Genomic DNA, 70,710 nt, shown 5'->3' on the forward strand with positions numbered 1-70,710 from the left:
AACATTGAATGACCGCTCCCTGACGTTGCGATCATGATATCGCCGGATCCCCTGCAGGTACCGAGCTGACTGGACAAGAGCGGTGCAACGAGCTTCTTCCACAGAATCGAGCTCTAACTGCCGCGCCTCGTCCGCCTCGCCTTCGTTGTACATTTCGACCCTTGGAGACCTCCACATGATATCGGCTGGTAGAATGGCTTCAGATCCATACACAAGGAAGAAAGGTGTTTGGCCTGTGGCTTTGGACGGCTGAGTCTGAAGCCCCCAGACGATGTGTGATAGCTCGTGCACCCATTTGCCTCCCTTCTTGCTGTTCTTATCATAAAGTCTCTTCTTGAGGCCGTCAATGATCAGGCCGTTCGCCCTTTCGACTTGTCCATTGGCCCTTGGGTGTGCAACTGAGACATATTTAACTGCGATGCAAGCATTCTCGCAGAACTCCCAGAACTGGTTTGCCGTGAAGTTTGATCCCAAGTCCGTGATGATGGTGTTGGGGAAGCCGAAACGATGCAAAATATCTGAGATGAAGTCGACGACCCGATCTGGCGTGAGCTTGGCTATCGGCTTGTACTCGATCCACTTGGTGAACTTGTCGATAGCCACCAGCACATGGGTAAAGCCGCCCGGCGCCGTCATGAAGGGCCCGATCATGTCGAGACTCCAACAAGCGAAGGGCCAAGATGGCGGTATAGTGATGAGGCTATGGGCGGGAACATGAGTCTGTTTGCCGAAGAATTGACACTTTTGGCACCTCCGCACGAGATCCTCCGCGTCAGTCATTGCGGTGGGCCACTAGAAACCGGCCCTGTATGCTTTCCCCACCAGATTCTTGAAGCCGCATGGTTGCCGCAGACGCCCTCGTGGATCTCCTGCAATATGTCGTAACCATCTTCCTTTGTGACGCACTTCATGAGAACTCCTGACCGAGCGCCACGCCGATAGAGCTTGCCGTCGACCAGGACGAAGCCCTTGCTGCGTCGTAAGACGCGTGCAGCTTCTGCGCTCTCGGCGTCAATTCCCGCTGGTAGCCGTTGGTCTCGAATGAAGTCGACAAAAACCTCTCGCCAGTCCTCCTGCAACACCATAACCTCTCGATCGGGTTGTTGGGGACCCACATCGATGGTTACCTGCACAGAAGACTTGATGGATGGCTGTTTGAGCTCCTGGATGAAGACTCCCGACGGGACCTGGGCACGCGTGGACCCCAGTTTGGACAAGGTGTCCGCGCCAATGTTGTGCTCCCGCAATACATGATGAACCTCCGGGCCGGAGAATTTGCTTTCCAATTTGCGCACTTCCTGTACATAAGCATCCATTGTCTCCTTGTTGCAGTCCCATTCCTTGTTGACCTGCTGAACGACAAGGAGAGAGTCGGCATATACAAGTAGTCGCTTGATCCCTAGTGATATCGCCAAACGGAGCCCGTGAAGCAGAGCTTCATACTCGGCTTCGTTGTTGGATACCGCCCACAGGATCTGAAGGACATATTTCAACTGTTCACCTCGTGGAGAAATAAGCAGAACACCAGCGCCGCCGCCGTCGAGCTTGAGGGACGCATCAAAATACATGGTCCAGTGCTCTGGCTTGTCCACTAGGGTTGGGACTTGATTCTCCCTCCATTCAGCCATGAAGTCGACTAGAGCCTGTGACTTGATTCCAGTGCGTGGCTTGAAGTCGATTGACAAAGCCCCCAGTTCCACTGCCCACTTGGATATGCGCCCCGTGGCATCTTGATTATGAAGAATATCCGCCAGCGGGAAGTCCGTGATCACAGTGATCTTGTACTCGTCGAAGTAATGGCGTAGCTTTCTGGATGTGATTAAGATTACATACAAGAGCTTTTGAACCGCTGGATACCGTACCTTGGATTCGGAGAGGACTTCGCTGACGAAGTAGACAGGCCTCTACACTCCAAACGCATGGCCATCTTTGCCTCGCTCGACTACCATAGCACTGCTGACAACATGAGTTGTTGCCGCGATGTAAAGTAGTAGATCCTCCCCTGGCAACGGTGCTGTAAGGATCGGAGGAGACTGAAGATGATGTTTCAGATCCTGCAAGGCCCGCTCAGCCTCCTCCGTCCATTGGAACTTATCCTGGCGTTTCAGGAGCTTGAAGAAAGGTAGTCCTCTCTCCCCGAGACGGGAGATGAACCTGTTCAGGGCCACCATACAACCTGTTAACTTCTGCACATCCTTGATTGTGGCAGGAGCCTCCATATCAGTGATGGCCGTGATCTTTACAGGGTTGGCTTCAATGCCCCAATTGCTGACGATGAACCCGAGCAATTTCCCTGAAGGCACTCCAAAGACGCACTTGGTGGGATTGAGTTTCCACCGAAATCTGCGCAAACTGCTGAATGTTTCCTCCAAATCTGCAATTAAGTCGCTGGATGCCTTGGTCTTAATGACGACGTCGTCCACATAAGCCTCAACATTCCGGTGCAGCTGATCCGCGAAACACATCTGGATCGCACGCTGATAGGTTGCTCCTGCATTCTTCAACCCGAAGGACATTGTTTTGTAAGCGTAAGTCCCGTACGGGGTGATGAAGGCAGTCTTGATTTGGTCCTCCTCCTTGAGCGCGATCTCATGATAACCTGAGTAACAATCAAGAAAACAAAGAAGGACACAACCAGCCGTCGAATCGACAACTTGGTCAATGCGCGGCAGCCCAAAATGGTCTTTTGGGCAATGCTTGTTGAGATCAGTGTAGTCGACACACATTCTCCATTCATTGTTCTTTTTCTTTACAAGAACAGGATTCGCGACCCACTCTGGATGGATTACTTCTTTAATGAATCCAGCCGCGAGAAGTTTAGCGATCTCCCGTTTAATGGCCTCACGCTTGTCGTGGGAAAACCTCCGCAGGCGTTGCTTTTTAGGCGTAGCCTTCGGATGTACATTCAAAGCATGCTCGATCAACTCCCTGGGCACCCCTGGCATATCCGCTGGTTTCCATGCGAATATGTCTCGGTTAGCCCGAAGTAAGCTGACGAGCGCGAATTCCTATTTGTCACCTAAGCCGGCACCGATGATAGCGGTCTTAGATGAATCTCCCTCCTGAAGCTGGATCGACTTGAGGGCCACGTCATCAGTCGACTGGATGCTCGACATGCTGGCCTTCTTGGGAGGAATCTCCAGCCCGGATTGGGAAAGCTGCTGTGCGGCCGCGAGTACTTCTCCCAAAGCACCTGGCACGCAAGTAGTCGAAGCATATTGGATCGCCTCCTGATTACAGTCATATGACTTCTTCAGGTCGCCACGGAGGGTGAGTACCCCACTGAGTCCTGGCATCTTAAGAAGCAAATAGACGTAATGTGGCACTGCCATAAACTTGGCGAGTGCCGATCGGCCCAATATAGCATGGTACGAAGATTCGAAGTTAGCCACCTCGAACTTGATGAACTCGGTACGGTAGTTCTCCCGCGTGCCGAAGGTGACTGGGAGGACCACCGTACCCAGCGGGTGCGCCGCATTACCTGGGACGATGCCGTAGAAGGGAGACTTACTGGGAACCAGCATGTCCTTGAAATCCAGGCCCATTTTCTTCAAAGTGCTGATGAAGATGAGATTGAGCCCGCTCCCGCCATCGATGAGGACCTTGGTGAGCTTGACCTCCGCCACCACAGGGTCTAGGACCAAAGGGAACTTACCGGGCTCCGAAAAGCTCGTCCACTGGTCGTCGCGGGAGAACGAGATGGGGACCTCCGACCAACGGAGTGGTCATGGTACCGCCGGCTCGATGGACAAAATCTCCCGGAGGAGCAGCTTCTGATCCCGCCTGGAGCAAAAATCCTCGTCTCCCCCAAAGATGACGTTGACAACTTTTGACGCGTCTTGAAACTTCGGGTTGCGCCCGTGGTCCTCTTGATCATCATCCTCGGGTTCTTTGTCAGCAGGCTTCTTGTTCTTCTTTCCGCCACCGGAGTTGCTGAACGTCCCCCGAAGGTGATAGCAGTCGATGGCGGCGTGGCTGGCGCCCGGATGCCATGGGCACTTCTTCTGCAAGAGCTTCTCGAACTCCTCCTGTGTCGTCGACTTCTTGCCCCGCGAAGGACGATCGATAGCCGCGATGACATCATCTGGTTTTCACTTCTGGGGTGGCCCCGAAAAGTCCCGCTGGCCTTTGTCGTTGCGGTTATCGTTTGGACGCCTCAGGTTGTTGTCCTGACGTCGCGGGAACCGCTCCCGCATCTTCTCCTCCTGTTCGAACCAATCGTGCATCATATCACGAAGGCCCGCAACAGTCTTTGGCCTGTTCCGCCCGAAATCCCTGTAGATGCCCGGGTCGGTGATGCCGTTGTAGAAGCAATCGATGATGTCGTCCTCCGAAATGTTCGCGATAGTAGCGCGAACGTTGAAGAAGCGACGCGTGTAGGACCGCAGGAGCTTGTTACTTCTTGCTTGCACTGGGCAAGATCGTGTCGAGTACCTGCACGGGCAATCGCTCCCTGGAAATTGTCAATGAAGACCTTCTTAAGTCGTTCCCAGGAGTCGATGGAGTTGCTGCCGAGGCTTTCCAGCCAAGTGAGCGGTGCAGGGTCCAAAGCCATCGGGAAGTAGACGACTTTGGTGATGTTTGAACCCCCGCGACCTCAATGGCCGTGGAGTAGCAATGTAGCCACTGCTGAGGGGCTTGCTTGCCGTCGTACTTGGTGATGCCGATCGGCTTGAAGCCCTCTCGGTACTTGTAGCTGCTGAAACGAGCAGAAAAAGCAGGGAATCGATCGCTACAGTCAGTACCTTCAGTCTCGACTTCTTCGCGGACCTTGCGCCTGGAGGAGATCACGGTCCGCGGGTCGCGACCTTCATTGATGTGCTAGCGCAGGTCCTCCGAAGGAGGTCGATGATTAGCCTGTCGCGGGTGACCCCCTTGCGGTGGCTGTTGCCTCTCACCAGGGGCCTGGCTCCCACGCGCATTGTCGTTGCTGATCTGGTATCGACGATGGCCACCAGCCATTCGGCTGTGAGCCTGACTTCGACTCTCGCCCATGCGCTCCTCCCGGATGGTGGGCGCCGGGTTGTATTGATCCAGCTGGATCCAAGCCCTCTGCGCGTAGAGGAGTGCTTGACGTACCTCCGGATCGTGGCTGCGCTCGAGGATGGCCGTCACCCTAGCGATGTTGGCCACCGGAGTCCTGAAACCCCGCTCGCTTACGGCGGCGAACTCAGGGTCAAGCTCGCGATGCATAGATCGCCTACGCTCGTTGGCCCTCCTTCGCCGGATTGTGCGGGCCCTATTCCTGGCCCTCCGCGCCTCTTGATCGGCGTCGTTCTCATTGCCAGTGTTGGCCGAGATCTCATCTTCGGAGATCGCTTCAAAGTTGACGATGGGAAGATCCCCATCGTCCTCGCCTTCTTCGGCCATCAGCACCTGGCGGGAGGAAAAGCCGTGAGAGCTTTCGTCGACTAGTTCAGTCGACCCCTCCACCGCGGTGGCCAATGGCCTGCCCTCTTGGAAGGGCAATGGCTTGAGGTGAGCCACGAGTCGACCCTCCGCCTCGAGTAGATCGGAGAGCATCATGCCCCTCCAACGCACAATGCGCCCCTTTGGCAGAGAGGTGATCACCAGATTACCGGGACCGGAACAACCCGAAGCCCCCCAACACGCGGTGGCTTCAGGCTTTCCGTCCTGGAGCAGCAAGTCCAGATCCTTCTCTAACATGGAGAGGGACCCAGCGACGTTGGCCTCCTGAAGATCAGTGGCCGGTTTGCATGAGCCGAGTTGAGATCGACCATGCGGATCCCTAGATTGGAACAAGTCCAAACCAGGGGAAGTTGTCGCAACACCAGAAGAAGTCGAGCCTGGAGCAGACTCCATCCCGACCTGTGCTGCGGAAGTATGGAGCGGCAAGTTGTCGAGCTCGTCGACGAACTTGTTGAGGCCGCTGCGAGGATCCGTAGTGAGGGTTTTTGGCCTCATGTCGACGAGGAATCGCCGAAAGTTATCCGCACCATCTGCAATGCAGACCCACGAGCCAAAAACGAATGTCGTACCCTGAGAGGGAACTGACCTGATGAAATTGAAAGACGCCATCGAGCTCGCCGGTGGATCTTCAACGCGCTCCCCTACCTGGCGCGCCAGCTGTCGGTGTTTAACCGACTGCCCACCGTGGGATATACCCAAGGTGGTAAGTTTTGGGTGAAGGAACACCGAGATCAGGAACTCGAAGGTGCAAGGAACACAAAGCTTAGACAGGTTCGGGCCGCAAGATGCGTAATACCCTACGTCCTGTATGGTGATTTGTATTGCCTTTGGTGTAGAATGACCTAGTGATCTTCTATTTTGAGAGAGGTCCCTGACCTCCCTTATATACTCGAGAGGCCAGAGTTACAAAGATACTAACCAACCTCCGCTGAGGAATCATACCAGAACATATCTCGAGTAGATCCCCTCCGTGTTGGTTAGCTCTATCTCCTATTTAAACGGGATAAACAAGAGATAAACCAAATGAATAAGAGATAAGATGAACTTAATCTCTTAGACCTCTTTAAACTACGTTACGTGCCCAGCCCGGTGGCCCCGGGTCTGACACGTACTACTCGACCTCACAACCAAAAACAATTGCTAAATATTTTTGGACTTACGTGGTTAATTTCGGTGGCACAATATTTACGTCTCTCTCTTAATAACTAGTCGATAAGTCCTATCCGTTTTAACCTTTTAATCGTGGTTAGTGTACCTGCAGAAGACCATATTTGTATAACATGAACCTTTCATGGCAGCTTGAATATGAAAGCGTCCCCAAACAGTACTGTTCAATATAGAAATAGTATCCGTACAATTTCCACCGTACGGATGATGTTAGCATACGTTACATTTGCAACGTATTCACGGGGTACCGTATAAAACGGGAGTATGAACAGCGATCACCATACCCTGTGCCAAACCATATGCTCCTAATATGATCAATTAATCATTGATATATTGGCAGCATCTCAAGTATGCCACTGCTTGAGAAACAGCATCGGTTCGCATCACCAACAGAAAGGCCAATCTCCCTCAGTTAGCTGAGGATCCTTACCTTCTTAGCTTCTTGTCTCAACGTTGAGGAACAGACAGTACAAATAGATATTTAGGGTGGGTTATGCTCGAAAGTAAGTTTTGACAGAAAGTAGTGCTGCAAGTTAGAGCTGAACTATATACATATATATACTAGTAGCCACCTCATTACTCCCATACAAATCTCTAGAGCTTTACGATCTAAGCACCAATCTTAACGAATCCAACGCACTTTGCGAATTCTTTTGTTAAGCCAATTTTATCCTGAAGATATTTTTAAGAGCTGCTGCAGATGTAACGCCGATCGTAAGAGTAAACCTACAGTTCTGATACCAGCTGTGGCAGAACCGCCTAAATTATTCCGGCTCAAGTGCGCTAGTCATCACTATGCAGGTGATATTAACTCAACGCACTTCAAACGGAACAACCCATTGGTCTGTCGGGTCACCGTCCGATTCAACCACAGTTACTCAGGATCGAGGTAGTTTACCTCGCACGAAGGCGAGTTTACAATCACACCCAATAGCTCATCAACTTTTAATTCACAGAATTATTAAATATTATTACAGTCTATTTCAAACTTAACGTAAACTTATACAAACATTATTTAAAACAACAAGCTAAACAGCTTGTTCAGAGTCACAGCAGAAGAAAGTTATTAACATCGCGATTACATGTCGCAGAAGTTGGCACCATGCTCCGCCCTAAACATGGCGTCATTCCGGAGGGTCATTGCCGGCCGGGGTCGGATCCCACTCCATAGACCAGCCAAACGGAACAGAGAACGGCCAGGCTGGACTATCCGTTTGGTTCTCATAGTCCATACCTGAAAAACAGACTAGCAAGACTGAGTACGCTAAACTCAGCAAGACTTACCCGTTTCGTGGTATACTTTGCCATGTAACTAGACTTATGAAGGCTTGTAATGGTTCTGGATTTAATTTCAGCTGAAAAGCAACAAAAAATATGATCTAACTTTCATGTTTTAGCTTTCAGCTTCTAGTTGCATTAACCACCTATTCTAGACAAGCAAGGTAGAGATTAGCATCAATCAAGATTGTTTCAACGATAGTTACTGTTCTTACTCTATGTGGCAGAAGGAATAAACAGTCTCAATCTCCGTGAGAAACAGACGATTCTGAATTGAATTTTATAACCTTGCAAGGGTAAACCTAACTCACATGCTTGGAACATCCAATGATCATTCCGAAGCAACCGTTTGCCTTTCATTCCGACTCGTGGATCAGGGCCGCCACAAGCGACTGTAGGACCATACGCACATCCAATGTGCAGGACGTACGTCTGTAGCGCGACTAATGACTGTACTCCTATCCGCTGTGCGGAACGTACTCCCGCACGTTGGTGCGTGTGCGAAAAACCAAATTACGAGTGGTGGGAGGTATGTCCACTCCTCGGGCCGATTGGTTACTAGGTTTACCGCTTTCCATATTTCGCGGCATATGGCTAATACTTTCAAACGCTTAACCACAGCTACCACATACTGCGACCTTATCAACTTTTATCAACACAGACGGGGTAACCTTCCAAGTCATGATACTGCACATAACCCCGTCCATCATCCTTATAGTGATTGAAGAGTAGTAAACATTCAATTCCTGTATAGTGCGAGTGACAGGAAATCACTCGACTTCTGCCGGTCCTATTAGCAAAGCATCTATTCGATAAAGACTCAGGAACATTACCAAGGTTCCTAGGATTCATGCATCTAGGGTTTCATTACAACTCCTAGATTTTAATGCACAATATAGATATATATAACTTTATAAGTGCAATAATTTGAAATACAGGGTTATGCACTGGGGCTTGCCTTCTTGAGTGGGGCTAGAGTCAGGGATGTCAAAGACTTCCAAACTTTAGTTCGGAGCTTTAGTTATAACCTCGACGACGTTCGCAGGATCTTCAAAAAACCCTTGCTTGGGCTCCGGAATCAGCTTGTAGACTCCGTCGTCGAGTGTCGTTGACTCTACAAGATATGCAATGGTTTGAATTAGGTGGTTCTTGAGTTAAGAATTTTATTTCACAATAAAGTTTCAATCTAACAAATTAATAAATGCAATTTCATAAAGCAGGAAGTTTGAATTCAAACCTACTATGTGTACTTTAATTCAATTATCAAATTAATTGATTTAATTAAATTAAGTTAATAAGTTTGATTTTTATTTTGAAATTCACACAGGATCTGGTTTTGAATTTTTGTGGGTAAGCTTACTTCTATCAAATAAGCTTACTGTAAAAGTTTCATAAATTTTTGAAAACAGAAACTAAATTATTTGAATTAAATTCAAAATTCAAGTTTAAATTCAAAACTTAGGCAAAACAGTGCTATAAACCTTGAAAATTTTAACTATGAACTAGTTATCAACAGATTAACACATGGTAAAAAGATCTAAGCATGAAACTTTAGGAACATGTTTTAATAAATTTAAACCATTTCAAGCTTGATTTGCATAAGTTCAAATTAGTTCAAGCTAGAGAGCAGAAATTAAGGTGAAATTTTTACACAAACTTGCATACACTTTAAACATGCTGCACACCAAAAATCACATGAAAAGAAGCTAAAATACAAAAGTTACACACAAGATATCCTTTTGCTAAACTTTAGAATAACTTAAAAAGCATTTGGTTTCAAACCATACTCTATTAACCAAAGTTGTAGAGCTAAACTTCAAGAGTATAACAAGACTAGCTTGACAATTTTTGGATTTTTCTACAAATTTTTATCAATTTTACAAGTTGACAGCTTTTGTAAACAAGATTGAAAGAGGAAATTGCAGAGAGGCTCTCGGGTTTTGCATATGGGACCCTAAAACAAAAACCTAAATTGCAATGTGACCCCTGCCAGGCCAAGATGGTGGTCGGCAGGCCTGACCGGCATGTTCTCGCCGGCGGCGAGGTTTTGGCGAGAGGAAATGGGTCCAACACGATCTATAGGACGAGGTGCACACGTTGGTGGGTGATGGGCACAAAGAAGGGCGGCGGAGCAGGGTCAACAGCAACGAGTGGCGGCGGCCGTGGCGGCGCGCTCGTGTTCCCGGGAGGGGCCGGCGAACGTGGAAGGATGGAGCGCGCACGAGCATCGTGGAGTTGTGGGGATGTGGTATCGGTACCTATTTCGGCCGGAGGTGGGGCGGAAGGGGATCATCGGCGTTGAGGGGGCCTTGGGCTTCTCCGGTGGCAGGGGCGGCACGGGATTCACCTCGATTCTGACCGAGGAGAGGAAAAGCTCGGCTAGGGTGGGTCGAGGGGCAAGCGGGGGTGGGAGGAAGCTTTTGGGCGCTGGAATTGGGAAGGGGTAGGGCGGGGCTGCGAGGAGGTCCGGCGGACGGCTCGGCGCTCGGCTTGACGCTCGTGAGGAAGAAGAAAGGAAGGTGAGCGAGGGAAGCTTTGGGTCGATATTTTGTAGAGGGGTGTTGTGCGGCAGAAGGGAGGGAGTAGGTGCGCAGCCTGGCACAGACCAACGGCGTCGTCGCCGTGCCCTGTCGGGCATCCTCGGCCGCGTGGCGGCCTCGGTACTGGCGGCTCGACGTGGCGGGCGGGGGAGAGCCAGCAGGGGCTGCGCGGGCGGCTGGCGGGCTAGCTAGGAGCCACGTGGTGTGGAGGAGAGCGGCGCGGGGTCAGCTGGAAGCTCGGAAAATGGCCGGCGGAGGGGCGCAGAGAAGAACAGAGAGAGGAGGGGCTGGAGGTTGAAGACAAGGACTGATCTGCGATTTTCCAAAAAGGCAGGGACTCCACTGTAAAGCCAGGTTAACTTTCAAACCATAGCTCAAATGAAAATGTGCCCAAAAGCAAAAGTGTAGAGCTTAGAAAGATCTACAACTTTGCCTTAAGGTTCAATTTCAAAAGTGTTAAAAATTTGAATCTAATTTAAAACTTGGTAAAAGTTTAAACTTTAGAGAAATTCTATTTAAAATCTACACTCCAAATGAATCGTTAGGTTAGTTTCACCTCTATTTGTGGTTTAAAAGTAAGTACTTGCTTCTTGCAAAACAACCCTTTACATAATTTGATTTTACCTACCATTCTCACACATTTTGCACCAAAGGATCTAAATTTTCTAGAATTACAAAAAGATCCTTTTGTATTTGCATTAAAGTTTTTAAACACACAAACAAAAGATCAAACACACAAACTTATACTAGAATTTGGGGTGTTTTAAATCCTAAGTACCTGAATGTCACACCGGGGACTTGTGCGGGGAGTTAGATAGCGGGTTCTTGGTCCCGTATTCGAGCTGACATGACTGGGAGCGATTTCCTCCGGTCAGACTCACGTGGATGCAGCGCACCCACTGAATGTAGCCCCCAAGCCACTGGGTGAGTCAGATACTCCTGCAGAGAGTTAACTGGTGTAGCTGGCGGGTTTTCTTGGCGTGGTGCCTTGGCCCAAGCGCTCCTCGTCGGGTCTTGTCATCACCGGTCACAGTCGGGGGCAGCTTTGTTGACGTCGGGATTCTTGGCGTGGATTCGCCGCCTGCGCTCGTCCTCGCTTGCTCCAAGGCTCGCGCGACTCCTGCCGCATGGCTCTGCCTCGGCTGGCCTCTGTGTCGGCCTGTTTGGTGCTGTTCCGTCGAGCTAGCTGTTGCTATGCTCGGGCGGGGGGCAGTTGGGCGCCTTAAGGCCAGTCGTTGGTCGTGGCCTGGCCCCTCACGTCGGCGCGTTCTGCTTAGCTGCGGCTATAAATAGTGGCACCAGGCTCTTATTCGCTCATCGAGCTTTGCGAGCTTTAGGGGCTGTTTGGAGTGCCGCTTAACCCGCCACAACGTGCCTAACTTGTGGCGCTCAAAACGGCCGCCACACCTGCGGCGGAGAAAGTGTGGCGCGCCGTGGCGGGTTAGGCGGTACTCCAAATAGCCCCTTAGCCTCTAATGTTGAATAGTAGGTTCAGGCCTCCCAGGGCTCAGATCCGGCTCGTTCGAGCTAGGCCAGGTCGTTCGTTGGTTGCTGTTAGAGGACTGCTTGTCCATACTCCCCTTGTGGCCGTCGTGAGGTAGGTACCTCCTTCATGTAACTCCTTCATGTAATGTTAATATGGTGTATGGCTACTTCTAGCCACCGAGGGAAGTGGGCCAAAGAGTGATGATCTTCTCTTCTAAACTAAGTTAATAATGGCATGACATGAACAATAGTCTATGTAGGATTCTGAGTCGCATGATGCAACTTTTCCGCTGCATGTGATGACGTACCTTAGTTCAACCTTGTTTATGTAATGTTGTGATGTTGATACTTGTTTATAGTTTGCACGTGGAACATGACTATATTGTGCTCCGAGGATTACCGGGTTAACAGGGTTAAGCCGGTAAGTGAGTTAAGCTGGATTGGTTGAGTTGATAATTTTGTTTAGCTTATGCGATTTGGACGATTCTTCACCTACTTCTCTAAAATAAGATTGTGATGTGTCTTTTATTCTTTTACCCAAAAGTATATTTTATTTTATTAGGATAACCTTTTGATAAAAGTTAATATATTACTCAATTCATTCTAAATTAGAGATTGTTTCACGTGCACAGTAAATGTATCTGCCTGGAAATAACATATAAACTATATACTTACAAAAGCCAAAATAAATTATAATTTTAGATGGAAGGAAGGTACTCCCCGCATCCCATGAACAGGGTAATTCTATTTTTTTCAGAAAAGACTTTCATAACCTCATTTGTTTATCATATGTGGTTATTTTTGACATACAAATCAAATCTGATCATTTAATTAGACAGATAGTTGAGATTCAATTTTTAGTTTAAAATTTTTATCAAATGCAGAATTGTACTTTTTATCGTACAGAGGGAGTATGCAACTTTTATAGCACTAAATTGGTATTATTTGATTTATATTCGAAAGTATCACCTTATTAATAAAAATGGTTTATTACTAGAAGAGTACTGCGTATAATTTGTTTCATTGTCGATTAAAGCTTATAAAATTTGATTTTCCGAATCATAATAGACTAAAATTCTATCACGATGTCTCATAAATATTCCTATGTATGTACTGTAGAAAATATATACGGATATTCAGCCTTAGACGTAAAATATTCAGCCTTCTTCAAGGCTCAAACCTTTTGTCCTCTGTCCAATTTCCCCATCCTTCCCGTCGAATCAGAAACCCTAGCTTCACCACGCCGGGATGACCACATCCGCCACCGCCGATGCGACGTCTCCGGTGCGGACCGTGACGGAGGGAGAAACCCCAGCAGCGGCGGATGTTGGGGCAGCGGTCGAAGAGGGTGAGGAGATGAATGTGGGGGCCGCGGCTGCAGATGAGGAGCATGGTCAGGTGGAGCTTGAGGAGGATCCTGACGAGCAGGTGGAGGATGAGGAGGAAGTGCAAGGGGATGCAGGGGAGGTGGAGGGTGGGGATGTGATGGGGGCGGCGTTGATCGAGCCCCTGGTGGCGTTGAAGCCCGGGGAGGAGGACGAACCCGAAGAGCTGGATGAGGAATCCGAGGAGGCTACGCCTTCGGAAGAGGAGCCCGAGGAGGTGGAAGAGGGCAAGGAGGAATACGACGATGTTGAGGAGAAAGGCTTAGTGTGTCGATCTGCGGCGAACGGTACGTAGAGGCTATGACATGATATCCATATTAACTTTTATAATTGTTATGTTGGTGGCAGTCTTTTTGTTCTTGTAGATGCGCGATGTGTATATGGTTTGACGTGCTAGTGTTCAGGTGCTGTGTGGGAGGTGGGGCAGTCAAATTAATGTACATTGAACACTGTATAAGAAACTCAAGAGTTCCAAGCCTTTGTTATAATATTGTTCATGCTTGGTTGTTGCATGGTTAGGATTCTTCAGTGTTTTGGACACCAAAATGGCAGCACAATGGTTTATCTTCTCCAAATTATGTTGGTTAACCTTTGCGACAGAGTGCTGTCTAAAATCATGTCCCTTCAATGTTAATTTTCATTCTGGTTTTCGTCTCTGTCAGAATCACATGATAAATTATCAGGAGAAAAGATGATACAATGGCAACCGAAGCCTTTTTGCCCAAGCAAAGAAGGTCACAACTGTAGAACTTTCTATTGTAATTTGCGTGTAAGAATTAAGATAATCTCTTTAGAGAAGTAGCCTGTTATCGAAGTTTTCTTTATACTCAGTGATAGATGCTCCCACCTGGTAAATCTTTGGCAGTTCCAATCATCTGTAGAATATTTCTGTCATTCTGTGTCCTACATTAATAGTCAAACCTCTCAGTAGTAGTAAAAGAGACATTTTCCTTCTATTTACTGCAGATACGAATGAAGTATCCAAACAGGAACATGGTAAATGTGGCAACACAAATAAGGATAAAGTTGCTGATGAATTCAGCAAAGTCAGTGATAGCTGTGGAAGTAAAAGTAATGATGCACAGAACTCTGAACTTGCTGGAGGTCTTGAAATATTTGTTGACCAATTGCCTAAAGATTGTGTTGAGGAAGACATCGCAATGGTCTTTTCTCAATGTGGGGATGTCAAATCTGTTAGGATAATTAAAAATTCATCATCCGAAAAGAACAAAGATATTGCATTTGTCTGTTATGCGAGCATTGAAGCTGCAAAGAAGGCTCTCGTTGAATTTAAGGAGGGAATTGAGGTTTCGGATCTGACAATGAACCCTTCAGCCCTTTACATAGTTATTTTAATGTGTCAAAGCTTAATGCATTTTGGTCATATATTCTGTTTTTTATGTTGTTTTCATCAGGTTAAAGGAGAAAAGGTCAGGGTATCTGCTTGTCAAGATAATAATGCCCTTTACCTGGGAAACATATGTAAGGGCTGGACCAAAGATCAGGCATGATATTACATACTTTAACTAATTTCCGAAAACCATGTCATCTTATCATTTTGCAAGAAGATTATTTTCCAAATATAAATTTGTTAAACTGTTCAGTTTTGTTGAAGGGATAAAAATAGCTACAATTTATATGTGGATGGTAGTCTGAATTGTCCAATTTATTTAAATTTATAAGAATTAACCAAAATTAGACTCTAGCTAGGTGCTGAGTCGGACCACCATGAGCTGCTGCTGATTTTTTTAATGATTTATCTTGCTGGAACAAATAAATAGAACTGAATAATAATTGTTTGATGCAGACACTGGAATGCTGAAAAAGCTACCATGAGAAGGTTGAAAGTGCTAAAGTTTATGTGTATTCTAGCATGATACAATGGTAACTTACGTTGATAATATAGCCGTTGTTGATAAAATGATAAGTAATGTGAGGTTCAGAAATGTAGATGAACTTAATTAGAAGCAAAATGTGTGATTGCATCATGGCAAAAATGTCATCTGTCGTCAAATCAAGAACATTTGAAAATTGATGAGATAAAATGTTGGTGTCTAGGCTCATTTTACTTTGTACCACTGAAAAAATGATCTTTTTTAATACAAAATATTTTTTCTACCCCAAATTCTATTTTCAGATGCTGGAAGCATTTAATTCTTTATTCTTATCAATTAAATATTCACTACTCATTTTTATTTAACTCATTGTGTTCTCTCTGAAATAAGACTGCAGAATTCTGCAAATCATCACTTGCTGTGGAACTGTTATCATTTACTTCATATTTGTTTAACTCTTTTTAGGTGCTGACCACCTTAAAAAGTATAGGAATTCAAGACTGCGAGATAAGTTTTCCCACTTCCAAGAGAGGAAGCAGAGGGTTTGCTTTTCTTAAATTTGCCTCGCATTACTATGCCAGAGCAGCATTTCGACGGTTAATTAAACCAGATGCTATTTTTGGCACTGATAGAAGTCCTAAAGTATCTTTTTATCAACCCCTCATAAAACCAAGTGAGAATCTTACAGAGGTAAGCCTTCATTGTTGGTTTAGTATTCAGACACCTTTTGTGTCATTTTTCCTTATTAAATACTATACCATATTGCTAATGAACTAGATTTTATGAAAGCTACTGTTTTCTGTATGGTGTGCACCTCCTGGTTCCCACTGTTTTCTTTATAAGAGTATAGGGGACTATAGCATGTCAGGTGGTTCATTTCCTTGCTGAGAATGAATTGTGTACAAACTTGAGCACAGCAAGTTTACACAAAACACCAGTAGTTGGCTATGTATCTTTTCGTTGATAATTTTAAACTTGTACTGGAAAAAGGTGAAGCTTATTCTGTAGCATTCCTATGAGTTGCAGAAGCTAAATTATCCAGTAGCCAAGCATACAAAAGATCAACAGAAAAACTTTAGCCCTTCATTGCCATGTTTAAACTCAAGTACTGGATAGTGTTAGAATCTTACTTCTATAATCCGCGGAAATATCTGTTTGTTTCTCATCCTGCTTCTAAGGTGTTAGGATAATCTACATATTCAGTGCTCAATCCAGACCTGTTACTCCAGCACTTGGTGTGAGCGTTGTTGTAGCGAGCATGGTAACTATGTTTTTGGACTGGTTATTGGGTACTAAAAATATTTTGAAGCATTATTAGATTTATGATCAGCTAGCTAGCCATATAACCTTTTAACCAAACAAAGCGAGAAGTTTTGTATATTTTTCTGTGTAATCCAAAAGGTTATTTCAAATCAGTAGGCAACTTCTGTCTTTTGCAACCCCAGACAAGTTATGGACTATGTTCTGTATGCAGATTACCAACTAAAAAACCAGATATACTTAATCTTTCAATAATTTGTACACGAAGTTAATCTGTCATCATCGGATGTTAACAATTTGTCATTTCTTCATAACTAACTGGTATTTTTGTAGGCTAAAAAAGTATACCTGGAACATGTCCCTCTTTCTTGGGATGAGGATAAAATTAAAGAATGCTGTCAACAATATGGGAAAATTCTGAAAGTTGACCTTCTCCAGATATCAAAGAACATGGATATTGAAACCTTTTCTTTTGTTGAATTCTCATCTAGCAAGAGTGCATTAGCTTGTGTGGAAGGAATAAACAATGTGAATATTGTTGATGGAGGCTTCAAGGTATCATATATCCTGTTTTCTTATGCCTTTCAGTTGCTTTGGATAACTTTCTTACATGTTTTTTTTTGACCTAGTTGTCTGCATGTCTTGCTCGGCCTAAAAGTGGTTTAAAGGTCAATAGTGGTGCAGCTTCAGAAGGTGCTACTACATCTAAGAAGGAAAAAGCCCACACAGGGAAGGTTATTGTAAATAAGGATTCACCACACAAATTGTCAAAAGGCAATAAGAAGAAGCTTACCTGTCTCCCAAAGGAGATCCTTGTGAAGACGAATTCACCAAGTAAATTACCAAATGATTATGATGTAAACCTAACCTCACAAGATGCTGCACTGCAAATATCCAATCCTTCTAAAGGGAAGAGGAAAGTTGGGAATTACAAAAATGCCTCTGTAAACCAAAAACCATCAAAGAAACAGGAAAATAATCGTATGTTCTCTCTCATAACTCATTGAACAATTATTTGGTGAATGAAAACTATTTCTTATACTAATGATTGTGCAGGTAATGTTGATGGGAGCCAAGGAACCTCTCAACGTGCTGTATTGAAAACATCTAACAGTTCCAGAAGGAAAAGGAAACCTGGCAAGAACAAAAACATCTATAGAAATGAAAGACCATTGAAGAGAGCACACAACAATAGTATGTTCTTTTTGTAACTCAAATTCATTGATCCAACATTTGATGAGCCAAAACTGGTTCTTATACCTGAACATGCAGGTAATATGGATGGAAGTTCGAGATCTAAAGCATATGCCTCTGATCTGGTACTTGAAAATTTTAGATCCTGACATTCTTACTCCATCAAATTTCTCATAATTTTTATTTATAAGTTACTCTTGTATGAGCCATTTAGGAACCTCATGCTGGATTCATCCCTCCTGCAAGTCGAGTTCACAGCACCCATGCATATGATCGGCAAAGGTTTCTTTCCTTTTCAATTTCTTGCTTACTATTAGTCTTATGTGTCTGAGTTTTGAGGATTTGAGAGGGAGAAAGAGATGATAGTGGCTGGCCAGGGAAGAGAGCCCTGAACGCAAAGGCTTTTCCTTCTTAATCCTGCTTGCCTCTTTATTGATGGCCTTCCTCTCTTTTTATGGAGAGAATTGCTATATAGCCAAGTATCTAAGAGATTATGTCTAATACAATTCAATCTTAAAGATAGCATCCCTGAGCCTATCTCATACTCCCTCCATTTCAATGTCTAGGAGCAACTCCCAACAGCCTAGGTAAATTGATTTGCCTGGGTAAATTTGGATAATCTGTGGTGAAAACCTCATCCAACAGACCCTCCTTTTTCCTCTCCTTGCTATCTTGCTCGGCATCTCTCCCCCTCCGCTCGCTTTTTTTCCCAAGCTTCGGCGCCTCGCCATCCTGCTCCCTCCTGCGTGCGCTCCCAATCCCGCACCAAATTCTGCTGCTCCCACGCCAAATCCAGCCCCCTGGCGCTAAACGAGCCGCTCGCGCCGTCACCGCCCCTTCGCGCAGGTCCCGCCAGGTCGTGCCGGCGCCGCCCCCTTGTCCCGCTCCTGCCTGCTCGGGCGATGGCGACGAGGAACCACCACGCGGCTGCCGCTCAGCAGCCGGCGAGGGGGCTGACGAAGTAGGGCACGCCGCCGGATGGGAGAAGGAGGAGCTGCGAAGGCGGCGGTGTGCGGGCCTGGGCGGCATGCGGCGGCGAAGTAGACGCGGTCGGCGAGGCACCGCAGGTGGAGGAAGACCACGCCCAGGAGCTCCGACCACAACGGCGCCATCGACGCGCGGAGTGTCGACGCGGCTGCGAAGTAGACGTGGTCGGCGAGGCAACGCAGGTGGAGGAAGACCACGCCTAGGAGCTCCAACCACGACGGCGCCATCGGCGCGTGGAGTGACGACGCGGCGGAGGATCGAGGCCGGAGAGATTGCACTTGCGCAGTGCAAGAAGCAAGGGAATGCTCGGTGCTCAGTGGAGTACTAGTAGTCCTAGCTCCCAGCTATTTTTATTATTAGCCAAACTCCCAGCTATTTTTAACTAATCGATTTTGGGTCTGCTGCGAATCGAATTGGTTGGATTCGAGCTCGAATCGATCTGTTCTACGCACGGTTCTTGGGGAAAAATTGAGTTTAAAGTAGCTTGCACAGCTTAGTTCGCGTTCATGATCTGTTACCCATCTGCTTCCTCCATCCTCTTCACATAGCGGCTCCAGGGCCCTAGCGCCCACGTGTCCAGGCGCAGGTCGCGGCGGCGTCCAGCAGGTGGCGCTACCCTACGCTCGACGGCGTCGGAAGGACCGTGCGAGAAAAAAAAATTGCCAGGGAAGGAACAGACGTGGACCCGTTTTGAATATGGAGAGTTTGGTTTGGAGAGTCTGTTGGTTTCCCAACCGTTTTGGAAGTTTTCTATTTTTTTAGAGTCCTCCTAAAACTCTAAATTTTGGCTAGGATTAGACTCTTGGAGTTGCTCTAAGGTGTATTTTTTTTCATTAGGACAACCCTTTGACCAACAGTCATTCTATTGTAATTAGTTTTTGTGACGCAAAATTGATGTTATTAGATTTGTATTATGATTTTATATCACATTAATGATATATTAATTGAGTAATTGTGGGTCAAAGTCCTGTCCTAATAAACAAAAATACGTCGTACAAAAAGAAATGGAGGGAATAATAGCTAGGCAAGCAAAACTATAGTTACCGGAACTGCGCAGGGAGGCCTTGATCACCATTCAATTCGCGCGAACTGAATTGCTCCTAAACGGTGGTCGGTATGAGGGGCCTAGGCAAACCCCAATGGACGAAGAGTGAGGGGCTTAGGAGATCGGGGAGGGCAGCAGCATGGAGGCTGTGATACATAAGAGTCGCTGTTGGGTATGCTGCGTGGATGCGAGAGTTGAGGTGTTGCTGGCATTGGAAAAGAGCATGCCGTGGCAGCTCAGTCTGCTATCCCAAGGGAAACCAAGGGTACCAGAGAGATGAGGCTGGTGCAGGTTATCCATTTTACTAATCATTTGCGAGAGATGATGGCCAGCAGTGAGGGATTCATGGTGGTGGCAAAGCTGCATTTGTGGAAAGAAAAAGAAAGCGAGGAAAGAGGCGAGCTGAGCGGTGGATGCTGCAGGTTTGGGTGCAATGTAAGAAGGTGAGCTAGATGGACTAATTAATGCTAGCTTGGTGTGGGAGGTTGTGATGCTAGGGCAGGATGATTAATTGTTGGGCTAGGCCTATTAACCAGTGCAAGATCCTTGTCTTTGCATTTCCTCCTTATTTTCCTCTTTGTAATACTATTCTGAATCACGACCCAATCATTGATTCAGGAACCCATTTCTGATTAGTGGACCCAAGAGGTATACCCCCTAGCCATTCATACTTCAAAATAAATGGCAAACTGTGAACCACAAACCTGTACGACAAATCCTATTTAACCATGATTCTCGTAACAATGAACAAACCAACATGGCATTGTTGTGAGATTCAACCTGTTGCAATAGCGCACCTGTGGTTACTGTTCACACGGTACATTGCGAGTGAATTCCATGGGGGCAATGACGCGGGGGTGGGGGGGGGGGGGGGTTGGGGTGCAGGCCCCCCTATGCTAGATGCACCGCATATCTATTTGCAAAATATTTACCATACAAAACTGAAGGAAAATTTAAATTTTGTATACCCACCTATAACTTATTTGTTACTATACTCGCAAAAAAACTTATTTGTTACTATCTGTCCCCCTTGGGAAAGTTTCTGACTTCATCCCTATTCAGACCATGACCTTTATAAAACTTATTTGGTACTGTTGAGGTTTAGCTTAGGTTGTACCTAATTTTAGTTCTATTTTATGCTCTCACAGAAATGGAGAATACGGTATCCAGCCAATAGATCGTCATCCTTATGCTAGAGGTATGATCTTGCGAATTACGTATTTATTAACTAGGCATTTGCTACTATTCGTAATAATGATACATTAACAAGCAATATCATTTTCCTGGCATCCTATTTTATGTATGTTGAATTCCTCTTGTGACTGTTTGGGTGTTACAGTATTTAAGACCAATGTCAGTGTTTTTATGTATCGTGTATTTAATGCCATGTAAATATGGCAGTTTTGCACATTTGGTAGTTGTTTCAGAACTATATGTTAGGGTAAGTGTGTAACCAATAACCATTCATTTTAGCCTAGAGATGAAAACCCAACAATGCCTCAAAAGGATGATGCTATATAAATTAATTGTAAAATTGCATTGTAATATCAAACACTGCCTTTGCCAGTCCCAAGCCCGCGATGAGAAAATGTGGAGGGTTGTGTTAGGTTTGGCGAACCAGCGTAAAAAATCAGCCACTCTAATGGAAATGAAACCCATAAGAAATTCGTTGGGGCGTAACCCTCTTAGCGACACGCTACATCGGAACCCGGGTGTGGTGTTAAATGGGCAAGGGCCGGGTCGTCATCCCCTCAGGGGCGCGTCGTATCGTGATCCGGGTACGATGATCAGTGAGCAAGGGTCGGGTTGTCGCAGCCTCTGTGGCGCCCTACATCTGCGCCCGGGTGTAGTGAAAAATGAGCAAGGGTCTTCGCATTTCTCTCGACAGGTGCGAAGGGTAAGTGTTAGATATATATGTATAGCCGGCTGTACATTGCCTTATATAGGTGATTGATAACATTCCAGTCTAGGAGATTGTATCCTTGTACACTAAGCCCCTTGGCTTTATATATGAAAGGTCACACCCCCCCCCCATTGGGTGTGGTGTGTTTTCCCATTCTATCTCTCTACATGGTATCAGGAGACCAGTTAGAAATTCCTAATCACCTTCCTTTTCCGCTGCCTTCAACCTCTTCATTCTGATCTGCGCCGTGCGTTCCCCGCACAGGCGTCCACCCACCGGCGCCGCCATCCCTCTGGCCGCACCTCACTCGCCGTGCGTTCCCCGCACAGGCGTCCACCCACCGGCGCCACCATCCCCCTGGCCGCGCATTCCTTCCCTCCCGCACCATCATGTCGACGGATTCAACCCAGCCCTCGACAACCTCTCCTCCCATCGGCGCGTCCTCCCCTGCTTCTGGCGGCGCGACTGGCGGCGCCATCTTCATCAACCCCTACGCCACCATCTCCGTCAAAGCCCACGTGCCGATCACCCTTGAGTTGAAGAACCCCAACTTCACCAGGTGGTCCGCCTATTTCCGCGACATGTGCGGGAAATTTGGTCTTCTGCGGCACCTCGACGGCCCCTTCCCCGTTGCCGGTCAGGCCGTCGATCCCGCGTGGGCTGAGGTGGATTGCTGCGTCCGTAGCTGGATCTACGGATCCGTCGCGGAGGACGTCCTCGACATGACCATGGACGGCACCACCCAGACGGCCCGCGCGCTGTGGACCGCCATCGTCGCTCTGTTCCAGGCGAACAAGGCACCACGGGCCATCTTCCTGAGTCACGAATTCCATTCGTTGACTCAGGGGGACTCCACAATCAACGACTACTGCCACCGCGTGAAGACCGCCGCCGACAAGCTGCGCGACGTCGACCAGCCCGTCTCCGAGTCGACCCTTGTCTTCAATCTGCTCCGCGGATTGAACAAGGAATTCTCCAACACCGTCGACAACATCGCCGCCAACAACCTCTCCTTCTCCTACACTCGCGACTTGCTCCTCCTCAAGGAACTGCGCCTCGCGAACGAGATCAAGGTTGCGGTGGCCACGGCCCTGGTCGCTGGCTCTGCTCCCTCCTGTGGCGCCTCCGGCTGCCGCTCCTCCTCCTCGAGTGGCGGACAGCAGCAGCCACAGCGCCCACGGAACAACAGGAAGGGCGGCAAGAAATCCGGCGGCGGCTACGGCGGTGGCAGCGGCTCCGGCGGCAACAACCACTACGGCGGCGGCGGCGGCCAGCAGCAGCACGGCCCCACACCTCCGCCCGCGCCTTGGATTTGCATGTCCCCGGGCGGGCAGTTCTGGAACATCTCCCCCGGCGGTAACACTGGCGGCGGGCACCCCTGGCGCTCCCAGCAAGGCATCCTGGGCTCAGCTCCTCCGCAGCAGGCCCACACCGCCTTCGCCCCGCTGCACGTCTCGCCTCCGCCACAGCACAACCCGTCGCCAACTCCCTCTTGGGATCAGGCCGGGCTGATCGCCGCCCTCCAGCAGATGTCGATGCAAGGCGGCTCTCCATGGGTGGTGGACTCCGGAGCTTCCTCCCACATGTCTTCATCGGATGGTATATTGCTCCAACGCTTTCCTACATCTATTTCTTCAGTTTTAGTAGGCAATGGTTCTAGTATCCCAGTAGTTTGTCACGGCCACTCCATTTTGTCCACTGAAACGTCCAATTTTGCTATCAACAATGTCCTTGTCGTCCCTTCCATAGTTCAGAATCTACTTTCTGTTCGTCAATTCACCCGCGACAATCATTGCTCTATAGAGTTTGACGCTCTCGGTTTTTCTGTCAAGGACCTTTCGACGGGGCGCGTGATGCTTCGCTGCAATAGCACTGGAGATCTCTACACCTTGCCACAGTCCAACACCAGCCCGTCTGCACTTCTGGCTGCCTCTTCCTCCCTGTGGCACCAACGTCTTGGACATCCAGCACCTGCAGCTTTAGATTACTTGAAAAAAAACAATTCTATTTCCTGTAATAAAGTAGCAGATTGCATTTGTCATGCCTGTCAACTAGGCAAGCATACACGTCTTCCTTTTAGTTCATCCACTACTCAAACTGCTGCACCTTTTGAGTTACTTCACTGTGATGTTTGGACCTCACCTATCACTAGCATCTCTGGTTTCTCCTACTATCTTATGATTTTGGATGACTACTCACACTTTCGCTGGACCTTCCCCTCCGACGCAAGTCTGAGGTCCATCAGCACATAGTTGAGTTTGTGGCCTATGCACGCACCCAGTTCGGTCTTCCTGTGAAGTGTCTCCAAGCTGCCAACGGCACGGAGTTCGTTAACAATGCCAACTCCACCTTCCTGGCGGCCCATGGCATTCTGTTGCGTCTTTCATGCCCATACACCTCAGCACAGAACGGCAAGGCCGAGCGCACCCTTCGTACACTCAACAATTCTGTACGGACACTCCTCCTTCATGCGTCCATGCCACCATCGTATTGGGCAGAGGCACTTGCGGCTGCCTGTTACCTGCTGAATAGGCGCCCCTCCTCATCTATTCGCAATGAAGTTCCCTGCACACGCCTCTTTCGTGAGCAGCCTACTTATGATCACCTTCGGGTCTTTGGGTGCTTATGCTACCCTAACCTCCAGGCCACGTCTGCACATAAGCTCGCTTCTCGCTCCACGGCGTATTTCTTGGGTACTCTTCCTCTCACAAAGGTTATCGCTGCCTTGACTTGTCCACTCGGCGCATAATCATCTCTTGACACGTCATTTTTGACGAGTCTCGGTTTCCCTTTGCAGACGGCTCACCCGCTCCCGATTCTTCCCTCCTTGATTTCCTGGTTGATGACACTGTGGATACTATGCCTTGCTCTACTAACTCTGCAGCTTCCTCGCCACCGACTGGGCCTTCTCCGGCGGCTCCAGCGGCCGCTCCGTTCCCAGAGGACGTTGAGCAGCCGCCCCCTCCTCCACTGCATGCTGGACCGGGCGGGCGTGGTCCCGTGCCCCCGCCAGGTCCCGCAGCATCTCCGTCTCTGGGCGGGCGTGGTCTTGCGCCCCTGCCAGGACTTCAGCAGGCGCGCCCAGCGGCTCCACGGGATGCCGCTGGCCTCATCCCTGCCCTACCGCACGTCTACGTGCGTCGCCCACCAGCGCTGACTTCTCCGTCGGTCCCTGTACCTGCCGCCACCTCTGAGTCCTCCCGGCCTGTCACTCGTACATAGTCCGGGGCGATTCCGCGTGTGCAGTACAGGGGACTCACCGCCACGACTCCGTTGCCCATTCCGGCTAACTACCGCAGTGGGCTGGCCGACCCAAACTGGCGTGCGGCCATGGCCGATGAGTACAAGTCCCTGATGGACAACGGCACCTGGCGACCAGTTCCACGTCCGCCCGCTGCCAACGTCGTATCGGGCAAGTGGATCTTTAAGCACAAGTACCACTCCGATGGCACTCTCGCTCGCCACAAGGCATGTTGGGTCATCCGCGGCTTATCCCAGCAGCACGGCATCGACTACGAGAGATTCAGCCCAGTTGTCAAACCGCCGACAATTCGGGCTGTTCTGAGCATCGCTGCTTCCCGCTCGTGGCCTATTCGCCAGCTGGACGTGAAGAACGCGTTTCTTCACAGCCATCTTGAGGAGACTGTCTACTGCCAGCAGCCACCTGGCTTCGTCGATCCTGCCGCCCCTGACCATGTTTGTCTTCTACAGCGCTCACTCTATGGTCTGAAGCAGGCTCCGCGGGCGTGGTACCAGCGTTTTGCCACGTACATCCGCCAGCTTGGGTTCACTCCGTCGGCCTCCGACGTCTCCCTCTTTGTGTACTAAGAGGGTGGTTGTCTTGCCTGCCTGCTGCTGTACGTCGACGACATCATCCTCACCGCCTCCTCGCCGGCCCTCCTTCAGCGCATCATCGATCGGTTCCACTCCGAGTTCGCCATGACAGATCTTGGGGATCTCCATCACTTCCTCAACATCTCCGTCGAGCGCTCATCCGACGGGCTGTTCCTGTACCAGCGACAGTACGCAGTCGAGCTTCTTCAGCGGGCTGGCATGTCCGAGTGTCACTCTACGGCGACCCCTGCTGACACTCGGACAAAGCTCTCTGCGACTGATGGTGCTCCCGTTGCTGATCCTTCCGAGTACAGGAGCATCGCCGGCGCCCTTTAGTACCTCACGCTGACTCGTCCTAACTTGGTGTATGCAGTACAGCAGGTGTGCCTATTCATGCATGATCCTCGTGAGCCTCACCTAGCACTGCTCAAGAGGATCCTTCGTTACGTGAAGGGCACACTCTCCTTCGGTCTTCACCTAGGCGTCGGCCCTGTCCAGTCCCTCACTGCATACTTGGATGCGGATTGGGCTGGCTGCCCCGACTCTCGACGCTCCACCTCCGGCTTCTGCGTCTACCTCGGCGACAATCTCATCTCTTGGTCTTCCAAGCGACAGACCACCGTCTCCCGCTCCAGTGCGGAGGCGGAGTACCGAGCTGTGGCTCATGTCGTCGCCGAGTGCTGCTGGCTGTGGCAGTTTCTTCAGGAGCTTCACGTCTCGATTGCTTCGGCGACAGTTGTCTATTGTGACAACGTCAGTGCTGTCTACATGGCAGCCAACCCAGTCCATCATCGCCGCACGAAGCATATTGAGATTGACATACACTTCGTCCGCGAGAAGGTGGCTTTGGGACACGTTCGGGTACTACATGTCCCCTCCTCTCACCAGTTCGCGGACATCATGACCAAAGGCTTACCTGTACAGTTGTTCACTGAGTTTAAGTCCAGTCTTTGCGTCCGAGACTCTCCCGCTACGACTGCGGGCGGGTGTTAGATATATATGTATAGCCGGCTGTACATTGCCTTATATAGGTGATTGATAACATTCCTAGTCTAGGAGATTGTATCCTTGTACACTAAGCCCCTTGGCTTTATATATGAAATGTCACCCCCCCATTGGGTGTGGTGTGTTTTCCCATTCTATCTCTCTACGGTAAGGAAGCTAGCCGAGCCAACTAGGATTCGTCTAGGTAGTTGGAACGTAGGGTCTCTAACAGGTAAGTTAAGAGAACTAGTCGATGTAGCAATTAGGAGGCGTGTAAATATTCTATGCGTGCAGGAGACTAAATGGAAGGGCCAGAAGGCGAAGGAGGTAGAGGGTTCTGGCTTCAAGCTTTGGTACACGGGGACAACTTCGGGTAGGAATGGTATAGGCATCTTGATCGATAAGAGCCTTAAGGATGGAGTTGTAGATGTTAGGTCTTAGTGAGAGCTCCTAGAGTCAGTTTTGGGTAGATCTTGATAGCATGGTTAGTATCGTGCCTATCAGTGAGAAGCTCTTCATAGGAGGAGACTTCAATGGCCATGTGGGTGCGACTAATGTAGGATCTGAGCGAGTACACGGGGGTTTCGGGTATGGTAGTAGGAACGAGGGGGGAGGATGTTTTGAATTTTGCGTTGGCCTATGACCTGCTGTTAGCGAATACCCTCTTTAGAAAGAGGGAGTCCCATCTAGTGACCTTCCATAGTGGACAATATTCGAGCCAAATCGACTTTATCCTTGCTAGGAGAGAGGATAGACGTTCCTACTTAGATTGTAAGGTGATACCTGGGGAGTGTGTTGTTCCCTAACACAAGCTTGTGGTGGCGGATTTTGGTTTTCGGGTACGTGCCCACCGGGACAAATGTGCTAAGATTGCGAGAACGAAGTGGTGGAAGCTTAGAGGGGAAGAGGCACAAACGTTTAAGGAGAGGATGCTAGGCGAGGGGCCTTGGGAAGAAGGAGCAGATGTAGATGATATGTGGCTAAAGATGGCGACATGTGTTCGGAAGGTGGCCTCAGAAGTGTTTGGTGTGAGTAGGGGAGGCAAGCAGGAAGTGAAAGAGACTTGGTGGTGGATTGACGAGGTGCAAAGGGCTATAAAGGAGGAGTGTTTCAAACTCCTTCACCTTGACAAGAGCGCAACCAACATCGAGGGCTATAGATTAGCGAAGAGGTCTGCAAAGCGAGCTATAAGTGTAGCGAAAGGTCAGGCTTTTGATGACCTTTATCAATGGCTAGGTACGAAGGAAGGAGAGAAGGACATTTATAGGATCGCTAGGATCCGCGAGAGGAAGACAAGGGACATAAACCAAATCAAATGCATCAAGGATGGGACAGATCGACTTCTGGTAAAGGATGAGGAGATCAAAGACAGATGGCGAGAATACTTCGATAAGTTGTTTAATGGGGAAAATGAGGGTCCTACCTTTGAGTTGGACGACTCATTTGATGATACCAACAGACGCTTTGTGAGGAGGATTCAGGAGGTAGAGATCCGGGAGGCTTTGAAGAGGATGAAGGGAGGTAAAGCGATGGGTCCTGATGGCATCCCCATTGAGGTGTGGAGATGCCTGGGCGAGAGGGCGGTAGTATGGTTAACTAAGCTTTTTAACCTAATTTTCCGGTCAAACAAGATGCCGGAGGAATGGAGGAGAAGTATATTAGTACCGATCTTCAAGAACAAGGGAGATGTTCAAAGTTGTACTAACTACCGGGGGATTAAGCTGATAAGCCATACGATGAAGCTTTGGGAGAGGGTTATCGAGCATCGCCTAAGAAGATTGACAAGGGTGACCAAAAACCAGTTTGGGTTCATGCCTGGGAGGTCGACCATGGAGGCGATTTTCTTAGTACGACAGTTGATGGGGAGATATAGAGAGGAGAAGAAGGACTTACACATGGTCTTTATTGATCTAGAGAAGGCGCATGACAAAGTACCGAGAGACGTCACGTGGTGGGCCTTGGAAAAACACAATGTTCCAACTAAGTATATTACCCTCATCAAGGATATGTACAAGGATGCGATGACTTGTGTTCGAACATGTGATGGCGATACCAGTGACTTTCCAATTAAAATAGGACTACATCAGGGGTCAGCATTGAGCCCTTATCTATTTGCTTTGGTGATGGATGAGGTCACAAGGGACATACAGGGTGATATCCCTTGGAGTATGCTCTTTGCTGATGATGTGGTGCTAGTTGACGAGAGTAGGGCAGGGGTTAATTTGAAGTTAGAGCTGTGGAGACACACGTTAGAGTCGAGGGGGTTCAGACTGAGTAGGATCAAGACCGAGTATATGATGTGCGACTTTAGCCCGACTAGACATGAGAATAGGGACGTTAGCCTCGAAGGTCAAGTGGTGGCCAAGAAGAATACTTTTCGGTATCTAGGATCAATGCTTCAGAAAAAAGGAGACATTGATGAAGATGTTAGGCATAGAATTTCAGCCGGTTGGTTGAAGTGGCGGCAAGCTTCTAGTGTCCTCTGTGATAAGAAGGTGCCACAGAGGCTAAAAGGTAAGTTCTATAGGACGGCGATTCGTCCGGCGATGCTATACGGTGCTGAATGTTGGCCTACAAAAAGGCGACATGTCCAGCAACTGTAGCAGAGATGCGTATGCTGCGTTGGTTCTGCGGGCATACAAGAAGGGATAGAGTCCGGAACGAAGAGATTCGAGATAGGGTCGGGTGGCACCTATCGAGGAGAAGTTGATTCAACATCGGTTGAGATGGTTTGGACATGTACAACGGAGGCCTCCCGAGGCGCCGGTGCGTAGTGGAGTTTTAAAGCGGGGCGATAATGTAAAGAGAGGTAGAGGTAGATCTAGACTAACTTGGGACGAGACGGTTAAGAGAGACCTTAAGGAGTGGAATATCGCTAAGAAATTAGCTATGGATAGGAGCGCTTGGAGATTAGCAATTAAAGTACCTAAACCGTGATCTTTTTTTTTAATTTTTGTTTAACCCCTAACTCTTCCTTTGTCTTGTGCCCTTTTTGTGTTTCTTATTCTTGTTTTTTATGGATTTCATCTCTAGTCTACCCCAACTTGCTTGGGACAAAAGGCTAAGTTGTTGTTGTTGCTGCTGCATTGTAATATCAATAATAGTAAAAGAAAGCTAGTATTGTTTTTGCTGATCCTTTAATACTGTACTAATTACTGAGCCACTGAAATACCATTATAGCAATATTCTCATGAGCTCCTTTGTCTTCACTGTTCAGCCAACTAACACTTAATTTGAGAATTTGATTTGTTGGATATATTTTTTTGTGGTGACCGTTATTTCTTTTACCCTGCAAACTTGTGGTAATCTCATGTACTGAGGTTACTCTTTGCTTCCTCTTTTTTTATTTGGCCAAACATTTTAGTATGTAATCTAAAATTTTCTTTTCTTTTGGGCAGAAACTGCAGCTTCACGAGCAGCCTACTGTGGTCATACAAGCCATGCTGACTATGAGGTAACTCATGACAATGCGTTGTTTGATTGCTATACATATTTCCAGTTTGTATTTTTCAAGTCAATATAAACTATCACAAGAGTGCATATAATTGCTCGTTTGCTAACTGTTTTGAAGTATGCTTGGCCACTCTATGTATGTGGTAAAATTGCAAAACTGGCATAATTGTCAAATGTAAACTTAATATCTCAATATAATACATGATAGCTATATTTCATATATCATCAGGGCAGATGTCCCCAGTATTCTGGGAACTGGGCTGAACCTTGCCCCTCTTTTTGGGCACAAAACCTGCTGATTTTTTTTTGGGTCTGTACCCATGTAGAGCCTAGGCACCCAAATGGGCACATCTTGTTTATATAACCGCTTTATAGTAATCCCTATATATTATATTTCTGATGTTTACAACTTGTGCATCTTTCTGAAATTTGCAGTTACCTGTGCTTTCTCTCAGTTAATCTTTGTTGTCCTTGCAGGCTGGATATACATATGTATACCCGCCCCCCCCCCCCCCCTCCTAGTGCATCTTATTACCTAGGGAATGGTTCATACATACCTCGAAGAGGAGATTACTAACTAAAATCAAGTGTCAGCTGCTCAGCTCCGTGCTTCCATTTGATCCCATGATAACGAGGATCTGAGTTCATTCCAGTGTATATATTTAGATGCTTCCCATAGAAGTTCAAGACATAATGTTGTTAACAGAAATAAGAACTCTTTGCACCTTCCTATTTTGCTGAAAGAAAATCGACGATAAAGAAGTGCACACCGGTTTGCTGGCTGAGGAATGTTTTCTCCCCTGCACTAGGAAATGGTTTAGAAACTTTTGCTGCGATTGTGTAGATAGCAATAGCATTGTAGCTGATTTTGCTAGTTTTTGTATGTACGGTTACGGCTTACCAACTGCACGAGGGTTCCGTTGAGCTAAACCACATACCGTGTGGGAGCCGCCAAGCAGATAATGTGCCTAACCTGGCCGTAGGACCTGGTGTTGTATGTTATGTCCGGTGTTATTCTAAAAAGAATCGGTTTGTGTTCCCACGAGCCCAAAAAACTTCACCGGATCAACGACAGGCCCTTCGGTTTGCGTTCCGATGGAAATCAAGCGAGCGGGGATCGTGTTGGAGCAAAGGGACTTTGGGCTGCTGTAGTCGGCAGTTTAGCTACGATGCCTTCAACAGTTGTTGAGACTAGCTACGATGCCTTCAATAGTTGGGATGAGAGAAGAACAGAATTTAGCGTTAGAAACGTGCACATTAGGTTGTCCTAGCGTCGGGACAGCTAGGATGACTTCAATAGTAGTTGAGACGAGAGGGAAACATAATTTAGGTTGGAAAAGCATAACTTGGGTTATCCTAACATTCGAAGGTTTGGCAGGAGGCCGTCAATAGCTGTTTAGGATGGTGTACTTGTTTTTATTTTGGTGCGGCCTTGACTTTTAGCAATCTTGTTTTGTTTTGCTGTGCATGTGAAATTTATACAAAGTTAGTTTGAGGGCTCCAGCGTAGGACACACTTTTAATAAAAATGTCGGCTAATGTGAATGCGATGTTCTTGGAACATAAAAGAGTCATATCAGTATTCTTTTTGGAGTGTGGACACTCGCATACACACACACTACTCACCTATATAAGCACCTTCAAGGATTAAGCCAATAATTCTTTAGATTGATACAGAGCACTAAAAGTCTATTGGATATATTCCATCACAAGTTCTTAGCAAACCTAACCAACTCAGTTGTCTTTTATTACTCTGGCCGATGGGATTCTAGGTACTCGATCTAACGTCAGGTCCGTGGACGTTAAGGTCTCGAGGATGATTCAATCTGTGCAGGCTAGGACGAGGGCGTGAGGATGTGATAGGACTGGTGACAATCGTGTATAGCTGCATGTGATTCAATTTGCGAAGTACTCCATTCGTTCCTTTTGGCGATCTATATAGTTCTTTTTATATACCTAGATGCATAGTAAAAACTACTACTTCCATTTTAAATTATATATTATTTTAATATTTCTAGGTGCATAGATTTTACTATGTAAATTCTATACATCTAAAAATATCAAAATAACCTATAATTTGGAACGGAAGGAGTACATGTATAGTAAAAACTACTCCCTCCATCCTAAATTATAGGTCGTTTTGATATTTCTAGATCCATATATAACAAAACCTATGCACCTAAAAATATCAAAACGACCTATAATTTGAAACCGAAGAAGTATGTATTAAAGAAACTAAAATAGTCTACAATTTGGAATGAGGGAGAGTAGCTACAAACATAAGTGATCAAAATCTCCTTGCCTAGCTAAACAGAGGCAAAAATCCCTTCCTTTTTCTCAGGTTTACAAGGTGCAAATAGGATTGAGCTTGGAAGTTAAGCCAGAACTAAAAAATCTGCAGACTGAGGATATCGATACAAGTTCCAAGAAAATTGTACTAAATGACGATATCTCTACGAGTTCCCTAGGTATAAGCACATCGCGTTACAGAGTCTTCCGTAATGTATCCATATCAATTAAGCAGTGTCACATATTGTCCAAAGGTACAATGATGCTAGTTAAAACTCAAACCAGTACAGCATTAACAATCAATGAATAAACTTGAATTCGACCAATCTAAGTTAATTTTAATTAAGTTTCAATCATCAGAATTTATAACAATATCAGTGAGCATAAACCTTCATAAAATGTCCATCACTATTTGGCGATTCTTCCGTTTGCCATGTCAATGTCCACCAGCTGCAAATTCGAATTATATCAAAGTTTTAGACATGTTCAACTGCTGAATGGCCTCAGACTTTGGATGCTTTGGCCCTGTATCCCGAGCTTCCTCAGCTTTCCTCTTCTTGGCCTGCGCAACCAATCTTTTAACATACGAAATGTAAGCATCCACATCAAATTTTCTCTTGCAACCAGCATAATTCATGTAACGTATCTTTCCAAATACCGGACGCTCCTTCCAACCCTGAAAAATTAAGAACACATAATAACTTGTAAGCTTTAAGAACGTGAGTAATATGGAATTACATAAATCATATATTCTGTGCTTGTGAAAAGCAACTCAGAGATTTTGCAGTCTATCTTATGAAGTGACCCACCCAAGTTCACCAACCTGATCATGGAGGCCACATATAGACCACATGCAACCAACATAGCCATTGGGGTCCCTGCCATCTATATGATACTGCAAAAGATTGACTTGTTAGCTTATTACATAACATACTTAATAAAAAAACCAACTTGAATACCTTAAGACAAACTGCTATTACAAAACCAAATCTATTACCCCTCAAAAAATAAAACCAAATCTATTCACCACGGAAATGAACAGAACAGCAGGTATGCACAATATGGGTATGGCAGTAAAGTATACAAAGCATATATCTTCAAGCTATTTACATACCCAAAACATACTTTTTTTTGGGGCAACTCAAAACATACTTCAGCACTTGCAGTTGCATATCTTACTTCTAAATCAAAGTATAAATAAAATAAATAACCAATTTAACGAAGCTAATGCTTATCACACGCAACCTTAACATCTTTTGCCCCCAGAGGACTATTGCACAATAATTAAAATAGAAGATAGGTGGATAGAACTAAGATTGATGGAAGGTCAGACGCACCTTACTTCGTAAAGAATGCTGACTCTATTCATCACTAAAACTGTTATCGTCTTTTCTTTTAGTATATGAAATAGTAATAAAAGTAACTAATCTTAGCAACATTCGAGACTATAGCTCTTGTGGTTTTGGCATGCTAAAACAGTCAAATCATAAGTGAATGTAACTGATATCATATAGGAATTATTACAATATAACAGATTTTGCCAATTTCAAGTTTTGCAGCAATGCCATCTGTAACCTTAATAACCCTACACACAAGTACAGCAAGTTTCAGTTCCCCCTAAAATTTCTTGCATTGGTGAATAAAAACAAGTTTCCATGAACAACAAAATAAGATAAAACTCAGGTTGCAGGCCCGCAAAAACAGCTTTCGTGGCCGATGCGGCGAAGCTGCAATACTTTTGGGGGTTTGTATTGTCCACATTACTAAGCCCGGTGAACAGGAACACCAATCCGCAAAAATCAGCGAGAACCCGCAAGAAATTTAGCGCTACTCCGCCGCCGCCGCCGTCCTCCATCAGCATCTCCTCCTCACACAGTGAAAGGACGGGAGAAGCGCCGCCATCATCTCCCTTAGTCCACATCTCCTCACGAGGCGGAGCTAGGAAGGGACACCGCCATCGTCACCCTCTGTCGTCGCTAGCGATGAAGTGGGGAAAAGAGGCCGCCGGCCCCTCGAGCTCGACGACGGCCGCCGCCTCGTCCTCCGACCATAGTCCTGGTGAGCTTGACGTCCTCTCTTCCATGAGGGCGTGACCGTCTGGTTGTGGGAAATCTGGTGCGGGTCATGGTTTCGGATTTTGAGATTTAGGGGATTTCAGCGTTTCGTCTGATTTCGTGTGGTGGAAGAGGAGATCGGCTGCAGCAGGCCATCCCTGTCTGCAGGAATCCAGTTCAATTCAGCCACACCGCAATGCTTGCAGCTTGCTGTCCAATAGCTCTGCATAAAAGTAACCACGCGTGGCCACCCAAGCAACCCTCCGACCTCTTCGTTCCTCTGCCGCCGCCGCCGTGGTGCTACTTCTCACCCCGTAGCTTCTCACCGCACCTTGAGCGCCAGTGATTCCAAGCTCCTAAGATGATCGAGGAAGCTACTACCTACAAGGTTAGATCTTGTTTCCTGATTCAATTTCTTTTTCCTTATCTTGTTGTTTCCAGTATGCCGTTGATGTTTGCTTTTTCTTGTTCCATACTTCCCTCTGTCAAGGATTGGTTGAGAGCAGATGGTACTTACTCGCCAAAAAAAAAAGAAGAGAGAGAGCAGATGGTACATTTTTGTTAATTGTACTTAATAGCATGTGTGTTCATCTCAGATAATGTAATTGTACATTTCTTTGAGAGCATAGGGTACTTATGAGATACAAAGTTGCCTTGCTGAAAGAAGCTAATGAGATGTTCATCTCAGATAATGTAATTTATTCTAAGTTATTGCTTTGATTCAATCGAATAGAACCATTTGAGGATTCTGAATGTTAATGCCTTTTTAGATCAGTTGTTTTTTTAGAATCTTTTACCTTTTCAGCAATAATGCTGAGCTCTTTGTATCAACGCCGGACAAGCAAATGAATAAGCAGTGGGCAAGCAAGCTAGATTTGCGGGTCATGCGGGATTCTGTGTTCTGCCACCATACCCACGAAATATGTATCAGCGGCATCCTTAAATTTGTGGGCAGCCGCAAACCCGCAAGATTAGTTTGGTGGCAAGCTTTGTGGGTTTGCGGCCAGCTGCAATCCGCCCCACCTGCAATTTGAGATAAAACAGTACATCTCTATTGGGCATCTCCAACATTCTTATAAATTTACCTTGTCATTCAAATATATTGCTACTGAAAGTGCTTCTTCAGGTCCAGTGGTCCATTCTAGAATCTTTTTGGCCCAATACATTCTGCAGACTAATACAGTATCAACACAAAGTAATCTCATATACAGAAATATCAATGAAGAAATAAAGCATCAATGATACAGAAACAAAGCTTAGCTGGGGAAAAAGTGACACATAAACAATGTGGACTGCTTACTGTTATAAAGAACATGTACACAAAATGTGGGTAATTGGTAGTTAATTCCAACATTCAAATCAACACAAATTATGGAGAATTACTTGGTACAAACCAAGTATTACAAAGATCATTTTAAGCTAACCCACACTTAAAACCAACTATAATTGAAGGACTATATTGTTGAAATAGGAACAAGAACCTTGATTTATTCAGTTGTCTTCGAACTAAACAAGCGCTATGAATACAAAATGAGAAATCTTAACACATGCAATTGACACCAATTCAGCTATTTCTGTAAGGCCTATGAGCTGTTGGTGGCCTGGACATGGATATTTTACTGTATTATGTGCTAACTCCACTACGAAGTAGATAAACAAAGCCCAAATAATGCTCAGTTCTTTATTTGTACAGCAAGATGGCATGACAGTCAGACAATTCCAATAGCATCCTATCAGCAAAAATAATAAAAAAAACACATAAATGGGCTAAAAACCATGACATATTAAAGTACGTATGAATTATGTACCGCATGAACCCATGCATTTTTCCAAGGTGCACCATCTCCAACTGCGATGCATTCCACAGCTGATAAAGATGGAAGATGAAGAACACATAACCCAATCAGGAGGTAAATCAGAATGACTTCAACATATGTAGTACAGTACAAAAAAAAATGCTAATACATACAGGATCAGATGTTTTTGCATTCTCGAGCAGCTCCCTCCTGTAAGGCAAAACAAAATGCCAGTTAACAAATAACCATGTCAAGCATGAGCCTTGTGCCTTAGTCATGCAAGCAGATAAATGAAATTAGCTCGTACGACTTACTCACGTATAGATATGCTCTCTTTTATCACCAGCGTGATCCATCAATGTTTTTCTAGCCCACTCCCATGCACCAGCCAGTGAATCATAGTGAGGCTGGTAATAGCAGAAGTTTTCAGCTAGTTCCCTCCTTATTATCAGTTCCTCCAAGAATGCATCCACAGACTGCATCCAAAGATGAGGTATTCCATAATGCTATTAGTTCACTGTCAAACAGATGGATTCAGCCCTAACACTGATGTTCTAGTTTGTTGTTTGCAAGATACTGTTAGCCATTTAATATGGTATGGCTCTTAATCTTCTAAGAGAGTAACATGAAATTAAGCAAGTGCACCTTTGGACTAAGATGGTGGCATTTTTTTGCCTCCAGAGCACAACGCTGCGCTGAAATGTGCCCGAAGTGCAAGTATGGAGAAAGGCAAGACAATGCACGTGGCTTTGTAGGATCATTCCGGCCCATGTCATAGTTCTTGATCCTCTTCGTCAAGAACCCATCCTTACTCCCCAGAAGCACCTCCATCGCTGCAGCCTCCCCCGGCTCGCACCAATCAATCTCCGGCACATTCTCCGCGTCCCTGTTCCATGAATGCAGAATCATATAACCCTCATTAACAATGCTATGCATACGCTCCAGATGAAACTGTCACCCAATTCACTGCGAAAACCCTGCCACACCTGCAAATCCTGTTGATCAGCGCGTCCCAGTCAACATCCTCGGGTTGCTCCCCATCCCATGGCATCAACGCCGGCAACTCGGGGTACTCCACCAGGTACTCGTCCATCACCTTGCTCACCTTGCCTCTGAAGGTTTTGGCCGAGTACTCCAGCTTCCCCGACGCCGCCCAGACGGGTACCACGTTGTGTGCGTCCACCTGCGTGACCGCCACAGCGTTCTGACCACGTATCCACCGAACTCAATCCATTCTAACTTTCGAGGGATTCCAGTGCACTCACCTGGTGCACGGCCATGTCGGCGACGTCGCGCCGCAACTCGCCGAGGACGGCGTCCAGTGCCTCACGCACTGGCCTCAGCGGCGAGAAGTCGGCGACGAGAGCAGATGCTCCGAGCCGCCGCACGAGCACCGGCACTTCCGCAGGCCCGCCCTCGAGGAGAAAGAACGGGAGGCCGCGGGCGCGCGCGTCGGCGGCGAGGCGCCGGAGGCCGCGGAGGAGGAACCCCAGCTGGCGGCGGCGCGCGCCGAGGAGGAAGGGGCGCGGGAATAGAGCGAATGCGATGGCGATCGGAGCCGCGGGGGCGGACGCAGCGGCAAGGCCGGCCGCGTGGAGGAGGGCCCAGTTGTCCGCGAGACGCTGGTCCCGCAGCATCCAGTACACCACTGGCCCCGTCGTACGGCCCCCTCCCGGGTGGAGGACCCGCACGCGGGATGGGTGTACCCGGGTGGAGCTCGCCGGTGCGGTGGCCGGCGGCATCGCGGCGGCGTGGAGGAGGAAGGGACGCGTGATTTGGGAGGTGGGCGCGGTGTTGGAAGGCTGGAGGCTGCTTTACGCGACGGCTGTTCGATGGAGGGGATGGTGGTGCATAGACCGCGTCTTGGCAAGTGGAGCAGGAGTGGGTGCCAGTTGCGGCGAGGGAGAGGCCACGTCGTCTGCGTCCATAGGGTTGGGCCATGTGATCTATGTTTTGGACGTAGTGCTCACGCAAACGCAGCGTAAATAGGTACCTACGCTGAACCGGCTGATCTTCAAGTTTGACGAACTCACCACAGGCGTCTCGCTGTCGACGGGTACGTCGTCTACTACTGAAAGAATAGCGCCGGTTAAATTCTGGATTAAATTCAGAAAAATACGATCATCCGTGCTGAGTCAAGGACTCAAACCCCAATGTGTAGGTTCAACCACAAGGAACCTTACGAGTTGAGATACGCTCACTTCACGGGACGTATGTTTTGTATAGACGGGATGTATAGAACAAAAATTCTCACTATGCTATTGAAAATTTAACTCATCACTTCCATGCCATCAAATTTAGACGATCTCTTCATTATCACTAAAAATAATTTTCCATCCCCTACTTGCTATTGCCATTAGTGTTTAGCTAGTGCGCACCATGACATCGTTAAAATAGCCGCACGTGATTTAAATTCTAATAAATAAAAAAAATCATATCACTAAAAGTCTAAAGAAACAATAATTTTATGTTCATAGAAAATAAAGTAAATAAGAATTAGGTACTTAAGCCTTAGCATGGGCTCTCGAATGCTCTTCTCTTGTAGCTAAATTCCAAATTCTCCCCAATATGGACACTAAGTTGCTTTTAGTATCCAAACCTTCTTAGAGTCATTCATGGTAATGATGATTTCGTCGGGTACAAATAGGTTGATTCCACCCTGTGCTTTGCTTATTGATCAATCAAGTGAGCCACCACCTTTATATCTTTCTTCTTGAGAAGGCAGAGTGTACTCTTCTTCTTGTCAACCTTCATAAAGCTCTAAGAGGCATAAACTAGCACTAATCCAGCCTTAAAACTTTTGCTAATTGCCTTAATCCTTTCTTAAGCACTTTGATGGACAGAGAAGTTGAATATGTGTGGAAACTAAGCCTAAAACCTCTCCAAGCTCTACCAACTTCTAATAGCTAGGCATGTGGTGTATATAGCCACAACCAAGAAACTAATTGCAACTCATGGCTGCAATTCTGCATATCAATGACTGATCTTGCGATGCAAAGGTGGTAGCACCGGACGGGTCGGTACTATCTTATATCGATTAGCTATTGGGCCACTAACTTGTGGGCCCCCTTTGCATCACTGATTTATCTGGTGACACTAATAATGAACATGACTGAATGGGTCAATCATTCCAGAGCCATTCTTATCCTTCCCAACATCAATCGACTCATTTTGTGGTGGCATTCTTGGACATGACCGAATGAGTCGGGCATTCTATCGGTGATCTTTTCCTTTGCCAGTACCACCGACTGGATCGGTGGCTATTGACGACCATTATACACTATTCTGACCGTCAACCATTGCAAATAATGATGGAATTTGAAGTAATGTGGAATTGGCAAATCTTTGTGAAAGATATGAGCCCCAACCCTGGTACCAATTGAAAGTAAACGGTGCTTGCAGCCTAAGAGGGGGAGGGAGTGAATTAGTCAAACTAAAAGAATCTTAACCTATGGCTCCAACTAAATTGCACAAAGCGTAATCTAGAACTTGCTATCTAGATGTGGAACTACGGTTCATCTAGTGTGAAATCCTCATTCTAAATTTTTTTTTACAACTTATAGCCAATCCTAGTAAGATATTATACTAAGAAAGTAAAGGCACACAAATTGCAAGAGCAATACGGAAATGTAAAGGAAAGGATGAGGGGAAGCAACCTCTGTACACAACGATTTATCCCGTGGTGTCGGTAGCACTAAGCCACCCCTAGTCCATGTTGTTGAAGCACTCACAAAGAGTATTGTTTCCCGGTCATCAAGTCTCTTCCGGAACTCCCCTTGACTTGCCACAAAGGCTCACCTACTGAGGCTTACGTCAAATCCCCCGGTCACCTTGATGCCGCTTTCATTACAGAGCTTTCCATGAAGGAGGGGTCTCCTTGTCCCCCATACAAAGCTGTCGTAGCCACTCCACACCAAACCGGAGGATCAAATATTTTCCGATGAGCCACAAAGATTTCAAGGGGTTGTCACACCAAGATTTATAGTGGTGGTTTACTCTAGAACCATACACAAGGCAGCAACACCTTGCTCTCTCACTCTCTCTAGAGCTAACCTAGCACTAACGCTCTCATAGCATGTGCTAAAGTCTATGGACGTGATCAATAAGCACTTGGGTGGCTTCGAGAACTTCTTCAAAGTCTAGTTGCTTCTCACAAACTCCAGCAGCCTCAAATGATCCAGGGTGAGGCCTTATATAGGCTAGAGATCCACTCCTAGCCGCTGCATGCATTTTCCCTAAAAAGCTTAAAGCGTCGGTTAAACGGTCACATGCGTCGGTTTAATCGGTCACTTTGAAGTTGCATGCTAGCCATTGATCTTCTTTCTGCCACCTCTTCTTTTGCTTGCGTCATTGCACCGACGCCTTCAACGGATGCACCGTTGGTTCAACCGTGCTGATGACTTTTACTGAAGCAGCCATCTTCAACTCCAAAAATTGTTGTGCAGCAATAAAGTACCAATGCACCGACGCCTTCTTTTTTGACTGTTGGTCCAACCGGTGCTGAAGGCACTTTGCCCAAACCCTTCTAGAGCTTCTGTGCACATCACCAGAGCAATCTGACACTGCACCGACGCTTACTATCCATAGCGTCAGTTTAACCGGTGGTACTGAGTTTTCCTGCACTTGATTGCCGTTGCAATTTCCAATGCACCGATCAGTTCAAATTCCATGCCGTCGGTTTAACTGACGCTTGTAATCATGCTTCCAATTTGTCACTGTGGTCAATTGGATACCCCAAGTCTCTAGTTTTTCACTATAACTAAGCCACCCCTAGTCCACGTTGTTGAAACACTCACAAAGAGTATTACTTCCTGGTCACCAAGTCTCTTCTAGGACACCTCTTGACTTGCCATAAAGGCTCACGCCAAGTTTCCCGATCATCTTGATGCCGCCTTCAATATAGAACTTTCCACGAAAGAGGAGTCTCCTCGTTCCCCGCACAAAGCCGTCATCACCGCTTCACACCAAGCCGGAGGGTCGAAGACTTGCTGGCGAGCCACCAAGACTCCAAGGGACCTGCACATCAAGATTATAGTGGTTGTTCACTCTAGAACCATGCACAAGGCATCAACACCTTGCTCTCTCACTCTCTCTAGGCCTAACCTAGCACTAACATTCTCAAAGCATGTGCTAAAGCCTATGGATGTGATCAATTAGCTCTATGGATGGCTTGGAGGTTTTCTTCAGTGTCTATGTGGTTCTCCCTGAACTCCAGCAATCGCAAATGACCCAGGGAACTCCTTATATAGCCTAGAGATCTACTCATAGCCGTTACCTGCTTTTCAGCCAAAAAGCCTAAAGCATTGGTTAAATCGGTCGCCACCGTCAGTTTAACCGGTCATACTAAGCCTGCATGCTAGCCGTTGGATTCCAATGTCCCCTTATGCTGACGTCATTGCACCGACGCCTTGCACTAATGGGTGTCAGTTTAACCGGTGTTGAACACTTTGCTGAGGCAGCCATCTCCAACTTTAAGAAACCTTCTGGCACATTAAATGACCAAAGAATCAACATCTCTGATAGTACTGTCGGTTAAACTGGTCATAGGCGTTAGTTCAACCAGTGCTACTGACTTTTCTGCACTTGATCGTCATTGCAATTTCCTAATGCACCGACCCTTTGTATTCTAAGATCGACGGTTTAACCGGTGCATGTAATCATGCTGCACTTGTCCAATTCATCTCTGGTTTTTCACTATAACATGGACACCTTGACTATGGATTGGACTACAACCATGGGACCTAGAAATCCTACAATCTTGAGCTCACAAACTTGTTAGTCTCATTGACTATGTTGTCACATAATCACCAAAATCACAATAATGGTCTAATGGAGCCATGTTTCTTACAAAACTAATGAGGTCCACAAGTTTTATGTCCCAACATGTTTCGCAAGTTATATAGGTAATATGGTACACAAATACCATTATTAGCGAAGAGCAGTTGAGGCCATACATATGAAGGTTCATTTAGACATTCCAACATAATTCCAAGCAAGAAACAAAGAAGCACTTGGACATGCTTTAAAGGTACTCAAATCACATATTTGATTACAACATGTTGAAGAGCTCCTCATGATTATTGAAATGGACACTTGGATCACCCAATTTGGAGTTCGAACAAAAATGTTATGCTCCCTAGAAAGATCACCAACATGGCCTTGCGTGGCCAGCCGACCTGACCTAGGCCGGCGGGGCCTGCACCCCTAGAATTCTTCTCCAGTTGTCATCAAAACTATGGGGACCCACCAATGCTCCTCAAGTGGGCTCCCGAACTGGCCATACGAAGTTGACCTTATCATACAAGGTTGGGTTTGCACCTACATGCAAATAAAACATAAAAGAGATCAATACCAACCATTGGATGGAGGTTAAGACAAGTGGAAGGATGGATGAGCTTGTCGCAAGGATCAAAGGTCCCACCTTCAGCATGGATAATGTCCAAACCGACCTGGGAGAGTTAATCCAAGATGTCAACCACACAATGGTGGTGGATCCAATGCTTGGAGAAGAATTCTCAGGCTAACTGGCCTCACCTAGGTTGGCTGGTCCAACTATTCGGCCGTTCAGACTAAATCAACTTGGCGGTTACTCCAACCGATGTTGCAAGGAAAAATCATGGGCGCCCGATCAAAGGTCAGTGGATCGGGTGGCCCCACTTTGTTGCCATCCGCCTTGCCTTTCGCCTACAAGTGCCTCCTCACTACGTTGGCTAATAAATATGAGGGGTCAATCCATTTGGAAATACAGAGATTTGAAGCAAGGCCAAGGTAAAGCATCGTGCTGCCCACATACACTTAGAAAATAGGGAGAGAGGCGAGTGAGAGTCTGGAGAGGAACCAGAGTGTCCACTACTACAACCACCTCCATCAGTACCTGTTCCAAACCCCCTTCACCGTTGGTTTGGGGGGGGGGGGTGGAGGGGAGGGAAGGCAGTGTTGGATTACAGTCGGAGGTGATGAGGTTCGGTTCTCACCGCCGGTTTGAGCTATGAACCGGCGGTAATGAACTTTTTAAAAACTCCGTAAAAAATTAAAATGGTAGAAAAAAATATTTTTTAATCCCCAAGCAACCACTGCACGATCAACTATCTCAACATCCAACATCCACAATTTTTTACGCATAATATGAGAAATATACATCACCGATGATTTGAATCCACAAATTCATGCATCACGCGATCCATCCATACCACTACGCTGCACAGTCACTTTTGACAAGTGATCGGATATTATTCACGCTAACTTTTTACGTCTTATATTAAAATATTTAGAAGCTAAGATAATCTCAAATAAAAATATTGTCAACAACAAAGTTTTAGATCTCATCGAGTACTACAACCAACTTTGATGTTGATATTGTTTCCATCAAGGTTGTTTGATTGGTCAAATAATTTATGTCAAATGTTGGCATATATGAATAATTTCAAATGAAAAAGTTGTCAACTACAAACTTTTAGATCTCGATGAGTTCTATAATTTTGATATAAAGTTTATCTTCATCCGATTTTGTATGAAATGGTTATAAATTTTTTCATGCGAAGTAGGTTTTCAATTTAGAAAAGGGTGGTGGTTTTACTATTTGTTCATCACCGCTAATTTGTATATGAACACGAACTGGCGGTGATGGTTATTTACACCACCTTTTGAACTCAAACCGGTAGGTATACGGATTCTCACCACCGGTTCCAATGGCCACTATGGCACTTACTCATGAACTGGTGGTGAAAGTCTATCTCCACCGGTTTGAGTTCAAAAGGCGGTGATGGGGTGTTGGGGATGACCATATCTATAGTAGTGATCGAGCCCTCTTTGACTTTGTACCTAAGATCATGGTAGTAGTGGTCGGTGATCCCTTGTTGATGTAGGTAGCAAGTTCTATTTTTTTGCAAATGTTCTCTATCTAAGATCATGGTAGGATTAAGTGACTAGATTGTATAGGCATGGTGTATAGGCTTGATAGTTATCTTGGGTTGTGTTCTACCCCACGGAACTGTGTGGTAGGCAATAGGTGGTGATAGCTTTATCCGTTCCTTGTAGTCCACCATGTTCGGGAGGTATCATAGGAGTAGCTAGTTTTCAAATACATCAATGGCGCATTCGTCAAGCTTCAGCATGCCATCAGGTTAGTTTCATCAATTTCATTAGGTGGAATGAACTCATTTACCTTGGGTAAACTTCTTCAATTTTTGGTGCAACCAATTTGGCCTCCTCATCTTATGGCACTTGTTTTCTAAAAAGTTCAGCAAGCTTTCCAATTTGTTTTCCTCTTTCAGCTCTTCAGAAAATGTTTCTCCCAATATGTGTACTGCCACCCTATTGCTTATCTTTTGTAGGATTTACACAGCCTCGGAGAGCAACTTTTCCATCAAATTTCCTCCTGCAAACACACTAAAATGCTTGACAGAGTAAGGGGTTAGTGAAAAATAAAATATGTGCAACATGTGAGACCCTAGGTTTTAAATAGAGCAAGCCAATAGGAAGAATGTTTGGTGTGGATTGAATTGTGTGAAAATTTAGTAAAGTTATGAAAATAAGGGTATTTATGTAATTTTATGAAAGTACAAGTCCTTTTATGTAAATTAGTTGAAGTACAAAAGTAACATCCAAAATTACAAAGGGTCATAAATACTTGCAATTAGGTCCAAAGTTATAAGAAATTTACCTTAATAAGGACAAAACTTATTTAAGTTTGATTGAGTGCAAAATGGTAAAATAAAGCATTGTGCTTTAGGTTTTTGAATTTGAACCCTAAAGCAAAGTTGTAGGATTTGAAAAACTCTACAACTTCTATTTTGGTTATTTCCTCATTAGAGCTTTGGATCAGTGGGAAAATTCAGTTTACAGTGAGATCCCTAAGGTTTTTGCAAATTCCAAGAAGGTCCCTCGGACCCCTTTCCCTCTTCTTCTTCCTCTGGCACCTGCTCTGCTCCCCTGCTCTGCCCTCTACCCCTCCGCCGCGACCGTAAGTGCTGCTCACCGCCACACCAATCCCTCCCCGGCGCCACCTCCTGCTCGGGCAAGCCCCATGCGTCGCTCTCCCCCTTTCCCGGCCCGGCTTTCCTCCCCCGCTAGCCTTTCCCGCACGTGCCACGCCAACCCGAGCGCCGCCCAGCCGCCACCTCATCGCTGCCGTGTCCCGCGCTCGTGCCTGCTCCTCAACCCTTCCTCTTCTGCCCAGTAGCACCAGCAGACGGCACTAAACCCATTTCCCTCCCTTTCCGTTGCCGTGCACACCCAGAGCCCCAAACACCACCGCCGCCACCTTCTACAACCCCGGCGACCTGGGCAGCCCACCCCAGTCCTCCCCGCACCACTACAACCCCCGAGGAAGCTTCCCCTCACCTCACTGATGCTCCCAAGCCACTCCCAGTGGCCGGACTTCCACCGGAACCACCCCGCCGCCGTTACCGTCTCACCGGTGAGCCCATGTCACCGTCGAACCCCTCCCTTCGCTCCTTCTCCGTTCAATTCAACTGCACCAATAGCTTCCTCTCCTCTTGTTGCAGCTTCTGGACCGGAGCATTGCCCCACTTCCTCGCCGGAACCCTCTCACCGACGAGCTCCCCTCCGCCGCCGCCTCGGCCGCTGTGGGAACCCCACCTCCGGTCATCCCCTTTCCTTCCCAAGACCCCCAGCAGGTGCGCCTTGAGATCCTGATGCTCACTGACCACTCCTTCTCCACCCCCCGCCGCCGCCTCGCCAGAATTTGGCCGGCAATGCCCCTGCCCTTCTTCCCCGATGAGCCAAGGGCCAATTTGAAAGGATTTCAAAAGTTCTAAGGGTCTCCCCGCAAGATTCTAGAGCCCCCCAATTCAAAAGCTGTGAACTTCAAAAATATGTAGAAAATTGTAGAAAATTCAGAAAAACATCAAACCAGTTGGGTTTGAATCTTTGTGTTAAATACTACAACTATTGTATTATGGTCATGAGATGAATATGTGTATTTTGTGCTGTGTCTAAATTAGTAGATAACGGGTACTTTAATTAGATCTTATGATCCATAGCAGTGCTGAGGCTCAAATTTGAAACATGAAATGTGTGTGCTATAAGCAGAGCTGTGTAAAATTTGGAGACTCAGCATAGTCCTCTAGCTATGATATTTAGATATCTTTGCTTCATGTTGATAAAAGTTTCATGATTTAATTCCAGATGCATTTCTTCATGTTTATAGCTGAAAATTTCACCTTGGCTTTGTTTTAGTATATATGATCCAAGATAAAAGTTTAGGAGTAACAACCCTAGTGTAACTTCAGTAATGAATTTAAGCTTAGATTTAAAGAAAATTCATGAACAATAGCTCTAGTTCATGAAAAATTATGAAAATATTTTGAGGTGTTGTTCTTGAGTAGTGTAATATGTTCACAAATTCTCAACCTATGATCAGGTGTAAAACAACTAGAATAAATAGAACATGATATAATAATGATATATTCCTAATTAATCAAAGTAGCTCCATAATTAAATAATAACCTAGGGTTATTAAAGGTGATTAGCTAGTCAAATAAATAAAGTTATTAAATGTAATTAGTTTAATTGTTCAAGATAACCAAACATGCTACCTCATGCAGTTAGTTGAATGTTCAGGGTAACCAACCGTGTTACTTAATGTAACTAAGTAGTTTAATTAATACTCGATAAATGACTGCCCAGTAAAGGGGAATTGTGTTGTTTGCTAGTATGTAATGTTAATTTCGTTGGATTGCAACTTTATCGTGAAACAGAATAGAAGCCTATGCATTTTCTAAATTGCATCATTTACATCACATGTAGACTCGATGCTTCTCGCCAACGGAGACTATCAGATTCTCTCGGAATCCAAAGTGGAAATCTCTGAAGAACCTGGAAACGTCATCGGAGATTTAACTGAAGCCTCGAACCTGCGTTCGGAAGAATTTATTAACGTCTCTGACTCCAGCCTCGCTAGTGAAGGCAAGCCCCGAACATAAACCCACTACTTTATTTACACTGCAATCTACATTTATATATATATATATACTTGTGCATTAAGTTCTTAGGAATTGTCTGGAAACCCTAGTTGCATATTCCTAGGAACCGATGTACTAAATACTAGAACCTGAGTCCGACTAGTGCTATGCTAATAAGACTGATAGAAGTCGAGTGATTTCCTGTCACTCGCGCGATATAGGAATTGGTTACTTACAATACTGCAATCACTATAAGGATGACAGACGGGGTTACGTGCAGTATCATGGAAAGGAATAATACCCCGTCTGTGTTGATGAATTTGGTTAAGGTCGCACAGTGTGGTAGTGGCAGTTAAGCGTTTGAAAGTACTAGCCACATGCCGTGAAATATGGTAAGCGGTAAGCCTAATAAGCAATCGGCCCGGGAAGTGGACTCGTCCCCCACCACTCGACTTTTATTTTATGTTTACACGCACCAACGTGTGGGAGTACGTTCGGCAGAGCAGATAGGAATACGATCATACAGTCGCGCTGTAGACGTATGTCCTGCATATTGGATGTGCGTATGGTCCTGCAGTCGCTTGTGGTGGTATTGTTCCACGACCCGGAATGAAAGGCAAACGGTTGCTTCGGAACGACCTATCGGTGTTCCAAGCGTGTGAGTTAGGTTTACCTTGCAAGGGTTGAAATTCGATTCAGAATCGTCCGTTTCTCGTGGAGATTGAGACTGCTTAATACTTCTACCACATAGAGTAACAAGCGCAATCTTATGATGAGTAATACTGAGGTATGCTTTAAAAAGGCTCTACCTTGCTTGAGTAGTTATAAGTGCTTACCTAGAATGGTTAATGAAACTAGAATTTGTAAGCTAAATTATAAAATTAAGGACCTACTCTTTGTTGCTTTTCAGCAAAAGCTAAACCCAGAATCTTTGCAAAACCTTCATGGTCTAGTTATGGACTAAGTACACCTAATTCCGGGTAAGCCTTGCTGAGTATTAGAGTACTCAGCCTTGCAATATGATCTTATTTCAGGTCATGTCCCTGAAGACTCTACCCTTCCCATGCCTTGGCCCTATGCTTTGCCTGATGGTTGGTCCGTAGAGTGGGACCCGTCCCCGACCAACACTGAACATACCGAGTGATGTCATGTCAGGGCTCAACATGATGTCCGTAAGGTGACATGTATAGTTGTCGTATTTTAAATTCCGCTGCCGTGAACTTGAATCTCTAAACTAGTTTGTAATAATTTCTATCGGTTTGAAACCTACACTACTTCTGGAAACTCTTGTAATATAAGTGCCTGTGATGTAAAATTTGATGGCGATTGTATCTCTGGACTCGCCTTCGTGCGAGGTACCTTGTTTGATCCTGCTTTTGGTGGTTTATCAGGATGTTACCCGACAGGCCAAGGAGTTACACTGTTTGAGGTACCATTGGAGCCCTTGAAAGAGGACTTGCGTACTTGAGCCAGTATAATTCAGGTTGGTTCTGCTACGCATGGTATCAGAGCTAACAAGTGTACCCTGGAGATGTAATTAGCCTTAAAAATGTCTTTGAGTATAAAATTAGATCAACAAAGTATTTTACAAAACCACATTGGTGCCGTTAAGGATTGTGCTTAGTACGTAAAGCCCTAGGGTGATATTTAAGGGAATTAGAGGTGGCTATAATATATATAAAAAACTCTAACTACCAGCATTACTATTCTGTCCAAACTTAAATTCATGCAAAACCAACTTTACTTTCTGTAACGACACCTTCGACGATGAGGTAAGAAGGTAAGGATCCTCAGCTAACTGGGGAGTTAGCCTTTCCATCGGTGATGCGAACCGAACGCTGTTTCTCAAGCAGTGGCCTACTTGAGATGCTGCCAATGTACTAACTTCGGTTGACTATATTGGGAGTATATGGTTAGGCGCAGGGTATGAACAGCAATACCCCCGCATTTTGCGGTATTCCGTGAATACGTTGTTTCGATAACGTATGTAAACGTTGTTTGTACGGCGGTAATCGTACAGATGCTGTTTCTATAGTGAACAATAATATTTGAGGGCGCTTCCATGAGTGCTGGCATGGAAGGTTCATATATATTGTGGTTTTCTGCAGGTACGCTAACCACGGTTAAATAGGTTAAGACGAATAAGGATATTCGACTAGCTATTATAGGGAGAGACGAACATATTGTGCCACCATAACTAATCACGTAATGTCAGACCCGGGGCCACGGGACTGTGTACATAGCGTAGTTTAAGAGATTAAGTCCGTCTTATCTCTTATTCATCTTGTTTATCTCTTATTTATTCCGTTTAAATAGGAGATAGAGCTAACCGATACAGAGGGAATCTACTCGAGATATGTTCTGGTATGATTCCTTAGCTGGTGTTGGTTGCTATCTTTGTAACCCTGGCCTCTCGGATATATAAGGGAGGACAGGGACCCCTCTTAAGACACGAGGAGATCTCTAGGTCATTCTACACCAAAGGGAATACAAACCACCATACAGGACGTAGGGTGTTACGCTCCGTGCGGCCCGAACCTGTCTAAGTCTTATGTTCCTTGCACCTTCGAGTTCCTGATCTCGGCGTCTCCTCACTCAAAACTTACCACCTTGGGTATATCCCTCGGTGGGCAGCCAGTTAAACACCGACAGCTGGCGCGCCAGATAGGGGAGCGCGTCGAAGATCCACCGGCGAATTCAATGGCATCTTTCTAGTTCACCAGGTGGTGGATTGCTACCTTCACGCATGTGCATCGATGGATCGATTCATCGAGTTCGAGATCGGATCCTTCAGCGAACGGCTACATCGATCTCGACTACTCGGCTCGACTTCACCTTGCGCTGCAACGTCGATGCACCGCGGCCGTCGACCTCGACGACCCGGCTCAACTTCGGCTTGTGCCGCAATATCCGCGCGCGGCAGCAACGTGTTCGACTACTTCGACTTCGCGAGGACGATCGGCAGCTCGCCGACGACTACATCAACTACTCGTCTCGACTTGAAAACTAGTCGGAATCGGTTCCGACTAGTCGAGCTTCATCAACATATCGTCGCAGCTTCATCAACGAGCTCCACGGCTTCGCCGACATTCATCCACGAATCAAGCTAAGTGATTTATACCTTTTCCGACTTGTTCTTCACAAGATCGGCTACCTTTTTAGGTACGCCTCTCGACGGGCATGAAACCCTCGGGGGTTGCACCATGATCGATTACTTGTCCGTGTACGACTTTCGATGGGCATGAAACCCTCCAGAGCTACACTTCGCCGACTATGTTTGCGCACTGCGTATCCTCTTTGTCGCATGACGACTTCTTTGTCTTCTCTTAACGGTTGCTAAAGTACTCGGGTAGCACACGCCTTAATCCGTGAAACCTCGACTCTTCTGTAAGCCTATGCTCCTACGCGTGCATGCGGCTAAGCTCCCTACGCTATGATCTACGGCCATCAGGGATCAGGTGCTTAAACGTAACAGGCTAACTGCCCGGGGAAATTACATGGCCTAGCAAGAGCAAGACGCGAAATTTTTAAACCGAATAAATTTTGGTGTATTTATATTATTACTGAGTACTACTCGGTATCCTCGCATTATGCTACATAATGTGTGCCAAGAAAGGGAGTCTAATCCATAGATCTTTTTCCGCTCCTTTTCTATCCAATTAGTTTATGTTTGTTCTAATTACAAAACAAACAAGAACAAATCTTTTATTTTTGCAGGCCAATCGCACTTTTGACTTTGGAATACAGTCTCTTTATCAATATACTGTTTCTTTTACACATTCAATTCATAGAAAGACGATGTACGGGATACGGGATCCTCGTAGTAGGCTGGACCAAAATCCAGCCGAGAGAGGGCAGCCTTTAGAAGCAACAGGTTGGGAAACCAAGAGAAGGCGAATCTTTTTTCAGGTCAAGCTTCAGCAACAACCCTCCAGGCAGCGCGGCGTGCCATCGCAGTTTCGCTAGTTCCCAGGCTCAGGGGCTGGGCGATGCGCACTACTTGACATGACTCATTCGGCTCTGTAAGTCCAAACATATTTGGCAATTATTTTGAGTTGTGAGGATGTGTCGCACATGCATGCATGTTCCTTGATTTGATTGAATGAGTGGCATGGTTTGTTGTTTTATGGATGTCTAGAGTGTTGTTAGTCACTAGTGCAGCCTTGAAATAGTCATACCAACAGCCTTGGGTTATAGTGTTTCGACCTTTATCATTTTCTTCTCAAGATCTAGAACAATCCTCTGATTTTCAGATTCTGTTGTTATCAGAACAGGTCATCTTGTTTCTTTTACCTTGTGAGTTCTTAGCCGGATAGCTGCATTCCAGTCATTCCATAAGTCTAACTCACATTTTCCCGCAGTCTTCTCAATGGTGTATGGTTGAAAGCTTGTGAGACAATGGTGTATGGTTTAAAGCTTGTAATCTCACCATTTGAATCCTTGTTTCAGATGGCAGAGCTTCCAAGGTTCTTTTGGGATTCTGCAGGACACGCTCATACCAATGCCTTGCATTGGGAGGGTTTTCCTCATCTTTTGTGGGAGTCCCTTCAGATGTTTGGTTACACCGAGCCTCCACCTTATGATGGAATAGAGTATGATGAAGAAGGCGTTCCTCGTTGCAGGGTGAAGATGACTGTTCCTCCGCACCCTACTTTATCTCTGTGGCAACCCATTGAAGTTAATGTGATTGGACATCGCCTCGCTGATACTTTTGAAGCGGCAGCTATGGAAGCTATCCACATCTTCTGCGATCAACATCCTGAGGAAGTTGCAGGACATCCTATTGGCTTATTCCCTGCAACCAATTCTCGTGACCCAGAATGGACTTTCAGGGTAACATACTGTGACCACTTACTGGGAAATCTGGCCGGAGAGACTCTACGCATTGCAGTCAGATTTATGAATGCACAGTACCTCTACCAGACACTTCAGCAGCACGGTATATATTGACTGACCAACATGGCCCAAGGGTATCGTAATCAGGTTGGCCGGCAGAATACGCAGATTGAGGAACTCCAAGCCACTGTCACGTCCAAGGAAGAGGTTATTACTCAGCGGGAAGAAACCATTCAGCATCGAGAGGAACAGATTGTTGAGAGTGATGCTCTCATTGTCCAGCGCGACACTGTCATTGACTTCCTCCAGGAACAAGTTCACGAGCTCAACCTTAATCTTGGCCAAGCTATTGACCATATCAACATGCTTCATGAGCAACCAGTGCAGCCCGTTGTTGATGAGTTTGAGAGTGAAGAAGAAGAAGAAGACCCTGAAGAAATCGAAGAAGTCTCCAAGATCGACTCTGAGCATGGAGATCCTGATCTTAGTCCCCATCATTCCTCTTCCGGCAGTCAGTCATCCGTGGGCAACCTCGATGATCTTTAATTCGTTTGAGTTAACGACATCTAGGGTAGATAATGTAATATAGTGAGACATGGAAGTGAGTAGTTAGATGACCTACGAGCCACTTGTTGTAGTATATATGGCAAACCTGTGTACGGTCTGGTTTGAGTAAGAAACGACGTGATGTAAGATGGAAAAAGTTTCAGTTGGTAATGTAAATTTGAGTTGCTGTTTGGATTGTTGAGTTAATACTTTGTGATTTGGATTTATTCCCCGGCACTGTTTCAGTATGTGTTATTTTGGGTACCATATGATTTTTGAAATTAGAAGCAAGTATTGGTGAATGCTAATGGACAACTTCTATATTTCATATGGTTGGCACTACGCGCGGAACCCCGGAGCGATTCAGACCAGACCAGGCTAGTGGTTCACAACAACCACCTCCGCCACCGCCAAATCTAGCGGAAGTGATGGCTCATCAGATCGAACTCTTGGACATGCTAGTGCAGGCCCAGCAACATCAGTTCCGTCCTCCTCAACATGGATGTGAAGAACATCCATCGGCTGGTTATCAGGATTTCTTCAGTACGCAGCCTCCGCTCTTCTATAAGACTGAAGAACCCCTTGATGCAGATGCATGGCTCCGTACCATCGAGTCCAAGTTTGCATTACTCTCCATCTCATGCTCCGAAGCAAACAAAACTCTCTTCGCAGCCCAACAGCTTCGTGGTACTGCTCGCATTTGGTGGGACAATTACTATGCTATGCAACCGGAGGGACATGTTGTCACTTGGGAAGAATTCAAGGCCGCCTTTAGGGCACACCATATCCCGGAAGGACTCATTGAGCGAAAGCTCAATGAATTTTTGGCACTTACCCAAGAAAACCGCACTGTACTTCAATACGCACAGGCTTTTAATCACCTGTGCCAGTATGCAGGCTATCATGCTGACACGGATGCCAAGAAAAGAGATTGATTCCGCCGCGGACTGAACACCAAGTTAAAGGAACGCTTGAACCTGGTTAGGGCTGACAACTTCAATGAATTGGTCAACATGGCCATTACCCAAGAAGATTGTATTTCAGCCCATCGTGCTGAGAAAAGGCAGAAAGTATCGCCTGGACCCTCGAAATCACAACCTTCGAGGTATTAGTTGATCCAGAACCTAGTTCCCCAAGCTCCGCCCAGAAATATTCCAGCAGGCAAATGGGTAGCTAGACCTCCTCAGCAACCCCGATTCAACAGACCACCAGTGCCTCAACCTTTGCAGCAGCAACGACAATTCGGTCCAAGGCAAAACCTTTCGCAGGTTAATCAAGGGAATAATTTCAATCGGTGTTTCAATCTTTGTTATCCTAAACGGAACTAAACGGCCATTTAGACGGGTCTAAATGGTAAATGCGGCCTTAACGTTCTGTTTAGGGCCTGGGCAGAAAAAAACGGTTGACCTGTTTAAACGGTCAACGGGGGTTAAACGGCCCAAACGGCCGAAACGGAACGGTTGCAGTATGTTTTTAAATGGCGTTTTGGCCGTTTCGGGCTCCGTTTAGGAGTTGGACCGGGGCGCGGGAAAGTCACAGACAAGCAACGGTCTTTGGCGGGCTAGCCCAAAAGCTAGCACGCACGCCCTCCCTTTTCCCTTCTCCCAGCCGATGCTCGTCTCGCTCCCTTCTCCCAGCCGCCGCTCGTCTCGCTCCCTTCTCCGTCGCCCAGCTCGCCGGCCAGAGGCAGGGGCTCGTCTCGCTCCATTCTCCGTCGTGCCGTTCACCGGCCAGAGGTAGGGGCTCGCCCGCCAGAGGAGGCAGAGGCTCGCCCGGCAGGAGGAGGACGTAGGAGGAGGAAGGGGCGTGGCGCATAGGAGGCAGGGGCTCGCCGCGGAGGAGGCAGGGGATCCTCCATTGCCAGGTACAGCTCCTCTCCCTTGCTCGTTCAGCGGGCTATTTCTTGTACAAGACCATACCACCCGTGTATCACTCTCAAGAGCTGCTTTGGCAGAACTCATGCCACCACCATATCTATAAGGAAAGGAGAAGGTAATAATCAGTACAGCCACTAGAAAGTAATCTCAGCTCAACAATTAGCTTGTTCATGTAAATCTCAAAAGAATAATTACCCAGGAATTGCCCTTTCCGACGCAATGTATGTTAGAGAGATGCTATCACCACCTGCAAAACAAGGTATCCCATTGCAGTTGTATTCTGACTGTTGTTTTCTAACAAGCAAAGAAGTTAGGCAGCCATATGGAAGGAAAATGGTTGGAATCTACACACCTTGACAGTCCAGTTTGATGATCCAGCATATATTAGTGTAGGGTTGTAGGTCTGATTGTAGTTCTTGCCTCTGATGTTCTTGCTCCTGATTATTGATGTGTTATTGCTTGCATGCTCACCTGCAGGATGTCATCCGCTGCCTCCAATCCATCCTCTACGCCAGTGGACAAGCCACCACTTAAGAGGAATTCCGATGACATAGGCTGGGAGTATGGAATTCTTGTGAATCCAGCTGACTTGAATGTGATAAAATGCAATCTATGTAGTATGGTTGTGAAGGCTGGGATTTATAGGCTCAAGCTACATATTGCTGGCATAAAAGGGCAAGTCCGGACATGCCCCAATGCGACTCCAGAGGATAGAGAGAAGTGCAAGAAAGCAATTGAAGATTCCAGGAAAGCTAAAATGGCTAGGCTATCAGATAAACAAGAGGTTAGAGATGCCGTTGCGGATGATATAGACACAGATGATGGCACAGGCCTTGATGACCTTGGCAGCTCTGAACCACGGGCAGTGGGTCCTATGGACAAGTTCACAATGCCTCTTGACTCTATTTCTTTGGGTTCCACACAAAGAAACCTTCACCAGCAAAAAATTTCTGAACATCTAATGAAAGAAAGATTGCACAAGTTGAAGAGATATATTGCAAGATGGATGTATGTGCAAGGTGAATGGATAAATTTTTGTTGGATCTTGTTATATCTTATTGATGTGTTTGCTGAATTTTAAAGGGACTAACCTTCTACTTTAATTTCAGGAATACCTTTCAATGCGATAAATTGTGATGAGTTTGACCAAGTGTTGGAAGCTGCTAGCCGCTTTGGGCCAGGTGCAAAGAAGCCTTATCAACATGAGCTGCGGGAGAAACTACTGCATGAGGAAGTGGACGATACAAAGAAGATGGTTGCAGATCATGCACAAGAATGGAAAAGAACTGGGCGCTCTATTATGACTGATACCTGGACAGATCAAAAGAGGAGCATCATGAACTTGTGTGTTAATTCGTGCATTGGAATATCTTTTGTTGAGTCAAGGGAAGTCTCAGCTGAGTCACACACAGGGGAATTCAATTTTGAGTTTGTGGACAGCTTTATTGAGAAGCTTGGGGCTGGGGCGGAACACGTTGTGCAAGTGGTCACAGATAATGCTTCAAATAATATGGCAGCCAAGGATCTGCTTTATATCAAGAGACCCCATATATTTTGGAGTTCATGTGCCAACCACACTATAAACTTGATGCTTGAAGGAATTGGGAAGATGAAAAAGTTCAAGACCATACTTGATTCAGCAAAAGATCTAACCATATTTATTTATGCTCACCACAATACGTTGTCTTTGATGAGGAAATTCACAAAGAAGAGAGACATAATTAGGCCAGGTGTGACCAGATTTGCCTCAGCCTTTCTAACTTTGCAAAGCTTGTATGAGAAGAAAGATCAGCTAAGGATGATGTCTCAAAGTGAGGAATGGGAGAAAATTAGCCATGTCAAGAAAAGCACTAAAGGTGTACTAGCCACAGCCACATTGGTGAAGCCTACTTTCTGGAATGGTGTTAGTCTTTGCTTGAGAGTATTTGAGCCATTAGTTAAAGTTCTTCACATGGTTGATGGGGACATTAAACCATCAATGGCTTGGCTATATGGTGAAATTCTTAAGGCTAAGGAAGAAATGAGGATGGCTGTAGGGTATCATAGAAGTTGTGGAGGGAAAAATGAAGAATCGGTTGGATTGTCCTATTCACATGGCTGCATATTGCTTACATCCCTATTATAGCTACAACAAGCCCTCCATCTTTGATAGTGAGGATGTCATGGATGGCTTTATTGTAGCTGTTGAAACATTCTACCATGGTGATTATGACAAGCAGAATCAAATGCTCAATGATGACTTTCACAAGTTTAAAGATAAAGTTGGACATTTTGGAAAAAAGGTAGCTCAGGCTGGATGCAAGAATTATGATTTCAGTCCAGGTATTTAAGTTATTTGCATCAAATTTGATTGTTGGCTGTTGTATAAACTATAAAATCTTAACATTTGTTCTTGTGCAGCTAAGTGGTGGCCAATTATGGAACACAAGTTCCAACACTGCAGAAGTTTGCTATTAGAATCCTCTCTTTGACATCAAGTGCTTCAGGTTGTGAAAGAAATTGGAGCTGCTTTGAAGGGGTAAGTCTGCATGTTCAATTCACTAATTCAGCATGTGTCATGTTTTTTCAGCCACTCTAATGAATTTGATATATTGTAGATCCATACAAAGAAAAGGAATAGGCTCACATGTGAGAGAGTTGAACAACTTGTCTTTGTTAGATTCAATCATCTTCATGCAAAGAGGAAAAATAAAGCCAAAAAGAATAAAAAGACAGACCCTCTTGTAGAAACCGATGCAACCTTTGCTCAAGGATGGATGGTTCAAGGTGCAGATGAAGAAGGGACTGATGTTGAGCCTGTTACAGGTCTGACATGGAAATTAATTGCTGACACATGTGGTGCTGAGGAGGTCACAAAACTCCGTAAGAGTGCAAGATTGGCTCATGCAAAAGAGGTTGAAGAAGAACCCAAGTCCGATAGTGATGAACAACCGATAAATGAGGAAGATATTGAGTTTGAGTCTGATCAAGATAATGTGGTCACAACTGGATATCAGCAAGAGGGGGAGGAAGACAGTGATGGTTGATGGGCTAAGCTTTAAGCTTTAGCACTATCTATTTATCTTTATCGTTTATTAAGAACTATTGCTTTGTTTCTAAGAACCATGATGTGCTATATTCAATGTGGTGTTTGGTTTGTAAGAATTATGAACTAAGAACTATCTACGTTTGTGCATTGTGGATGATGTTTGATGTGTCCCTCATTCATTTTCTATGTTATTTTCTGTTTGTCATCATTGAAGTGAGCATATTTGATATTGTTTTATCTTGATGAAATGTACAAGTATACATGCCACTTACTAACAATTCTCCCTTTTTTTTCCAGGTACATGTCTCAAGTTGGGAGGATATCAAAAGGTTCATGTTTACTTCACAAAAGGTTAGTACAAATCTACTTAATCTTGCTGAAAATTGTGCTACAGTATAAAACTGTTTAGGCTGTTTAATTCCGTCTAAACACGTTTAAACTCTAAACGGCACCTCGCCGTTCGTCTACCGTTTTACGTCTAGGAAAACATTGGTTTCAATTGTGGTAGTCCGACGCATTTTGTTAAAGACTGCCCACAACCAAGGAAACCATTCCCCAGACAGGCCTCCAACTCCAACCCCAAGAACAAAGGCAAGAGGTAGGTTATGCAAGTCCATCAAGGAAGAGTAAATTTCACTACGATGTCAGAACTTCCGGAAGGTGCACCAGTAATGACGGGTACATTTACTCTACACCATCACCCTGCTATTATACTTTTTGATTCTGGTGCAACCCATAGTTTTATCAGTACAAGATTTGGGACCAAAATAGGTTTGGATTTCTACGCTACTAATGGAACATATATGATAACAACCCCTGGAGGTAGAATTGCATCAAATCAAATTTGTAGAGGTGTACCAATCCAATTGGGTAGCACTCTAATAAGAACAGCCTTAATTTCATTAAACCTAGAAGGAATGGATATTCTCCTAGGTATGGATTGGATGACCAGACATCGGGTATCTCTAGATATCTTTTCTCGAATAGTTGAGATAAACTCCCCGGAATATGGACATACCATCGTTCATTTTCCACAGCAAGAATATGTCAGCTCTGGTGTATATGCCATAAAAGGGATCAAGTTAGAGGACATCCCTGTTGTGTGTGAGTACCCCGATGTGTTTCCGGACGATTTGCCCGGAATGCCTCCAGATAGAGATGTTGAGTTTGTTATAGAGTTACAACCTGGCACAGCCCCCATTTCTAAGAGACCCTATCGTATGCCGCCCAATGAACTGGCAGAGTTAAAACTTCAACTTCAGGAACTCCTTGACAAAGGTTATATCCGCCCAAGTGCTTCACCTTGGGGATGCCCTGCTTTGTTTGTTAAGAAAAAGGATAACAGTCTTAGACTATGTGTTGACTATCGCCCCCTCAATGCGGTTACTATTAAGAATAAGTACGCTCTTCCCCGCATTGATATCCTGTTTGATCAGTTAGCCGCAGCCAAGATATTCTCCAAAATTGACCTTCCCTCTGGGTATCATCAGATAAAGATTAGGCCAAGTGACATTCCAAAAATAGCTTTCTCCACCAGATATGGACTCTATGAATATCTGGTTATGTCCTTTGGTCTTACCAATGCACCGGCATATTTCATGTATCTTATGAACTCTGTCTTCATGCCGGAACTCGATAAATTCATCGTGGTTTTTATCGACGATATTCTAATCTATTCCAAAAATCTTGAAGATCATGCTAGACATCTTCATGTTGTTCTTCAGCGTTTACGAGATCACCATCTGTATGCAAAATTCTCTAAATGTGAATTCTGGCTTGATACCGTTAAATTTTTGGGTCATACCATCTCTAAGGACGGTATATCTATTGATCCAAGTAAAGTTTAGGAAGTGATGGATTGGAAGCCCCCTACTTCGGTCCATTAGATTCGCAGTTTTCTTGGTCTTGCTAGCTACTACCATCATTTCATTCCAGATTTCTCCCGGATAGCCAAGCCCATGACAGAACTGTTGAAGAAAGGAGTTAAATTCTCCTAGAATGAGAAATGTGAAGAAGCTTTCCACACTTTAAGAGCACATCTTACCACTGCTCCAGTTTTGGCTCAGCCAGACACATCCAGACCTTTTGATGTCTATTGTGATGCATCAGGCATCGGACTTGGGTGTGTACTTATGCAGGATAACCGCATGATTGCATATGCGTCTAGAGCACTTCGGACACATGAGCAGAATTATCCTACTCATGATCTTGAACTTGTAGCCGTTATACATGCACTTAAACTTTGGAGACACCATCTTATGGGTACCAAGTGCAACATTTACACAGATCATAAGAGTCTAAAGTACATCTTCATGCAAGCGGACTTGAATATGAGGCAAAGATGTTGGCTAGAGCTTATAAAGGATTACGATCTTGAAGTACACTACCATCCAGGCAAAGCCAATGTGGTTGCGGATGCACTTAGCCGTAAGTCACATTGTCATTGCTTATCAGTAGAAGTTTTCAGCAACACTCTCTGCTGGGAAATGAGAAAGCTTAATCTGGAGATCGTTCCTCAAGGCAGTCTGAATCATATAACAGTTGAGCCTATACTCCAGGATAGTATCATTATGGCACAACTACAAGATAAGGGAGTCAAAATTATCAAGCAACAATTAGCCCAAGGAGAACAAAAGTATAAATATTTCCAAGAGGATCCTAAAGGGATTCTACGGTTTAAGGGACGTATGGTTGTACCCAAAAACCATCAGCTTCGCAAGCAGATAATGGATGAAGCACATTTATCTAAGTTTGCTATGCATCCTGGCAGTACAAAGATGTACCAGGATTTAAAACAGAATTTCTGGTGGACTCATATGAGAAGAGAAATAGCGAAGTACGTCTCAGAATGTGATGTTTGCCAGAGGGTTAAGGCTAGTCATTTAAGGATTTCTGGTACGCTGCAACCTTTACCTATTCCTTCTTGGAAATAGGAAGATATCAGTATGGATTTTATCGTAGGTTTACCCAACACTTCCCAGAGTCATGATTCCATTTGGGTAATTGTGGATAGATTAACCAAGACCGCTCATTTTCTTCTGGTACATACCACTTACAATGCTAAGAAGTATGCTGAAATCTATCTAGATCAGATCGTTTGTCTCCATGGGATACCTAAAACGATCATCTCTGATCGTGGAGCGCAGTTTGTTGCTCATTTCTGGGAGCAATTTCAACAAGCTCTTGGAACCAAGTTAATCCGAAGTTTCGCATATCATCCGCAGACAGATGGGCAAACAGAGAGGATAAACCAAATCCTAGAAGATATGCTTCGAGTCTGTGTGATCTAGTACGACAAGCATTGGGACAAATGCTTAGCTCTGACAGAATTCTCCTATAATTACAGTTATCAGACGAGTCTCAAAATGGCTCCTTTTGAAGCCTTATATGGTCGCCAATGCAAAACTCCTTTAAATTGGTCTTAGACTGGTGAACGCGAAATCTTTGGGCCTGATCTCGTCAACGAGGCAGAAGAAAAGGTAAAGATCATTCGGAACAATCTAAAAGCAGCTCAATCAAGACAAAAGAGCTACGCAGACAAAAGGAGGAAACCAATACAGTTTGAAGTAGGTGATTTTGTATACCTACGAGTATCTCCTACTCGAGGTGTTCAATGATTTGGTATCAAAGGCAAACTCGCTCCTCGCTACGTTGGTCCTTTTAAAATCCTTGAAATTTGTGGACCCGTAGCCTATCGACTTCAACTTCCTCCTCAGCTAGCAGCCATTCATAATGTCTTTCATGTATCTCAACTGAAGAAGTGTATCAGTGTTCCTACCGAAATCATTGATACACAAAGCATCGACATCGAACCCGATCTTTCCTATAAGGAGCACCCAATCAGAATCTTAGATACCAAGGAAAGAAGTATCAGAAGAGCAACAGTCAAGATGTTTAAGATCCAGTGGAATCATCATACGGAAGAAGAAGCTACCTGGGAAACCGAAGACTATCTTCTGAAGAATTTCCCAGACTTTCTCAAGATTTCTTAGGTATCTACGCTCTTATTATATCATTCCTGTAATCTTGGGACGAGATTCCTTTTAGGGGGGAAGGTTGTGACACCCTAGGTGTTAAATAGAGCAAGCCAATAGGAAGAATATTTGGTGTGGATTGAATTGTGTGAAAATTTAGTAAAGTTACAAAAATAAGGGTATTTATGTAATTTTATGAAAGTACAAGTCCTTTTATGTAAATTAGTTGAAGTACAAAAGTAACATCCAAATTTACAAAGGGTCAAAATATAAAAAGGTGCAAGTCATCATGACATGTTATAGATACTTGCAATTAGGTCCAAAGTTATAAGAAATTTACCTTAATAAGGACAAAACTTATTTAAGTTTGATTTGAGTGCAAAATGGTAAAATAAAGCATTGTGCTTTAGGTTTTTGAATTTGAATCGTAAAGCAAAGTTGTAGGATTTGAAAAACTCTACAACATCTATTTTGGTCATTGCTGTGGCAGAACCAACCTGAATTATACTGGCTCAAGTACGCGAGTCCACTCCCGAGGGCTCCAACGTGCTTCAAACGGTATAATCCCTTGGCCTGTCGGGTAACGTCCCGATAAACCACCGATACACAGGATCAAATAAGGTTACCTCACACGAAGGTGAGTCCAGAGATACAATCACCATCACATTTTACATCATAGAGAATTACATTACAAGAGTTTCCAAAAGAAGTACGAAATTTCAAACTTAGAGAAATTATTACAAACTGTTAAAGTTGTGGTTTTTAGCAGCGGAAAACACACGTGACGATTCACAACACGTCGTTGAGACGGATGTCATGCTAAGCCCAGGCACGACATCACTCAGGGTCATCAGTGTTGGTCGGGGACGGATCCCAATCCATGGACCAACCTTCTGGAAGAGCACAGGGCCAAAACAGGGGAAGAGAAGGGTCTTCAAAGGCTTTACCTAGAAAACATAAAACTAGCAAGGCTGAGTATACTAATACTCAGCAAGGCTTACCCGAGTTTGGGTATACTTTAGCCCATAACTAGACTCATGAAGGCATTTCAAGGGTTCTGGGTTTATTTTCAGCTGAAAAGCAACAAAGAGTAGATCCTTAATTTCAACTTTTAGCTTTCAGGTTCTAGTTGATTATCCATTCTAGGTTAGCACCTACACTAAGCAAGCAAGGTAGAGATTATCATCCATCAAGATTGTTCCATCATTAGTTACACTTCTTACTCTATGTGGTAAAAGGGATAAGCAGTCTCATTCATCGTGAGAGGCGGACGATTCCTGAATCGAAATTCAACCTTGCAAGGTAAACCTAACTCACACGCTTGGAACACCAAAGGGTCGTTCCGAAGCAACCGTTTGCCTTTCATTCTGACTCGTGGATCAGATCCACCACAAGCGACTGCAGGACCATACGCACTTCCAAAGTGCAGGACGTACGTCTGTAGCGCGACTATAAAACCCGTACTCCTGGTTGCCTTTGCAACACGTATTCCCACACGTCGAACTTAAGTAACCAGAAGAAGCAAGACGAGTGGTGGGAGGTATGTCCACTCCTCGGGCCGATTGGTTACGAGGCTTACCACTTACCATATTTCGCGGTATGTGGTTAGTACTTTCAAACGCTTAGCCACCACTACCACACATTTCGACCTTAAAACTTTTATCAAAACAGACAGGGCAAACTTTCAGATCATGATATAGCACATGACCCTGTCCATTATCCTTATAGTGGTTGCAGAATTGTAAACAAGCAACTCCTATATCGCGCGAGTGATAGGAAATCTCCCGACTTTTACCGGTCCTATTTAGCAGAGCATCTAAGCGATAAGGACTCGGGTACAATACATTGGATTCCTAAGATTCATGCATCTAGGGTTTCATTACAACTCCTAGACTTAATGCAAGATATAATATAAATAGGCATAGATTGCAGTGTAAATAAAGTAGTGGGATATGTCCGGGGCTTGCCTTTACTGGTGGGACTGAAGTCAGGGATGTTAGTATTGTTATCTTCCGAACTTTGGTTTGGGGCTTCCGATAATCCCTTGGTGACGTTCACTTGGTCTTCAGAAATATCCTCCGCAGACTTCTGGGAGATCTCGTAGGTACCGTTTGTGGAAGTAGCCGTATCTACATGCAATGCAACATTACATTCAAAATGTGCACATAAAACTACCTTACTTCACAATACAGTTGCAATCCAGCACTCATATAACACACTATTCACATCACAACCCAAAAAGATCTGAAACTAAACTTAGATAGAGCTTCAAGAGGACATCGGCTACTTGTTGAAGATTACAACAGAGCCGATGGGAACAACAGGGGTTTAGCCGATTGATGAGTGCATCGGGTTCCTAGATGATCGATGAAAGCATCGATTACTTCAGCAGAGGGATATTTCCTAAAGCAGCTGTGTCTTAACTGAGATGTGCTTAAGTGTTATTCTAGGTAACTAGGTGTGGTTGCATCGGCTCAATTATGTCAGCACGATAATTGAGTGACGTACAGCTGATTGGAGTGTGGTTGAGGGTATATGACCGATAGATATAGATAGCCGATCTCTGAATTGATAAATCGGCTGATAGAAGTGTGTGGTTAAAGATGGGAAAACTAAGGATTGATCGGCTATATTAGATTGATATGAAAGACAACTAGAATCGGCTTGGATCGGCCGATAGCAAGAATCTTAAGGTCGTGCGTGCAACTCCGATACATCGACTATGTGTAGTCGATGTAGGACAGAATAACAGAATTGTATCAGCAGTAGCCGATACTAGAAAGGTAACAACCGTATCAGCTAACCAGCCGATGGTAAAAGCATCGACTGACAGCTGTTACACAGGAACATCATAGACTCAAGGAAACGGATGCTTAGCGGCTAAGCTAATAGCCGCCACTAAAGCATAGCTACAGAGATGTATTAGCTAAGCAGCAAATACACCTGAATTAACAAGGATCTTTATACGGAAAGGACATTAAGGAAACAACAATCAAGACAAGGACAATGTCTTGAGGGCAGAGATACGAGCACTCGGGTAATAGGATTAACTAACTGTCACACATCTCTATTTAAAACATACATCCTATGATTACTTTTCAGCTATATCACATGCATATAACACAAGGTACAAATAAAGCATTCATTCTCTAACATTTAGCCTAGATCACAAATTAAAGACTTTCAACTCAAAATCACAACATAAACTTGTAGATTTTGACCTAAGGATTCAAACAAAACTGATTTTGCATATTTATGAACTTCTTACGAAATTCTATGAAATGTAGAAGTTCACGGATTTGAAATAAAGAAGACTCTGGAAATCTTACAGAAAACACCCTAGAACTTTCTAAATTGAAGCAATTAAGTCCCTGGTTGGGGGAAAACAGAGAACGGAAAGATAACGACGATATTCCGGCAAAGGAGTCGCCGGCATTAAGAAGATTCAGTGAATCAGGGCAAACCTTGGTTATGGAGAAGAACAGACGGAAAGTGAATTCCCACGATGAACAGAATCGGCGATGAGAAGTACTTGACGGTGACGAGATTCCGTGGGTGACGAAGAAGTTTGCCGGGAATTGTAGTGGGTAGAAAATGGCCGAAGAGATAATCCCCACGGTGATTTGGGGTCTTGCTCGGCGATCGACGAGGAATAGGAGCTGCTGGATGTCGTGGACCCCTGGGACGAGACAAAAGAGCTGGATTGGTTCGCTATGCCGACTCCTTTGCGAACCTCAGGGTTTTCCGGCTCACGGCTAAGCCTTCTCTGCTCACGCACGTGTGCCGCTGAGGCAGGGCCGGCACACCCGCGTAGCCTCTTGCAGGATCGCCGCGCCCGGTCGCATCTCTTGCACACTATTCCCGTACTGCTCTCACACCACTGGCCCTTAACCTGCTCGCGCGTGGCCTGTTGCCTTGCACGTGCACATGCCTGCGGAATCGAGCCGAGCCGGCCACTGGCAAAACACTTTCGCTCGCACTTGCGAACGCATCGGTTCAATTCCGCTCGGACCTCCGGATTCTGTAACTCCGCCGCCCTCTCCATCTGCTGTGACGCCATCAGGACTGGTCTACCACTGCCGCTGGTCTTGCGCTACGCGTCGAACCCACGCCGCGTTACTCCTGCCTCGACCTCCGCATGGATGAAGGGAGCTCGTCGTGCGTGGCTCCTCCGTGCTCGTTGCATCCGGTCGCCACCTCCGCTTCGCTGCCTTTCTTTCCGGCTCGCCGTGCCATAACCGTTCTTCCGCCTCCACGAGGACCGAGGTCTGTCTGCATTAGGGCCGTGCCTTCCGTTGCCTTCTCCTCGATGGCCTCCGACATTCTCCATGCGCAGCCCTGCTGCTCCCGTGCGAAACCGCCCGCAACCGTCGCACTGCAGCTCCTCCCGCACCGCGCGCGACCTTCCTGCACATCAACTCGGTCGCGGCCTGAGCTCATCCAGCGGAGATACCGCTATGCGTTGCACGCCGTCGTCCTGCACGTAGTCGTCCTGCGCAGCAATTTCTCCTCCTCCTGTTGCTGAACCTACGCTCACCCCGGTCTTGCCGCATCGCTTCCGCGCACGCCCGAACCACGTGCGTTCTTGGCCCGCACTACACCTGCTGCGGTCGCCTACGCCAGACCACCACCAGGTTCTCCACGCGCAGGGTCTTGCTGTTCTCATGCTAGTCCATGCCAAACTGCCGCGCTGGAGCTCCACCTGCACGCCCCAGCCCTGCACGCTCCGCCGGTTCCAAACCCGTTCCAAAACTTTTCCCTCGACTAGAACCTACTGGAGCTGGGTTCCCCATTGCCACATCTCGTGTCTGTGGCGACAACCACGGCAAGGGCAGCATTCTGGCCACTCCAGCCATGGAACGACGCCCTCAACCGCTCCTGCATCGCTTCGCTCGCCGCAGCCGCCAGTCCAGCTCTCCAACGCCAGCCGCTGCCTCCAACCACGCGCCCCGAGCCGTCGCTCCAACGCCTGATGCCGCACCACTCGCCTGCGCCAAGTCTAGCTCCCGCACGCCGCACCAGCCCAGTGCTGTTGCTCCACCTCTGCGCTCCGTGCTGCGTGCCGCCAGCACCTGGATCGCGCCCAAGCCGAGCCGCCCCGCGCCGGCCAGACCGCGCGCGCCCACGCCTGCCACACTCTGGCGCCGCCCTGCCTCGGGCTCGCCCGCGCCTGAGCCCACGCCGCACCTGCTCCTGCGAGCCGCTCGCCCCAGCGCTCGCCTCCAGCACCTCCCGCGCGCGCTCCACCTGCCTGCGCGCCGCTCACGCCCGAGCCACGCCACCGTGGCCCGCACCGCCTGGAGCCGCCCACGCTTGCGCCGCTCCGGCTTCCGCACCGCCGGCCGCCCGATCTGCTTGCGCGCCTGCGCCCGAGCCGCGCCGCCACCTTACGCACGCGCCGAGCCCCAGCCGCGCGCTCCTCTGCCAGCTCGCTCCACCCGCGCGGCAACCGCACCCGCTGCCGCGCACGGTCGAGCCGCAGCCGCCCGCGCCTGCTCGGCCCGAGCTTGCTCCGCCTGCGCCAGTGCCCGTGGAGTGGAGAGAGAGGGATGACTGGGTGGATAAGGTTGGAGCCAGAGACATGCCGCCGGTGTGGAGAAAAGGAAAGGCGCCAGTGAGAAGAAAAACATAGGAGAAAGAGGAATGGAATTCCCCAAGGACTTATGCGCAATTTTAGAAAACTGCAGGGACCTTTCTGTAAAACATAAATTTCCCATTACTCTAAAACTCTAATGAAGAAATGCCCAAAATGAAAGTTGGAGAGTTTTTCAAACTCTACAACATTGCTTTAGGGCCCAAGTTCAAAAACTCAAAACTTATATCTTTACACGTGAAATTTTGAATAAAAGTTAGATTTGAATTACTTTAGTCCTAAAGAGTGTAACTTTATAAAATTCAGGACCTAAATGCAAGCATTTATGACACGTCATGATGACGGGATAGACTCGTCATAATGATTGGATAGATATGTCATGATGACTTGCACCTTTTACACTTTAGTCCTAAGTAACTTTGAGATTTACTTTTGTAAATCAAATACTTGCATAAAAGGACTTGTACTTTTATAAAATTACATAAATACCCTTATTTTCATCACTTTACCGAAAATTTTTACACACTTCAACACATACATTTCAAATGAAACTTTTGAATAAATATATATATTTTTACAAGACATAAGGTAAGAAAAATATATTTGCAAAACTACCCTTCACTTAATTTGAGATTACCTCCCATCCAAATACATTTTGCAAAAACAACCCTAGGTTTTTCTGTAATTACAAAAATACCCGTTTTACTTGCACTTTAAATTTTCAAAAGCTTCACACAAACACACATGAGCTTTATACTAAAAAACACATAGTTCACACTAACAAAATATATTTCTAGCATTGCAAGTACACGAACTGTCACAATTTCCTCATTAGAGCTTTGGATCAGTGGGAAAATTCAGTTTATAGTGAGATCCTTGAGGTTTTTGCAAATTCCAAGAAGGTCCCTCGGACCCATTTCCCTCTTCTTCTTCCTCTGGCACCTGCTCTGCTCCCCTGCTCTGCCCTCTGCCCCTCTGCCGCCGGCCATCAGCGCCGCTCACCGCCACTCCAATCCCTCCCCTGCGCCACCTCCTGCTCGGGCAAGCCCCACGCGTCGCTCTCCCCATTTCCCGGCCCTGCTTTCCTCCCCCGCTAGCCTTTCCCGCGTGTGCCACGCCAACCCAAGCGCCGCCCGGCTGCCACCTCGTCGCCGCCGTGTCCCGCGCTCGTGCCTGCTCCTCTCCCCTTCCTCTTCTGCCCAGTAGCACTAGCAGACGGCACTAAACCCATTTCCCTCCCTTTCCGTTACCGTGCGCACCCGGAGCCCCAAACACCACCACCGCCACCTTCTTCAACCCCGGCGACCTCCTGTGCACCATGGGCAGCCCACCCCAGTCCTCCCCGCACCACTACGACCCCCTGGGAAGCTTCCCCTCACCTCACTGACGCTCCCAAGCCACTCCCCGTGGCCGGACTTCCACCGGAACCACCCCACCGCCGTTACCGTCTCGCCGGTGAGCTCCTATCACCGTCGAACCCCTCCCTTCGCTCCTTCTCCGTTCAATTCAACTGCACCAATAGCTTCCTCTCCTCTTGTTGCAGCTTCTGGACCGGAGCATTGCCCCACTTCCTCACCGAAACCCTCTCGTCGACGAGCTCCCCTCCGCCGCTGCCTCGGCCGCCGTGGGAACCCCACCTCCGGTCATCCCCTTCCCTTCCCAAGACCCCCAGCAGGTGCGCCTTGAGCTCCTGATGCTCATTGACCACTCCTTCTCCACCCCCCGCTGCCCCCCTCACCGGAATTTGGCCAGCAATGCCCCTGCCCTTCTTCCCTGACGAGCCAAGGGCCAATTTGAAAGGATTTCAAAAGTTCTAAGGGTCTCCATGCAAGATTCTAGAGCCCCCCCCCAATTCAAAAGCTGTGAACTTCAAAAATGTATAGAAAATTCAGAAAAATGTCAAACCAGTTGGGTTTGAATCCTTGTGTTAAATACTACAACTATTGTATTATGATCATGAGATGAATATGTGTATTTTGTGCTGTGTTTAAATTAGTAGATAATGGGTACTTTAATTAGATCTTTTGATCCATAGCAGTGCTGAGGCTCAAATTTGAAACATGAAATGTGTGTGCTATAAGCAGAGCTGTGTAAAATTTGGAGACTCAGCACAGTCCTCTAGCTATGATATTTAGATATCTTTGCTTCATGTTGATAAAAGTTTCATGATTTAATTCCAGATGCATTTCTTCATGTTTATAGCTGAAAATTTCACCTTAGCTTTGTTTTAGTATATATGATCCAAGATAAAAGTTTAGGAGTCACAACCCTAGTGTAACTTCAGTAATGAATTTAAGCTTAGATTTAAAGAAAATTCATGAACAATCGCTCTAGTTCATGAAAAATTATGGAAATATTTTGAGGTGTTGTTCTTGAGTAGTGTAATATGTTCACAAATTCTCAACCTATGATCAGGTGTAGAACAACTAGAATAAATAGAACATGATATAATAATGCTATATTCCTAATTAATCAAAGTAGGTCCATAATTAAATAATAACCTAGGGTTATTAAAGGTGATTAGCTAGTCAAATAAATAAAGTTATTAAATGTAATTAGTTTAATTGTTTAAGATAACCAAACATGCTACCTCATGCAGTTAGTTGAATGTTTAGGGTAACCAACCGTGTTACTTAATGTAACTAAGTAGTTTAATTAATACTCGATAAATGACTGCCCAGTAAAGGGGAATTGTGTTGTTTGCTAGTATGTAATGTTAATTTCGTTGGATTGCAACTTTATCGTGAAACAGAATAGAAGTCTATGCATTTTCTAAACTGCATCATTTACATCACATGTAGACTCGACGCTTCTCGCCGACGGAGACTATCATATTCTCCTAGAATCCGAAGTGGAAATCTCTGAAGAACCCGGAAACGTCATCGGAGATTTAACTAAAGCCCCAAACCCCAGTTCGGAAGAATTTATTAATGTCTCTGACTCCAGCCTCGCCAGTGAAGGCAAGCCCTGGACATAAACCCACTACTTTATTTACACTGCAATCTACATTTATATATATATATATACTTGTGCATTAAATTCTTAGGAATTGTCTGGAAACCTTAGTTGCATATTCCTAGGAACCGATGTACTGAATACTAGAACTTGAGTCCGACTAGTGCTATGCTAATAAGACCGGTAGAAGTCGAGTGATTTCCTATCACTCGCGCGATATAGGAATTGGTTACTTACAATACTGCAATCACTATAAGGATGAGGGACGGGGTTACGTGCAGTATCATGGAAAGGAATAATACCCCATCTGTGTTGATGAATTTGGTTAAGATCGCAGTGTGTGGTAGTGACAGTTAAGCGTTTGAAAGTACTAGCCACATGCCGTGAAATATGGTAAGCGGTAAGCCTAGTAAGCAATCGGCCCGGGAAGTGGACTCGTCCCCCACCACTCGACTTTTATTTTATGTTTACACGCACCGACGTGTGGGAGTACGTTCTGCAGAGCAGACGGGAATACGATCATACAGTCACGCTGTAGACGTATGTCCTGCACATTGGATGTGCGTATGGTCCTGCAGTCGCTTGTGGTGGCATTGTTCCACGACCCGGAATGAAAGGCAAACGGTTGCTTCGGAACGACCTGTCGGTGTTCCAAGCATGTGAGTTAGGTTTACCTTGCAAGGGTTGAAATTCGATTCAGAATCGTCCGTTTCTCGCGGAGATTGAGACTGCTTAATACTTCTACCACATAGAGTAACAAGCACAATCTTATGATGAGTAATACTGAGGTATGCTTTAAAAAGGCTCTACCTTGCTTGAGTAGTTATAGGTGCTTACCTAGAATGGTTAATGAAACCAGAATTTGTAAGGTAAATTATGAAATTAAGGACCTACTCTTTGTTGCTTTTCAGCAAAAGCTAAACCCAGAACTTTTGCAAAACCTTCATGGTCTAGTTATGGACTAAGTATACCTAATTCCGGATAAGCCTTGCTGAGTATTAGAGTACTCAGCCTTGCAATATGATCTTATTTCAGGTCATGTCCCTGAAGACTCTACC

The 70,710-nt window shown here is 46.0% G+C and overlaps 4 protein-coding genes across 8 annotated transcripts; 3 read left to right on the plus strand and 1 right to left on the minus strand.

Moving 5' to 3' along the window:
- Positions 1-13,000: 13,000 nt before the first annotated feature.
- Positions 13,001-30,565, plus strand: LOC112874741 (heterogeneous nuclear ribonucleoprotein Q-like). 4 transcript variants are annotated; one of them, XR_003225036.1, is made up of 12 exons: positions 13,001-13,572; positions 14,252-14,592; positions 14,701-14,790; positions 15,586-15,810; positions 16,714-16,935; positions 17,010-17,361; positions 17,437-17,574; positions 17,653-17,699; positions 17,789-17,856; positions 19,119-20,049; positions 20,755-20,804; positions 29,726-29,744. XR_003225036.1 is itself a non-coding variant. In XM_025938248.1 (12 exons), the coding sequence occupies exons 1-12, from the start codon at positions 13,149-13,151 to the stop codon at positions 30,300-30,302; spliced, it is 2,058 nt and encodes a 685-aa protein (XP_025794033.1). In that variant the 5' UTR covers positions 13,008-13,148; the 3' UTR covers positions 30,303-30,565. The 4 variants fall into 4 exon arrangements, 3 of the variants coding, with proteins under 3 accessions (XP_025794033.1, XP_025794034.1, XP_025794035.1); XM_025938248.1 differs by lacking the exon at positions 19,119-20,049 and adding an exon at positions 30,258-30,565 and having other exon boundaries at positions 13,008-13,572; positions 29,726-29,781; XM_025938249.1 differs by lacking the exon at positions 19,119-20,049 and adding an exon at positions 30,258-30,565 and having other exon boundaries at positions 13,009-13,572; positions 29,735-29,781.
- On the plus strand, positions 21,390-23,480 carry LOC112874742. The gene is made up of 2 exons (XM_025938251.1): positions 21,390-23,108; positions 23,342-23,480. The coding sequence occupies exons 1-2, from the start codon at positions 21,899-21,901 to the stop codon at positions 23,377-23,379; spliced, it is 1,248 nt and encodes a 415-aa protein (XP_025794036.1). The 5' UTR covers positions 21,390-21,898; the 3' UTR covers positions 23,380-23,480.
- Positions 30,566-32,273: 1,708 nt separating the features above from the next.
- On the minus strand, positions 32,274-37,830 carry LOC112875239 (deoxyribodipyrimidine photo-lyase). Of its 2 annotated transcripts, none has more exons than XR_003225161.1 (9): positions 37,184-37,830; positions 36,905-37,101; positions 36,564-36,804; positions 36,237-36,394; positions 36,092-36,128; positions 35,931-35,989; positions 35,208-35,296; positions 32,892-32,963; positions 32,274-32,744 (listed from the first exon to the last, which is right to left on the minus strand). XR_003225161.1 is itself a non-coding variant. In XM_025939009.1 (9 exons), exons 1-9 carry the CDS (start codon positions 37,658-37,660, stop codon positions 32,532-32,534), a joined length of 1,536 nt encoding a protein of 511 aa, XP_025794794.1. In that variant the 5' UTR covers positions 37,661-37,829; the 3' UTR covers positions 32,274-32,531. The 2 variants fall into 2 exon arrangements, 1 of the variants encoding a protein (XP_025794794.1); XM_025939009.1 differs by having other exon boundaries at positions 35,208-35,289; positions 37,184-37,829.
- An 18,073-nt stretch (positions 37,831-55,903) lies between these two features.
- Positions 55,904-57,128, plus strand: LOC112873038. The gene is made up of 4 exons (XM_025936070.1): positions 55,904-56,139; positions 56,228-56,384; positions 56,503-56,547; positions 56,700-57,128. The coding sequence occupies exons 1-4, from the start codon at positions 55,904-55,906 to the stop codon at positions 57,126-57,128; spliced, it is 867 nt and encodes a 288-aa protein (XP_025791855.1).
- The last annotated feature ends 13,582 nt before the right edge of the window (positions 57,129-70,710 follow it).

This window comes from Panicum hallii, chromosome 9 (assembly GCF_002211085.1).
Source record: "Panicum hallii strain FIL2 chromosome 9, PHallii_v3.1, whole genome shotgun sequence".
In the NCBI taxonomy this organism is placed as follows: domain Eukaryota; kingdom Viridiplantae; phylum Streptophyta; class Magnoliopsida; order Poales; family Poaceae; genus Panicum; species Panicum hallii.

Bases quoted from the DNA above. Each gene is read 5' to 3' on its own strand.
- LOC112874741 (XM_025938248.1), top strand. From the start codon at position 13,149: ATGACCACATCCGCCACCGCCGATGCGACGTCTCCGGTGCGGACCGTG. The intron at 14,593-14,700 runs GTTTCGGATCTG...TGTTTTCATCAG, and splicing joins AATTTAAGGAGGGAATTGAG to GTTAAAGGAGAAAAGGTCAG. The intron at 16,936-17,009 runs GTATCATATATC...TTTTTGACCTAG, and splicing joins TTGTTGATGGAGGCTTCAAG to TTGTCTGCATGTCTTGCTCG.
- LOC112874742 (XM_025938251.1), top strand. From the start codon at position 21,899: ATGTCGACGGATTCAACCCAGCCCTCGACAACCTCTCCTCCCATCGGC. The intron at 23,109-23,341 runs GTATATTGCTCC...TTTTCTGTCAAG, and splicing joins CCACATGTCTTCATCGGATG to GACCTTTCGACGGGGCGCGT.
- LOC112875239 (XM_025939009.1), bottom strand. From the start codon at position 37,660: ATGCCGCCGGCCACCGCACCGGCGAGCTCCACCCGGGTACACCCATCC. The intron at 37,102-37,183 runs GTGAGTGCACTG...GCGGTCACGCAG, and splicing joins CCGACATGGCCGTGCACCAG to GTGGACGCACACAACGTGGT. The intron at 35,990-36,091 runs GTATGTATTAGC...CATCTTTATCAG, and splicing joins ATGCAAAAACATCTGATCCT to CTGTGGAATGCATCGCAGTT.
- LOC112873038 (XM_025936070.1), top strand. From the start codon at position 55,904: ATGTCTCAAAGTGAGGAATGGGAGAAAATTAGCCATGTCAAGAAAAGC. The intron at 56,140-56,227 runs GTATCATAGAAG...TCCCTATTATAG, and splicing joins GAAATGAGGATGGCTGTAGG to CTACAACAAGCCCTCCATCT. The intron at 56,385-56,502 runs GTAGCTCAGGCT...GTTCTTGTGCAG, and splicing joins TTGGACATTTTGGAAAAAAG to CTAAGTGGTGGCCAATTATG.